The sequence below is a fragment of the Homo sapiens genome, chromosome 3, assembly GCF_000001405.40.
Source record: "Homo sapiens chromosome 3, GRCh38.p14 Primary Assembly".
In the NCBI taxonomy this organism is placed as follows: Eukaryota; Metazoa; Chordata; class Mammalia; order Primates; family Hominidae; genus Homo; species Homo sapiens.
Window position 1 is genome coordinate 27,939 of NC_000003.12, and position 72,089 is coordinate 100,027.

The 72,089-nt window shown below is 38.4% G+C and overlaps 2 long non-coding RNA genes across 2 annotated transcripts, besides 2 other annotated features; both read left to right on the top strand.

Moving 5' to 3' along the window:
- Positions 1–26,531: 26,531 nt before the first annotated feature.
- LOC105376921 (uncharacterized) lies at positions 26,532–39,779 on the top strand. Its single transcript, XR_940533.2, has 3 exons — positions 26,532–26,654; positions 39,387–39,575; positions 39,689–39,779. It is a non-coding gene; the product is annotated as an uncharacterized LOC105376921 (long non-coding RNA).
- A 167-nt stretch (positions 39,780–39,946) lies between these two features.
- LOC107986040 (uncharacterized) lies at positions 39,947–42,182 on the top strand. The gene is made up of 2 exons (XR_001740550.1): positions 39,947–40,074; positions 41,910–42,182. It is a non-coding gene; the product is annotated as an uncharacterized LOC107986040 (long non-coding RNA).
- Positions 49,062–50,261: an enhancer, noted in NCBI's record as "CDK7 strongly-dependent group 2 enhancer chr3:118683-119882 (GRCh37/hg19 assembly coordinates)". NCBI's record gives its function as "activates an origin of replication core promoter dependent on BRD2, BRD4, P300/CBP, MED14 and CDK7 cofactors, with strong dependence on CDK7, by STARR-seq in HCT116 cells {active_cell/tissue: HCT116}" and the evidence as "EXISTENCE:reporter gene assay evidence [ECO:0000049][PMID:35650434]".
- Positions 69,436–69,986: an enhancer, noted in NCBI's record as "OCT4-NANOG hESC enhancer chr3:139057-139607 (GRCh37/hg19 assembly coordinates)". NCBI's record gives its function as "activates a minimal SCP1, AML or CMV promoter by ChIP-STARR-seq in primed H9 embryonic stem cells {active_cell/tissue: H9 hESC(primed)}" and the evidence as "EXISTENCE:reporter gene assay evidence [ECO:0000049][PMID:30033119]".

The window sequence follows — 72,089 nt, forward strand, 5'->3', positions numbered from 1 at the left end:
CCCATTTCATCACTGGCATTTACAAAAATGAAGAAATGAAAATGCTGTAAATAAAATTAAAATCTCTTTGACTACTCCCTAAGTCTCATCACTTACACTCCTGCCCAGAGGCAATGTCTGTCAAGGGCTAATTTAATATAATTTCATCCAAATTTTCATGTTTTTCAAACATATATGCATTTGTATAAACAATACATATTGTTTTTATTGGTGAGGTTTCTATTTACAGAAATGATTGCATAGGGTATTTATTATCTTGCAATTTGCTATTTTGCAGTTATCATTATGTTTTTAAGATGTATCTGCTTACAAATGTTAATTGCTTTATGAATCATTCCATTGTGTGATTATACCTAATTTTGTTTAGTCATTTCCCTATTGGTGTTCATTCATGCCATTTCTAATTTCTACTGTTACCCAAATGAGCACATTTACGTGTGTCTCCTTGTGAACTTGTGTTTTACTAGAGTATACACCTAAAAGTAAGATTAATGGGTTACAGGATCTGTGAATTTTAGTTTTACAAGATATGCCAAATATCTTCCCAAACAGGACTTATCAACCTTAATTTTTATGAGTAGTATATAAAAATATTTATTTTCCAAAATGCCCCCAATATTGAATGTACATAGACTTCTAAAAATAATATCTGAATTCAACAATCTTAACTTGAATCATCCTTATTATTTCCTATTAAGAATAGAGAGGCCAGGAATGGTGGCTGATGCCTGTAATCCCAGCACTTTGGGAGGACAGGACAGATGGATCACCTGAGGTCAGGAGTTAGAGACCAGCCTGGATGACATGGTGAAACCTCATCTCTACTAAAAATACATAAATTAGCTGGGCATGGTGGCACGTGCCTGTAGTCCCAGCTACTTGGGAGGCTGAGGCAGGAGAAGTGCTCGAACCCAGGAGACAAAGTTGCAGTGAGCCAAGGTCGCACCACTGCACTCCAGCCTGGGTGACAGAGTGAGACTCTGTTCCCCAAAAATAAATGCATAAATAAAAAATAAAGAATAGAAGTATTTCCAATTACTTTGAAAGTACTGTAAATAAACAAATACACGAAGTGGTACACATAACTTTAATCTGTTAAACCCTGAAGTACATCAATTTTGCTTTAAATGTAACAAAGCCTAATTAATTAATTCAGTCCTCCATTCTCGTTTATTACATTTCTTACAAGCTCTAGATACTGTGCCAGGTTCTGGGGATAAAATATTGCACAGTGGGACTGTTCCCTGGAGAAACTTACAATGTAGTGGGAGAAACAGATACCCAAACACCTAGTCACAATAAAGTCAAATAAGTGCTATCATAAAAGGAAGTTGCAGGTGATATACGAGAACAGGGGAGAATGCCTAGGATTCCTAAAGGGAAGAGAAGGTTGGACTTAGTCAGGTTAGGTGTGGGGTCAAGGGAAGTGAATTTATGAAAGGTTTGAGAAAGGATTATCCATGCAGAAGAATGACATGTGCAGAGAACTGGAGGCTAAAGAGATGAGCAGATTCTCAATTCTATCAAAGAATTCAGTAGCCTACTTGGGACAAGAGAAGATATAGTCTGGTGTTGGTACATGAAGAGATTTTAATACCGTATACTTAAATAGTTCGGATTTTGTTTGTTTGCTTCTAAGGAAGATGAGGAACCATCAAAAGACTTTAAAACAAGATGGCGATGACTACATCATCAAAACTGAGCATTATGAGTAAGACTCAGAAAAGCACATAGGAGAAATACTAGCAAGAGCAGAGAAGAGGCAGATGGATCAATGAAGGAAAGAGACAATGGTGACAAAAACTAGTAGAGATGGAAAATGGGCTGTAGAAAGACATTTAAAGGAAGTAAAATCAACTGAACTTTGTTCATTCAGTACATATTGAGCATTCACTATGTGTCAGGCAAAGTTCTGGGTATTTGAGATTCATCAGTGAAAAAAATGAACAAAACAAACCAAAAAAGAAAAAAAAATATCTGCTTTTGGAGCTTATGTTCTTGTGGTTGTGTTTATCTAACCCACTGATTTCATGAAGGAGGGCTGTGGTGCAGAGAGGAATCATGGGCACACAGTAGGTAGTAAGAATGTGGAAGATCTGGATCTTCAAGAGTTGGAGCTTCCTTCACAGGACACTTGATGAAAGCTAGCATTGTTCAAAGGGAACCAACGAATCTACTTTGAGTAGCAGACATATTTGCTAATCAAATAAACTTGATATAATGTATTTGAGGGTAAAAATCATTTGAAGTTATATTTAATGTTTTGCTGGGTATATCTCAGTTTCTAGCGTGTTAGTTCCCTAAGATGTGACTCCTAGGCATGAGAATCTGTATTTTGAATTGAAAGAAGATGCACAGTTTCTGGATACAACTAGATAATAGCAGGCTGACTTTTCTAGCACATACACGAGGCACAGTACTTAAGGCCCACGGTACTGTTAAGGGCCTAAAAAAGTGTTTTATTTTTAATCAGAGAAAATAAATGAACTTTTAGGCCAAAGAAAATAATACATAATATTAATATATTCACCTTTAAGACAATGTATTCATAAAATATAACTTTAAACCTTTTTTGGAGGAAGGGGACCAGGAGGATAAAAGTACCTGTGCCCGTCGAAGTCATAACACGGCTCTCTATAAAAGGGAAAGAGGGAATTCTGTTTTATTTTAATATGTTAAAAACAACCCAACAACCTCATTTTATTATTGCCTTGATGGTACTCCTTACTTCTCAGCCTTCTTAGGAACTATCTGTCGGAGATTTTAAATATATCCAGATTATATTGTACCTGTTATTGTTTGGTCCTCACAAGCTCAACTTCTTGAGCTATCTTGATAACACAGTAAAAGATTCTTCACGTTCCACGATTGAACCAATGGATTTAGAATCACAAAAATGTAACTTATTCCAATCTTCACATGTCTCCTCATGTGACTTGATCGAATAAGACACTCAACCCTGGGTCTTTTATTTTAAAAAGGTGCCTTATTTACTACATCCATTGGGAAATAAGGAAGTGACATAATGATTCACCTCTGTGAAGTTGTTATCCACTTGTATTCCTAGGCCAGACAATCTTTCTCTCTTGGGAAGGGTGAAAGGTCAAGTCCATCTTGAAACGCGTAACACTGTGACTTCACTTTGTTTGAGTCTTCACAAGCTCTCAAGAGCCAAAGTGGCTTTTCCAAATAGCATGCATGTTTTCCTCCATCTTTAGCTGTGCCTTATAGTGTTCCTCTTACTCCTATCAAGAGAAACAAGTCTGCTCCTCAATGGACCATCTATCTCCTCAATGGTGGGGATCAGAAGCAAGATTGCCATTGGCTTATTTCCTCCTGAGATCCATTCAGGAGAAGCAGAATAAGTCATTATTAATTCCACTACCTTATATTATTACATAAGAAACTAAGATATTGTTATCAGGTTCTAATAACCAAGATAAGATTGCTACTTTTTTTTTTGTCATAGATTTTGTTAATCACAAATAGTCTAACACATTTTTCCTTACCCCCATGCCCATTCCTCAATAATTGCAAATTGAGTTCTCAATAATTGGAAATCAAATGTCAGAAACTTTTCTACATGCTAGGGAGCATCCCAACGTTTGTCCCTAAAGGATTTCAATTTATAAAATACATTGCAAGCTATTGGGTCAACATGTAGGTGATTTTTAACTCTCAAAACGTAAGCTTGAGAATTTAATGACAAAAATCTTTCACAAAAGCACTGTGGTCTGGGTATAGAAAATAGCTAGAATGAGATGAGAAAACAAAATTAGAGTGTAAAAGTAGTGGATCTGGGGCACCACTTAGAGGCATGGTGCTTGGTAATGCATTTTTCTGTGCTTTTCCTGGTGTGCCTCTTCCTAATGAGACATTGTGGTAACCAGGGTCCCAAGTCTAGCAAAGGTTAAATTGTTTATCTTCATTATCTCAAGTCCTGGGGAACTTAATGGCCCGCAAGGCACATGCTGAACGGTTTCTGTCCTATATAATCGAGTATGCTATATTTCCAATCAAGATAAAAACCTCAGGATATATTTTTAAAATATTTCTGTGAATGTACATTATATTTTCAGAGGGTTGATTAAGCTCGGGGCTATCATTCTTCACTGAAAATATAACATCGTTTCTGATAACCACTCAGTTTGTCCGATCCAAAATGGAAGAATTTTTTTAAATTGAGCAGAGAATTATACAATCATGTTATAGAAGCTGAAAACAATTTCATTATTTTTATCTTACTCATGATCATGAGCTCTCTCTCTTTTGAATGAGGAAAATGATGAGATTGAGGTATGATCAATCCCAAATACAATTTTAAGGTTTTTTTTTTCTTATAGGGATGGTGAGTTCATGAAAATCTACTCCTCAGTATTTGCCTGTTTCTTTCTGTGCACAGTTGTTACATATGTTAGATTGCTAGCTCTGATGAAGACACTATCTTAGACACAGAGAAAGTTAAATAAAATTCAGCCTGAAACCCCTTCATAGCAGGTCTCAGGGAGAGATGTTTGCCACATGCTAAAATCCAGAAAGGAATTCCATTATTCCTAAACATCTTTACAGCTGGGCAAAGAAGATAAGTTGACTGGTACTGCCAGTAAGTGTATGGATTTTGAGATGATTGTTATGTTCAGGGATTTCAGGCTGAATAAAATTAATTCAAGTTGTTGCTAATAAATGTTGTATGAAATCCTCAAACAATGGAGATATCTGCTTTTATATCTATTCATCCGTCCATCTATCCACTCATCCATTCATCATTAATGGAGCATATATTTATTGAGTCTTCATTATGGTGCTTACTGTAATAACAATTAGGCACTGTTCTAAGTATTAAGAATATAACAGGACATAAGCATAGTGCTCTTGACTTCCTGAAGTTTAAAGATTGGGGGGATGGGAGGTGACAGGGACCAATTAGTAAATAAGGAGCTATGATACATTTTGAAATGCAGCGAGATAAGAGTACAGAAAGGTCCTATGAGAGCCCCTGAAGGGGCAGGAAACTCAGATCTAAGAGGGTGATCAGGCAACTTCCTGAAGGAAGTGGCATCTAAGCTGAGATCTGAAGCAGAGGGAAGGATAAAGAATATCAGACAAAATAGCAAAAACAAAGGCCAGGACACTCGCATATATAATACTTTTGAAAGACCTGAAAGAAGTTAGGAAAAACTGGATTATGGTGTGCAAGTTCGGGGTCATGGAAAAGTAGGCATGATAAGGTGCACCAGGGTGCAGTATGTGGAAGTGTCTTACTGATTAGGGAGTGGTGGTGATTACAATGGGTACTCTGATTTAGTTTTTTGGAATCACATTATTTTAAATTCATTTTTAAAAGTACATTCTCATTGTCTATTTATCAATGTATTTAATTTATATAATCTTCTTTTATGAAAAAGGATTTCAGGTGGTTTCTAAAATACATAAAGTATGATGCAACTGCATGAATTCAAGGGGGTGCAAGGATATGCACAAAGGAATACCACAATCATATTACAATGAATCCTCCTACAAGGCAGATTATACTGACCTACAAGCTTCATCTGAATAACACTAACCCTTGGAGGAAAGGTATGTTGGATTCTTATAATGTGAGAAGCAGGGTTCTAGCTGCTTTCCACCTGTATCTCATTTAATCCTCAAAGACCCTGCCACTCAAAGTGCAGTCCACAGAACAACAGCATCAGCGTCACCTGGGATTTGTGAGAAATGCAGAAACTCTGGCCTCATCCCAAATCTGTTGATTCATCTACATTTTAACAAGGCCCCGGGTGATTCCTGAACACATAAAACTTTGCCAAGAACTGGACAAAGAACATTTACCTTTAATGTGTTTTTCAATTTACAGGTGAGGACACCAGGCTTCTAAGAGAATAAGTAACTTGCCCAAAACTAAACACTTAGTGAGTGCAGGGGAAGATTTTGAGTTTACACTTTCTGACTCCAGGCACTTTTTTTCAGGAGTGGGGACGGTGGGGCAGAGTCTCATCCTGTTGTCGATGCTAGAGTGCCGTGGCATGATCCCGGCTAACTGCAGCCTCAACCTCTTGGACTTACGTGATCCTCCCACCTCAGCATCCGAAGTAGCTGGAACCACAGGCACGTGCCACCACACGCTGCTAATCTTGTTTATTTTTTGTAAAGAGGAGATTTCACCATATTGCCCAGGCTAGTCTCAAACTGCTGGGCTGCAGCGATCCTTCCACCTCAGCCTCCCAAAGTGCTGGGATTACAATTGTGAGGCATTATGCCAGCCTGCAGGCCCTTCTTGGTTTCTAAGTGGCATAGCCTCCCCCTGTGTTTGTAAGCTTTACGGCAAGCTTGGCCAACCTGTGGCCCACGACTTTGAATGTGGCCCAACATAAGTTTGTAAACATTCCTAAAACATTATGAGATTTTTAGGTGATTTTTTTAAAGCTCATCAGCTATCACTAGTGTTAGTGTATTTTATGTGTGGCCCAAGACAATTCTTTATCCAGTGTGGCCCAGGGAAGCCAAAAGAGTAGACATCTCTGCTTTACGGTGACCAGCCAAATAGGAAATATGGGCTTTTATGCAAAACACATTGTCCCAATGATTTTTTTTTTTAAGAGACCAGTTGCTCAAAAGAACAGCAGGGCAACTACCATCAACATTATCAGGAAGGAACTCTTCCCAGGGATTTATATAAGCAAGACTTTACATGATGCAATGAATGACAAGACAGGCAAAATCTTTCCACAAATGCTAGCTGATCAATCAAAACAATGTGATTTGATGGAAAACGACTTGGTTGGCAGTGATTAGCCAGACCATTTAGCTATCTCGGAAAGGCTGAAGCAAAAGTTGATTGGACAGCAGCAATGATGTAGGAGCTATTTCAGTTAGGAAGACAAGCTAATGACATCCAAGTCCCCTTCTGCCTCTCCTATGTTGAGTCCTGCTCAATGGCTCCTCCCAACATAAAAAATTACAAATTGATGTAAGCATTCATAAACCTAAATGTTTACAGGGATGGAATGGACTGAATTGTGACCCACGAATGTTTATTATGTTGAAAGTTTAACCCCAATATGACTGTATTTGGAGATAGGACCATTAAAGAGGTAATTAAGATTAAACGAGGTCTTAAGAGTGGGACCCTAATCCAATAGGACTGGTGTCCTTATAAGAAGAAGAGACACCAGGAAGGCACATGCACAGAGAAAAGACCATACAAGGGCACAGCTTGAAGGCAGCAAACCAAGGAGAGGCCTCAGGAGAAACCAGCCTGCTGACACCTAGATCTTGGACTTCCAGCCTCCAGGACTATGAGAGAATACCAGTCTGTGGCATTTTGTTATGGCAGCCTTGGTTAACTAATAATAATGGGCTAAGCAAATAATCTAAATAAAGGAAACCAAGAGGTTAAATGTACATGCATGCATTTGAGAAGTAACGGAGACTGCAGTTAGGCCATTGTTGACACAGAATTGCAGGAACAGTATTGTCAAGCTCTCTAATCTTTAAAGAAAATAAAGTGTGTGTATGTGTATGTGTGTGTGTGTGTGTGTGTGCGTGCGTACATTGAGGTGGGAGGTAGTTCATGTGAAATCTTTTTTTTTCCAAAATAATATTTTGTTGGTTTATTTTAAAAGTCATAAACTATTGAATGATCTAAGCAAACACATCTGGGAGTTGGATCTACCCCTATGTGGTCATCAATTTGTAAACTCTGTGCCAGTGCTGTTGACAATTCATTATAGCAGAAGCAGTGAAAGGCCATTTAGCCATGTAATCATCTTGCTTTCATATCACATCATCCATGTGATGCAAGTATTAGAATTTTTGCTCAAGTAAACTCTTAGATACTATACTTAAGAGAAATGGTGCCTTAAAATATGCAAGATATAACTGTCAAGGCTTGACACCACATGTATATTGACGGAAGCCAGAATAGCTATTGCTAAAAATGCATTTCATTGACTATTCCCTCTGCAAATGTGCCATGATGACAATCAATCAGGATAAATCACACAGCTATTCAACTAATTCATCCATAAAGAAAACTGATAGAGTGTTGAAGTCAGTGAGGCCAAAATCAGATGCCCATAGCATCTGCATTTGTAGGATATGAAGCTTTAATGGCAGTCTCTCAGAAATTTTAAAAACAGCCTTATCGGCATTATCCACTGCTATCTACATGGACAGCCTTCCCCATGATTTTCAAGGTCATATAAGTGGTTAAGTATTCACTTCCTTATGCATTTATAAATTGTAGGGGCTTTCCAGAGAAAGTTCTTTATGACTTACTTATTGCTGCTTGCAATTCTGAAAACTCTAAATTAGAAATGTCAACTCCTTTGTTGGACAATAGTTTCATATTGGTGCTGGTCAGTGGGATTTCCCAACTTGAATCTCTTACTTAATCACTTTTTATTAATCTGTTTTTTTAACTACTTTTTTTTACTTGGTTACAGGATTTACTTCATATGCTACCTCTGGTAATAGTCTTTAGCTTTTGCCCAGCCATGGTTCTCACTATCCCTTTCCTAGAATTTTGCAGTAAGGGCTAATGGACTATAGCTTTCCAATCTCATCTGACTCTAAAACCCATTATTACTATGTCTTTCTAAGGCAAAGTTATATCACAGATTTTGGATTGATACAGTGGTATTAATGAGCCTTCACAATCACCTCTGCTTACCATTCTCTTACTAGGCTCCTTTTCTTTTACCTTCTGCTACAATGAACTCATCGGTCACAGAAATACAGGCTTTTCTACACCAATACAGGTGCCCATGCTGTCACCTGTTAATTTGGGAAATAACTTGGTAAATGCTTTACTTGGTGATATATGCAGAATTCTAAACTTTATGGCTTTTTGTTTCTTGCTTAAAATATTTCTACTGTTCTGTTCTCCCTTCTAAGTATTTCTGCATATGTTATACGTTGAAATTGCTCCATAATTTTAGATGTTCTTGGTTTATTTATTTATTTTTACTTTACATATATTTTTTGAGACAGAGTCTCATTCTCTCGCCCAGGCTGGGGTGCAGTGATGCATTCTCGACTCACTGCAACCTTCACCTCATGGGTGCAAGCCATTCTGCTGCCTCAGCCTCCCAAGTGGCTGGGATTACAGGTGAATGCCACCACACTCGTCTAATTTTTTTTTTTTTTTTCTGGGACAGAGTTGCTCTCTGTCACCCAGGCTGGAGTCCAATGGTGTGATCTCAGTTCACTGCAACCCCCGGGGTTGAAGTGATTCTCCCTGCCTCAGCTTCCCAAGTAGCTGGGATTACAGGTGCCCACCACGACGCCTGGCTAAGTTTTGTATTTTTAGTAGAGACAGGGTTTCACCATGTTGGCCGGACTGGTCTCAAACTCCTGACCTCAGGTGATCCGCCTGCCTCAGCCTCCCAAAGTGTTGAGATTACAGGCGTGAGCCACTGCGCCTGGCTAATTTTTGTATTTTTAGTAGGAACAGAGTTTCACCATGTTGGCCAGGCTGGTCTTGAACTCCTGATCTCAAGTGATCTGCCCACCTCGGCCTTCCAAAGTGTTGGGATTACAGGCGTCAGCCACTGCACCGGGCCCCTATTTTTCCTTTGTATTTCAGTATTTCTCTTTGGGAAGTTTCTACTGAACTTCCCTTGGCTGTGTCAAATCTACCCATAAGCCCATCAAAGGCATTTTTCATATCCATATATAGGATTTTTTATTTCCAGCATTTTCTTTTGTTTCTTAGAGTTTCTATCTCTCTGCTGACATTACCCATTACTATTTCCATTAGGGCCTTTAAAATGTTAATCATACTTATTTTAAAAAGATAATTCCAACATCTGAATCATATCTAAGTGTTGTTTTGATGGCAGCTTTGTCTCTTCAGATTGTGTTTCTCCTCGTCCTTTATCATGCCTTGTAATGCTTTATAGAAATCTACACATGCATCAGGTAACAGGAACTGAGATAAATAAGTCTTCATTGTGAACATTTATTTTAATCTCTCTAGGGGTAGGATTGTGTTTAATATTTGCTGTAGCTGTAGGTGCCAGGGGCTTCAAATTCAGCTGATGATCTTATTTTTCCCTTTGGTCTCCCCTCTTGACTTTACGCTTCCCTAAGTAAGTACTTCTTTCCAAATAGAGAGCTTTTTCAGTTGTAATCCACTGCCATTGTGTTGAAGCCTGATGGTATGGTGTTAAGATGTAGGAGAGATATTGCATGATTAAAATCCTCCAATTAAATCTTAGTGTGTGTTTTTTTTGTTTGTTTGTTTGTTTTTTTTGAGATGAAGCTGTGTTGTTGTCTGAGGAAATACTGGAGGTTCATTGTCTCATGCCAAGGAAATCGAGGATGCAGAAACATAAAGAGTACGCCTAAGAACAGAAGTTTAAGCTGGATGCTGTGGCTCACGCCTGTAATCCCAGCACTTTGGGAGGCCGAGGCGGTTGGATAACGAGGTCAGGAGTTCAAGACCAGCCTGGCCAAGATGGTGAAACCCTGTTTGTACTCAGCAACACTCTGTCAAAAAAAACAAAAAAAAGAACGGAAGTTTAATAGACAAAAGTAAAAAGAAAGCTTCCTCGTGCAGAGGAAGGGGACTGGAATGGGTTTCTAGCCTTGCAACAAGATGCAGCTGCTTTTACAGATGAGCTTGAGGAGGCACTGTCTGATTTACATAGGGCACAGAGGATTGGTTGGACCAGATGTGTCATTTACATAGCATGCAAAGAGGCTGGTCATCCCACCCTAATCTTTTATTATGTAAATGAAGTTTTCTACCTGGCCTGCGCCATGCTGCCCATTTCTTTACTGCACATGTGGTGACAAAGAAAAGGGACCCCTATGTTGAATATACCTGATTTCCAGGTGTCCTTTTTCTATTGGCACAGCTGCTGGCATTCATCTGTGCAAGCTTCCACTTGCTTATCTATGCTTGCAGCTTGATTTTGCAGGCTGCTTTTTGTTAAAAAAGAAGTTACTTGGGGGCTGCTTTTTATTAAAAGGAAAACCTTGCCGAGGACTCTGTTACCTTCACTATCTGCCTAAATAATTTCTTTTTAGCTCCTGTGTCAGAGATAGGGTCTTGCTCTGACACCCAGGCTGGAGTGCAGTGATGTGATAGAACTTCTGGGTCTCCCAAGAGGCTAGGATTACAGGCACTTCCACCACCATGCCCCACTCACATCTCAGTGTCTATATCCTGGGGCTACGACCTTCATGATCTAGCTTTTATCCCCCTACTTCTCCCTATTCCCTTCCCTGGCTGCAGCATCCTCGGTGTATTTCCTTGAAACCTTGATTGCTGTTGACTTGTTTTCCCTTCTTAGGTGAGACCAGGAGGCTAAAGGGAGCTTCAGTGGGAGGAATGCCTCTACTGTGATAAACTCTTAGCAGAGTCTTTCTTTTGGAGTATCAGCCTTTATTAAGGAGAAGACTGAGCTATTTCACAATGATTAATCTTCTCTTCCACCTGCCAGAGCCATGAAAAAACATCTTTTCAGATGTTTACTGTGAGAACCTGGTGGGGTTCCTAAATATAAAGCCCTTTAAAGTGTGGGAGACCCTTGGGAGGCCGAGGCGGGCGGATCACGAGGTCAGGAGATGGAGACCATCCCGGCTAAGACGGTGAAACCCCGTCTCTACTAAAAACACAAAAAATTAGCCGGGCGCGGTGGCGGGCGCCTGTAGTCCCAGCTACTCGGGAGGCTGAGGCAGGAGAATGGCGGGAACCCGGGGGGCGGAGCTTGCAGTGAGCCAAGATGGCGCCACCGCACTCCAGCCTGGGCGACAGGGCCAGACTCCGTCTCAAAAAAAAAAAAAAAAAAAAAAAAGTGTGGGAGACCCCTACCCCTAAATATCCAGCTCCTAATAGTTTCTCACTCTCACAGTAATTCATACACAGCCCACAGCAATTCATTACAATTACCAAATGAATGTTCCTATCAGTGTATGGCACCAGCTTGTTCTCTTCCAGGTAAGTAGATCTCAGGTATGTCTCTCTGGATGCACCCGATGAGTCCAAGAAAAGTTACTGATTTTCAGTTGGTTCAACTGTTTCTTGTCATAGGCCAAGTATGACGTCCAAATTCTTTATATGTCAGAGCTGAACGAGACTCCTAAGGCTTTTTTTTTTTTTTTAACTTTTTTCTTTTCTTTTTTGATGTTTAGAAGATATGGCAGTATTCCAGTACGTGTTAAGAGTATCCTGGATGGGAGGATGGCAACCACTAAAGCCAGTCTCTAGTCTTTTCAATTCCACCAAGTTCTTCGAAGAATGAAATGACTTCTTCCGGCAATCACAGCCTTGCCGAAAATCTGTGCTCCTCGAGCATAAATGCTAGTTGAAGCTAACAGGGACAGAGTTGATTAATGAACTAAAGGTACACTGCTGCTCCTGTTAATACATGCAAAGTTTACATGTTCCCAACATCAATGGGCTTTTGCATAACTGTGATATCTTCTCTGAGCTAATAATCTAGGTTGAGGTACTTGAGGGGTTCAGAGTATACCACCCTGAAATAGACTACTCTGGCATAAGAATTGTTTTGAGCTAAAGGCAACTGAGGGAAAAACAGACACAGGACACACTCTCTGTCCTTCCTTTCTCTACCAGGAAGACTAGAACAATTCTTAATCACCTGAGACAATGCTAGACTCTTATCAGCCCAGAGATGGCACCAGAGGAACCTACATAACTTTACTAAAAGAAATTGTATCTTCTATTAGTTTCAGCCTCTATATATAGCCCTCCACAAGTTATAGCCCTTGGAAGGCTAACAGTCTTTTGTCTTATGTCTTGCCACTTTTCTACACATTTATTATTATTTGCTAAGGTACTATATATGCACAAGTTCTTTTTTTTTATTTTTTATTTTTCCTGAGATAAGATCTTGCTCTGTCACCCAGGCTGCAATGCAGTGATGTGATCATAGTTTACTGCAGCCTCCAACTCCTGGCCCAAGGGATCCTCTAGCCTTAGCCTCCCAAGTAGCTAGGACTACAGGTGCACTCCACCAAACCTAGCTAATTTTGTACTTTTTGTAGAGATGTGATCTTGCTATGCTGCCCAGTCTGGTATGCTCAAGTTTAATCACCCCTTTGAGTCACTTGTCACTGAGGTTTCTCCCAAGTGATGTGCACTGCACACATTAATAAACTCTTTGTTTTTCTCATATTAATCTATCTTTTGTGAGTTTAGTTTACAATGAACATAAGATAGTGTCTTATTCTATTCGGGCTTTTATAACAAATTACCATAGACTCAATATTTATTTCTCGCAATTCTGGAGGCTGAAAGTCTTAGATCAGAGTGCCAGCATAGTTAGGATCTGGTAAGAGTCCTCTTCCAGTTTGCACAGTTGACATCTCCTTGTATCCTCACATAATGTAAAAAGGGCAAGCTAGCTCTCCAGCCTCCTCTTCTAAGGGCACTAGTCCCATTTATGACAGTTCCACTCTCATGACCTAATTACTTCCCAAAGGTGACACTTCTAAACACCATTACATTGGGATTCGAATTTCAACATGAATTTTTGGGGAACACAAACATTCAGTCCCTTGCAGATGGGTAAAGGGAAAAGATTTTTCCTCCCTTACATACTCCATTTGTTATCTATTCTGAGGCTTGAGAATTTCCTACAAAATGGATATGTTTAGATAGAGAAAGAGAAATTTTGCTAAATGATGCCTGTAAAGCTTAGCAGTTAGAAGTTTATGTATCTAAAATCCTAATAAGCCTATGTTGGATGATACCTTATAAATCCTCCTTTCTTTCATTGTGAGGGAAGGAGCTGAGTCTTAGAGAGGCTGAGCCACATGTTCAAGAGTTTAATGAGTAGTGGGGTCAGTAGAAGCCATGTCTTTCTAACTCTAAAGATAATGGCAGCCTGTGTAAGACAGAGACTCTTAGGTTTTGTGTTGTCTCCTCTCTATGCTTCTTCCCTCTACTTCAAGACCTCTCCTACCAAAGCCTGTCTAAAGCCATGAATAGATGGAGCTTTTTCTATTGCTGCTGCAACAAATTACCACAAATTTAGTGTCAAGTAATACATATTTTATGTTATAGTTCTGGAGGTCAGAGTCCAAAATAGATTACTAGGCTAAAAAGAAAGTATCTGTAGGGCTGCAGTCCTTCTGGAGGCTGTAAGGAAGAAACCATTCTGTGGCTTTTTCTAGCTTTTAGAGGTCATCCACATTCCTTGGCTCATGGCTCCCTTCCTCCATCATCAAAACCAACAAGGTTTGGCTGAATACTTTTGAGGCTGCCGTCTTTCCAATTCTCTTGCTTCTGTCTCCTCCTGCACTTTTGAGGAGATGACATTAGGTCCACCTTGAAAGTCCAGGATAATCTTCCTATTTTAATGTCAGCTGGGTAGCACATTTAACTGTCCTTTGCTATACAACCTAACATATTCACTGTTTCTGGGGATTAGCTATGGACATCTTTGGGAGACCATTATTCTGCCTGCACCAGAGACAGAGAGAGAGAGAGAGAGAGAGAGAGACAGAGAGAGAAATTCCTCTCACAGCATATGGTTGGGAAGTTGATATATTAATGTATAAGTGAGGAGATAAAAACAAGACTGCTGGTAAATAAGACAGTATAGGACAATTAATTGATGAGATTCAGGTTATAGCCATTGGAATAGAGAGAAGGCACAGATCTAAGTGCACTGGATATATCCAAGAAAGTTACATCTATCTGGGTAATGAAGACTGCATAGCTATTGGATGAGGCAGGAAGGGACCCCAGTGAAGTGAGGAGCAGAGTTAGGAAAGAAGGCATCATGTGTACAGCACAGGGATGGAACCGACTCTAACGAGTTAGGTCATGTTGATAACTAGCAAGAAAACTGTGGATAGGAAGGGTAAGATGAAATTCTGTTTACTCTTAAAGCTAGACAGGGAATTCTTATGAAAGGACAATTTTAAAAAATCCAAGTAAATGGTACATGAATTCTCCTTGGCTTCAGAGCACATGGACAATGATTAATTGCAGCAATATCATATGAAATCACCATTCTGTAGGTCAAAAATTGTCAAATATCTGCAATTTCTTATGATTCACCTTAAAAGAAGTGTAGAGGCTCAATATTACTCTAGAAACGTGGAGGGAGATTCAATGATCAGAAAGTTGTCCTTTAAAATCACCACAAGAGGGTGGTAAAGAATTATGCTTTATATCGCACACCTGCAGAATATTGGTCTTTCCACACACAAAAATAATTATTTAAATGTATGTAAGATGGAGCTTTGGAGATGTTTTTCTTTCTAATTTGTTGTTGTTAATCATACTTAAAATAGCGTGATTTGGCATCCACAAAGTATATTGGCTGCTAGCTGGACGTCTTCAATGCAGAGAACACCAATTACATGCACATATCTCCATCTTCCATATGTGTATGAATGCGCTTAAAATGCAACAGATTCATACATAAATTATAAGCACCTCATCACTGTCAAACTTCTAATCTATGATGATGAATTAAATAGAATTTTAAATGGAGAAATCTATATTTTAAATTCATTTCCCTATCTTGTTTATAAAATGAAATATTGAAATGAAGTTAGGGGAGTGGTCCTGTGGTTCATGTTCAAATGTTAGTCAAGCTCCGGCTGTTTACCGTTCTCAGTGACCTTGATTAAATTGCTCAACTCAGCTGGGAACTGAATTGTGTATTTAGAGGATTAAGCAGTGCTGCCCGACATTTTAGAGTTAGACACACCTACTATAACTTGCTTTGGCATTAACGCTGGGCTTCTCTTGAATTAAAATGGCAATCTCCATTCTGCAAGGGAAGGTCTCAGGGACTTGAAGATATGTTTACTCTATCCAATAACACGGGTATTGATTTCTGATTTCTTTTTTCATTTCCCTTCTTTATAACTTAAAATTCCCAACATTTTAGTAGAGACGTATTTAATCTGTAGTGTTTGATTATTATATGTGCACCTGTGCCTGCAAGTGTATCTGTATGTGTGCCTGTGTGCATGTGTGCATGGATGTATATGAGTGTCTGCATGTCTGCCTTGTGATATGTGAGTGAATACTTACCCAATGTGTGTGCATCTCTGTGTTTTGTTGTGTGTTTTCCTATGTGCACTACATAAGTGTGTGAGGGTTGGGTGTATGAGAGTCTGTGCATGTGTGTCTGCAGGAAGTACATATGCAAGTATGGCACACGCATTGGCATACATTGATGTGCACTTGTGTACATACGCGTTTGTGTGTGGGTGTGAGATATACATTGTGGTGTGTTCATGTGTGACGTGTGTGCACAGGCATGTGCAAGAGTGTGCTGGTGTGTGTGCATGCATGTGTGTGTCCCTAATGTGCATGTGTGTGTGTCTGCATGTGTATTTGAGATTTTGGTAGGCAAGTAGGGAGATTGCAAATTGAGTGTGTGTAGGTGCATATGTGTATACATGTGCCTGTTTGTGTGTGTGTGTGTGTGTGTGTGTGTGTGTGCATAAAGATAAAGAGCTAGATACATTGTCTTTAGAACCGTATTCACAGTTGAGCGCCTTTCTCTGAGCCAGGAGAATCCAGTGTGCTCCTTGTACCCTCTCAGAGTTTAACAAGGGAAAGCTTTGAACTTTCAACTTTAGTGCCGGGGCTGCTACTCCTTTTGCCTTTCCCTCTTCCCCCATAAAACGTCTGTTTATGTATTGTGTAAGAACCCATTTTAAACCCACCAACCTCCCCTTACTTTTCACTTACTCTGCGTAAAAGCTTAGTCAAGTTTAAGAGCACTTTAAGAGCATAGGTGATTCGTCAGGGTGTGAGAACTATGATTCAGGTATTTATTTTCATCACTTCATACCTTTACTTTCTCTAGTATTTGACAGTTTGGGCTCTCGGGTAATATCATAAATGACTTTGAGTTTCTTTGGAGAAGAAAAGTGTAAAATAGACTTTGAAATGATCTTTTTATTAATGTGACCATTTCATTAGCCACGGCACATTTTTTTTAAGAATATATTTTCAGTGAATCTTTTAAAGCTCATTTTATGCCTGCCTTTATTTAAACTCGATATTCTTTGGCAAAAATGCCGGAGTAGACTTTGCAAGTCCTGTTTTCTTGGAAACAGATGATTGCTCACCTTTGAGGTTTGTCTTGAGAATGTGCTCTCTGATCTTCTTAGAGTTTAGTGCATAATCAGTTTTTCTTCTTTTTTTTCCTGGCTCAGCAAATTTTCCAAGCTAGGTTTTTCTAGTTTTGGAGTATTTGGAAAAAAGCAAGTGACTTTCTAGTCAGGGAGTCCGAAGGTCACATCCGGAGCCAACCGCATGTCAAGTTTAATCTCCTGGCCTTTACAACTATTAATATTTACTCATGATGTCTTCTGGACATCTACAAAATTTTAGTCCACACTGTACAATTAGGAAACAAATTATATACTGCTTTTTTAATCTATTTTTTTTAACAGGAGTGGCTTTGGTTTCTTTTTTAATGTATTCCTTCTTACTGTTATATAGTAGGCTTGCCATAAATTTCTATTGTTAGTCCTTGATATTTTATGAATAAAAAATTTTAAAAACTGATAGTTTCTCAGATAATGTATAGTTGAAACATGTTAATGCCGTCGATTTGCTGCATAAGAACCAGAACACCTCACCACCACATCATCCAAAATGGAGTTTATGCTTCAAAAGAAAGGGAGTAAAGCTGTTGGCTTTAAATGTATAGAGACTACATAAACATTTCTTGCAACACTTGATTTACCTACATAATGTCAAGTATTTGTTGGCATCATGAAAGACAAGATTTTGGGGGATGAGATATGACTTAACCTACAGAAGTTTCTAGAAATGCCAAGATTTTCAAATTATTATTATTACTACAAAGAAGCATAGACATTCAGGTCATTTTTAACTCATATTTAATAGACATATGAGCTATTCCTCTGAAAGAAATGCTGGAAGACTATGTTTATCAGTTGACAGTGTCAAAATTAGGGTCTAAAATGTGAATCGATCAACAGGACTCCTCAATTATCAGCTTGTTTTGTTCTTCTTGATCCATGGCTATTATCTCTGTTCTTCCAATTCCACTTCAGGATTTGTTAGTGCATATTCTCTCCCTTTTGAGATTAATCCATCCTTGATTTCATTGTCTTCTCATTCCCCTCTTATATGCTATAGCTGATCTGACAGCGTGATTTCTGTCTGCCAACTGAATTCACATGCATTTTCCAAACTCAGTTCAATTAGCTGATTTTGATCAGTTTATTGTATGCAAAATAGTCTTAGGAACTGTAGATACACAAGGACAATTCTCTTCCCCATACTTAATATGGTCATAAGCCTTTGGTTGTATACAGAAAAACTGGAAGAAGATCTTTAGGCTTCAAATTATTTCACCATAAGACTCAGCAGCTCAGTGTAGTACTCAATGAGATAATAAAAACATTTTTGATACAAAAAAAGTACCTGTTTCTTTCACTGCTCTTTGGATTGCCTACTCTTAATGTTTCATCTCCATGTTTACACAGATTAGCTGATCAAAACAGGAGTGATGACAAACTAGTAAATGTATGATTTTGTGTTTATCCAGTCATAGCTACTTCTACTGTAGGTATTACTGAGTCCACATGGGACTGTGGGCTTGTGACACATTGACTGCAGTTCTTCAAGAGCCAGGAAATTTTCTCTAACTCAAATTCACTCTTCTACTTTAAGAACAGAAAGGCCAATGATAAATTATATAAGAAGATATAACAACAAATTTGGATAGCATGTTGATTGCAAAACATTCTGAGTGAGGTTCAGTGTCGCTGATAAGGTGCAGAGAAAGTTGTGGAGAGACTCATGGCTGCTTCACTACTTCATGGGCAACTTGCCTGGCTTTTCTTCCCTTTGTTCCAGATTTACTTCAGCCTTACTCACTTTATGTCACTTCTCTTCAGCCAATTCCGTTTATTAAACAGATATTGAGCAACCATCAGATGCCAGACATAACCATATGTTCTAGACAGCAGCTAATATACTATCTGGTAAATAGTAGTAGTACACTATAAATAGTTGAGATTAACAACTGTGTGAAAAGTGAATAAACAAATGTATAGTTTTTCAAACATGGAGATATTCCCCTATTTGCCTCTCACTGATTTGGGGATATAGCTAACATTTCTGGCCCCATAGTTGGACTTTCACTGAGGGGTCATTCTTGCTGACTCTCTGGACCCTCTGTGCCTATGTAGCACTTTGGTGCCTGTCTGTTGTCTTCTTGCAATCTTCCACTTCCCTGCTCTCTTGGATCCTTGTAGCTCCTTTCCATGTAGATGGAATACCATGCCAGGATCTTCTTTGCCAAATAATTCTATGGTCTCTAAAATTATTGACTTCAGATTTAGTGCACAACAAATAAAAGCCTGAGTCACTTATTTGTTGAATCACTCATTAATTTGTTTTTTAAGAAAAATAAGCTTCTACCAAATGCTGGGCCATGCTGCAAAAAGGGAACCCACACTCAACAAAAAGCAGTTCCTACACTGGAAATGGACACAAGGACAAGAAAACTGGTAATTATCAAAAGACAGCCTGACTTGAGCACTAAAAAACTGTATTGCACGAAAACCCATCCCTAAAGTCTCCAAAACAGCCACATTGTTAGAAAAGTATCCAATGCATAATAATTTCATTGAATATTTGCCAAATAACATTTTTAGATGGACAAACATATCTATTCTATTAAGTCAATACAAAATAAATAGCATCAAACAAAGAACTGATAGTGATTGGAATGACAAGAATTAGATCAAAATTTTAAAAGTGGTATTTTAAGATGTAAATGAACTCAAACTAAGCTAGTAGCATTAATAAGATAGAAATTCTAGGAGACTTTCTTAAATAAGGAGGTAAAAATTATTTCAATTAATTCAACAGCTTTTGAAATAGTGCCTCTAAAGTGATAAAAAATGCTTGAAAAGAGTTTGCTTTCCTCAATAGTTTTTATAAAACTCTGTTGAGTGGGTAGTGCCTGTTAAAGGTCACTCCAGCCATTCCCCATGATCATAAACTTCAAATGAGTGCCTTCCAAATGAATGAAATTTTACTGTGAAATAATTCTGCTCATTTCTGCCAGGCTTCATGAATGCTTTGAAAAATTTCAGGAACCCAGTCCTGATAAGCTACTAGGAAGTCAACTTCATTATGCAGTTATGGTCACCAATTTTTTTCCTGGGAATGACATATAAAACCTCTCATCTGAGCAAAATGAGGCAGATTAATGTTGCATAAAACATATACAGTCTGGATTACAAAATCGCAAAAGCTATCTCTTGGCTAGAGAAGCCTTCCCTCTTTAGATGCCTGTAATTTCAAGAGAAATTTCCCTAGAGCTTAATATTTCTTCCTCTTACAAACAGAAAATTCTACATAATAGAAATAAACCTTGATATAAGGAAATTTTAGTCAGCTTTGCTTGCTGGCTATGAAATATAAGTATAAATTATTACTTTAACCTTTTGCCTATGCCAACTTTACCTTCAAAACTAAATATTCTCCTCACAAAGTGATATGGTTTGGCTGTGTCCTCACCCAAATCTCATCTTGAATTGTAGTTCCCATAATCCCCATGTGTCATGGGAGGGAGCTGGTCGGAGGTAACTGAATCATGAGGACAGTTAACCCCATGCTGCTTTTCTCATGATGGTGAGTGAGTTCTGACAAGATTTGATTGTTTTTATAAGGGGCTTTTCCCCCTTTGCTCAGCACTACTTCTCCTTCCTGACGCCATTTGAAGAAGGATGCATTTGTTTCCCCTTCTACTACGATTGTAAGTTTCCTGAGGCTTCCCCAGCCCTGCGGAACTGTGAGTCAGTTAAACCTCTTTCCTTTATAAATTACCCAGTCTTGGGCAGTTCTTTATAGTAGTGTGAGAATGGACTGATACACAAGGTTCTCAAAGTAAACTGTTATGAGAATCACTAGACTTGGGAAATTATACCAAAATCAGTTTCAGGAAATAATTATTTTAAAGTAAAGTGTTAGAAATGGTTGGCAGGTTTGCAGGGTCAGTGTCCACATTGGAAGCTGTTGCAGCACGAAACCAATTTGCTCTTCACTCATCTCCTCATCTCCCATCTCTTCCTCTTCTTCAATGCATCTCCTAATCCTCTTTAAATATAGTTTTTATTCTGTCACTCTGCCACTAAAAATCTTTCAACTGCTGAAAGGACATATTTTGAGCTTCCATTTGTGTACTTAACATATCTTTCCAAGGAGAGGATTGGTTCGGATGATCAACCCTTAAGGGGTGAAAAGGTTAAGTATAGGTAATAAAGGGTTACTTCCTATTTGGAATCCACACTTACAGACAAACTACTGCAAGATTAGCTTCTAGAGACCCCAGTAGGATTAAGAATAACTGGGGGTTGTAGAGGACAATGGAAGTAATATGGTCTCATCTCCTGACAACATCTCTGGGGAGGTACTAACAAGCATGTGTTTCCTACAGGCAAGAAGCTGTAGGGGGGGTGAAGAGGCTGCAAGTCTTCAAAAATTCACAAATTGGATTATCAATTCTTAAGGAGTCGGCCATTGTAGCAAACCATGCCTTGAGGCATGGAGTTGAAATGCCACTTAAAGCAAGAATGAAGAAAAGCATTCCTTTTGAGAGGTAGTATTGCATGGGGTCAAGAGCATGAACTGTATTAGCACACCGCCTGGGTTTGAATTTCAGCTCCAGTGTGAACTAACTCTCTGGACTTAGGCAAGTTATTTAAGCTCTCTACTTCTTAGTTTCCTCATCTATATAATATTGATAATAAAGTTAGCTTTGTTCTAGTGAAGAGATGTAAAATACTTAGAAGAGAGCCCGGTATATGGTAAGCACTATGCAATTATTTGCTATTATTGGAAAATATTTATTTGGTGCATATTATATGATAAGAACTGTGCTGAAAATTGGGGATAAAATGGGGAGGGATTCAAATTTCCTATCCGAAAGACTCCTATTCTAATTAGGGCACTTAAAATACAAGGTGGTAAATGCTAAGATAGAGGAGGACATAATATGCCACAGAAGCTCAGGGGAGGAATACTGAAAGCAAACAAAGAAGATTTCTTACAAGAAGGGACAGCCTGAGACTTGCCATAATGCTCAAGAAGCGCTTGACCAACCTCTCTTCATTCTCCCCCGACAGTCTCTGGTTAACCACTGTTCCACTCTGCTTCTATGATAACAACTTTTTTTTTTTTTTTTTAGATTTCACATGAGTGTGATTATTATTTGTCCTGTGTCTGGCTTATTTTACTTAACATGATGTGATCCAAGTTTATTCATGTTGTCACAGGGGATAAGATTTCATTGTATCCCATATGTACAATGTGTCAATTAAAACAAAATTTTTAAAGAAACTTCAGTTTTTTGGTTTCTCCCTTGGGCAGGTCCCAGAGAGGAACGGGTGTTAAATTTGGGGAGGAAAATCCAGGATGCAAACAGGTATCATTTCTTCTTAAGTATTTTCATTAAATTACCTAAAGAGATCTTGGAAGAAATTGGGCTGAATCTTAAGTGTGCAGTTATTTGTTGTGATTTATTTTCTTATTCATAATCAACTTTCATTTCCAACATACCCTTTCTATTTGTAACTTTATATTCTTTTTCTTAAAATAAGTCCCTCAAACCTACACATGCTTTAGGTCCCCAAAATCTGTACTCACTTTACTCAAACAATGAATGGGATTTAGCTAAATTACGGGTCTCAGGGATGAGTCGAAATGGATAAAAGAGCACTCGAGGAAGAGGTCTCATCTTAGGCAAAAGATCCATGAAGTAACACAGAAACTTGGGTAGTTCCAAAGAATTTTACAGATCTTAAGTAGGGTATTTAAAGTTTGTTTCCATTTCTACTCTGTTGTTTAAGAACTTAATTACACAGACATTTGTGTCCTTATTTTAACTAATGTTCAATACTGGACTACTTCTTTTCACTCTTAGAAGAGTAATACTGAGAGAGCAGGCTCAAGGTATGTGGTTCGATGTCTTATACAAGGTGGTAGCTTATATAAGCATTACCAAGACCCAAAGAGACAATATGGAGGTCTCTTCTTAGTATCTATAAGGCAGAAAATCCTCCCCAGGTTTTGTTTGTTTGTTTTTTTTTTGAGACGAGTCTCGCTCTGTCTCCCAGGCTGGAGTGCAGTGGTGCGGTCTCAGCTCACCGCAAGCTCTGCCTCCCGGGTTCATGCCATTCTCCTGCCTCAGCCTCCCGAGTAGCTGGGACTACAGGTGCCCGCCACCACGCCCGGCTGATTTCTTGTATTTTTAGTAGAGACGGGGTTTCACCGTGTTAGCCAGGATGGTCTCGATCTCCTGACCTTGTGATCCGCCCGCCTCGGCCTCCCAAAATGCTGGGATTACAGGCGTGAGCCACCACGCCCAGCCCCTCCCCAGCTTTTATATTGAACTCTATTGTAAAAAATAAAGTAAAGGTTCCTCTTCAAAGATTTTCCTCCCCATTTATTAGGAATAAATAGTAACTTCTCTTAGAAGCAAAATTTATTCAAAGACCTGTGCTAACATTCTTAAATATCTGCTAGCTGTGGTAAAGAAATCAACGTACTTTATGTTCTTAGCTCCCACAATTTGGCCTAAATATTTGCCCTGGCAGGCTTATACTGGTTGAAGCAAGCATTAGGTCATAGCCTGTTCCTTTTCCTTATTTAAAGGTGTTTTTACCTTTCTCAGCATTCCACAAGTTACTTCCTCTCTCCTTTGTTCTCTTCTACTTTTGCCTCTTTAAAAAGTTCTAAGTCGCCAGTCAATCGAGACAAAACAAAATGTGAGGCCCCGTTCCAGCCAACGGAAACTGGACACAACAGTATGGTGGGCACTGCAGGTTGGAAATGACCCTGTCTCCTTTGTTTGGTGTACTCTCCTGGCAAAACTGCTGGTGAGTGTACCCTTTCTGCAGAAAGTATAAAAACGGCCTTGCTGAGTAAATTAAATTTATGTTCAAGTGCTATTCTTTACGGCACCGAGAAACAAGCATTTCAAACGTCTATGATAGGTAATACATGAATATGCTTACGTGTATATGATAATGTACATATAATAATGTACAATATATAAAATAATATGCATACATACTTCTGAGCTTATAGTTCTTAAAATATGCCAAAGTAAAATAAAAGCTCATTGTTCATCTGGATCCATTATTTTCATTTATTTTTGACATGCTTCTTAAATATGGGCAATTTGGATGTATGCATTTTAATTAGTAAGACTAGCTAATGTATAAAATTACTTTTAAAAGTAAAATAAAACAATAAAAAATAATTTGCAAGTATTAAAATTCTCATAATTGGGTAAAGTTCAAATGAAGAAATTCAGCATTTTAAATTTGAACCCTTTTAGAACAATATGTTCTGGTCTCAGACGTTACACGTTTCATTTTTTAAGAGGGAAAAAGAAAAAATGAGAAAAACAAGCTAACAAATGCCACGGAATTATAAATTAATAATGCTTGTTATGTTCTGTGGTTTTTGAACCTCTAACTATTCCACCCAAATAGAACATGGCACTTCTCACTCTAGTGTGGTCTGATATAAGCCATGGATTCAGGTACTCTCAGCGGCCAGACACATCCTCAATCAATTATGGAGAGATCAACAACCATTTTGCCTTTCAAATGAGCTTGAGAAAAATTGGGCTGTTTTCCCAAAATGGAGGAAGGAGATGAGAACTGCTCATTCTCTGAAAAGGAATCATGTTAATGAAATGACAAAGAGAGCTTTGTTCATTTAAATACCATAAAGTCCATCCGAATTGGTAATAGAGTACATAATTGTCTCTATTATATCTCAGTCAAATCTTTGCTAAGGGGCTGATCTCTTCAGTCCCCTTAATGAGAAAGAAAACTGGAAAGAACTCAGTTTCATGATATTTAAAATCCTTCCCCAGGGCACATGGGCTCTATAACAACCACAAAAATCCATTACTGCATAAATATAATCTTTTGAATTTTAAAGCAAAAAAATAGAAATAACATGTATCAGAAAAAGTATTGTGCTACTAAAAAGAAAGTGATGCTTATATTTTATTTATTTATATTTTCCAATTAGTTTGCAATGACTATGAATATTACTTGGTTAATTACTTTTTAATGACTGTGTTATTAATTCATAAAACTCTAAATAATGTTTGACTGCATCTGTGTCAATATATATGTGAAAATGGAGTGAAAATAAAGCATATCCATACTTTGTGTATTGAAATTTTTCTTTATATTTTTCTATATTGTGTACATTTTGCATAATAAACATAAATAGCTCTGATTTAATGTAATTTTAAATTCTATAATATCAATAATATTATTCATTATAATATATACTAGAATAAAAATAAATCTTTTTTATTGGAATATTCCTAAGTGCTTGCTGTTTTATTACATCAAATGTGGTTATTAGACTGGCAAAAGAAGGTTTATCCAGGTTATTTTTTTTTTAATTATCTGACCACAGGATAAATGTGGCTCATGGAAATTAATTGGGAGCACCTGTTCCAAGGTAGCTTTCTGACAGAGGAACATCAATCTTCCCATTGCATGTAATTCTTCTTCTGAAGAGACAGAAAAAGTCTGTTTTTGGAAAAGTCAAGGTATTTGGCCACGGAACCAGACCTTTCTTTCCAACAGCCTCTGTTAGTGTTTCCAGCTTCATGTGACAAAGAGATGGGTCGATCAAAGTATTTTTAATGTGAGTCAATTAGGCGGCATTGTTGAAGAAATCCATTCAGAAACTGCAGGTGTATCTCTCCGCATTTGAAGTGGGCCTGTGGGATTCAGATGTGATAATGGAAAAGTGGATAAATGACAGCTCTGGGCATCAGTTTCAAGGAAGTGCTCAGCTGAATATAGAAATCAAATGGAAGAAAACAAATAACACTTTGTGGATCCTCTCCCCTCGAAACTTGAATTGTTCCTTGCTCCTCTGTGCTTCCCAAAAGAAGACAAAAGGTCAACTGGTAACCTTTCACGGCTCTTAGAGCTGGGTGACTTTCTTCTCAATTTATACAAACAAGGTATGTACACACAGCTCTAAATGACTTGGTTAACAGTCCAAAAATACTTGGTTATTTCACTGATGCTGAATAATTCCCTGCCACCTTCACCAATGAACAGTTAAAAAAAAAAAAGCAAGCTTAGTTCTTGTATTCATTTGAAATCATAGTAACTGATGAGTTTGGTAACTTACAGTTCTAGAATTGTTTCCTGTGACACGGTGGAACTAGAATATCTCGAAAGTATTCCTACTGCTCCATTCTATAAAGTACAATAGTTTCACCTTATCTGCAGTTTGGCTTACCCACCATCCAAAAAAATTAAATGGAAAATTCTAGAAATAAACAATTCATAAGTTTTTAGTCATGCACCGTTCTGAGTGGCCTGGGGAAATCTCCTGCGCTCCTGCTCCACCTCGCCTTGGATACAAATCCTTCTTTTGTCCAGCATATCCACACTTTCTACCCACCCATCTGTTAGTAACTTCATAGCCGGCTCAATTACCAGGTGGACTGCTGTGGTATTGCAGTGCTTATGTTCAAGTAACCCTTCTTTTACTTCATCATGGCCTCAAAGCACGAGAGTAGTGATGCTGACAATTTGGATATACCAAAGAGAAGCTGTAAAATGCTTCCTTTCAGTGAAAAAGTGAAAGTTCTACATTTAATAAGGTGAGAAAAAATGGTATGCTGAAGTTGCTAAAATCTATGGTAAGAATGAATCTTCTACCTGTGAAATTGTGAAGAAGGAAAAAGAATTCAGCAAGTATACATAGGGTTCTCTACTATTGGAGATTTAAGGCATCCACTGGGGGTCTTGGAACATATCACCTCTGGATAAGGGGGGACTACTGTATGCTCTTGGCTACTATGGTGGAATTTGCAAGTTCTCCTAGATTAAGGCATGTGTTGCAGGATTAGGTCATAGAGACAGGTGGGCTCAAATACTGACTATTCCACTTAGTAGTTAAGTGACTGGGCTATTTAAAGTTTCCTCATCTGTTAATGAAGATAACAATTCTCACCTCATAGGGTCATTGTGAAAATCAAATACTATATTGTTGATAAATCTCAGCATAAAATCAGTTTTTATCAATAACTGTTTTATGATTGCTATAAGTTTTATCATATGAATTCTTAAATTTGTTGAATATCAGTTTTCTTGCCTGTAAAGTGGGAAAAATAATGATTTCCTCTTAGGTATGACAATTAAATTGAATGAGCTAACTCTGTAGATACTGGGTACTTAAAGGATAGTTGCTTGGTATAACTATTCTTTATTATCACTATTATTATTACTTGAGAACTTTCCAACTTCAGTGTTTCCCAAGGTGTGTTCTATGTCCTACATTTGTGTGGAAGGAATACAACAATGAATTTAAATAAACGGCGCTATACTTACATATGTATTTTATTAATAATAACCAGCAAAAGAAACTTGCTTTATACAACTTTCTTTTATACAATATTTATAAATTAAAATTGATAATTGGGGCAAAAAATAGACAAAACAATGATACCAGTGGTATGGGGGAATGGCAAAATGCACGTGCTTATTCATTCATTCACCTAGTCCCCTAAGTGCTAGGCACTGGACCAGTGCCATGTAACAGAACTTGCCTGCCTGGCAGACATACTTACTACCCCTAAACTGCAAACTAGCATTGAACATAATGGCATGCAATTGCCTTAATCTTCAAGTTGAGCTGTCTATTTTACGGCCTCAACAGCACACATCTTGGTAACAAGGCTGAATATGCCAATAAGCAGATTCCCAACATGAAATTCTAATAAAGATCAAAATGAGAGAACATAGCAACTATTCCTCACTTTTCTACATCTTAGTGTGATGGGGAAAAGCAGACTATTTCAATGCAAAGAAATCAAACCAATCAATGTGCCTGAATTGCAGTTCTGATCTCTATATGAGGGAAGGTTTAGGAGATTATGGCATTTGACCAAGGGGCCCTCATAACTTTTGTTACCACTGAACTTTGATTATTATCTAAAAGAAAAGTAAGAGTTAAGAGAAAAAGAAATGTTATTCTGATTTAGATGAAATGAATGAATTTTATTAATGGAAAACAATAGCTGTGGTAGTAATAATGGCTTTTTCCTACATGTGAGGTAAACCATAGCATATTTTTCATTAAGGAAATGAATTACAATTTCCTTCTATTACAAGAGTAAACAGGGAGGACATGGTTTTGCACACTGTGAATAAACAAATACATAAGAAATAAAGCAAAGTCTTAATGCCTGTCTCTTGCAAGCCCCTTTGTCTGAAACAGCACAGCACAGCTTGTCTCATGCATGGTGACAAAGAAGCAGAGGGAAAGTCTTACCAAAAATGCAGACTTCAGTTACAATGTCATTTGATCTTGTCCTTTGAGATGTGCTTTTCTGAAAATGCCTCTGCCGTTCAGCACTGCATCAGCAAAACAAAGTCCATGAACACGAAAACCGAATCTATAACCATGCAGAGCTGTGAAAAATTTCTAAATGTGTTCAAAAAACATTTTGATGTAAATTAACCTAAACTCCCTGTATGGATATTGTCAATTATTCATGACACAAATCATGCAACAGAGCTGTCAGTAGGTACTTGATAGAATATACAGAATGAAATACATATATATATAAATACAGATATCATGCATATATGTTAACATATTCATGCATATAAATATCCAATCACATAAACATATATTGACATATATACATATATAACACATTCATGTAATAAATAAATATATGTCCATGAATACACATATATACACATACGTAAATGAGGCAAGGTGGTAGAATCAAAGAGCACTGAACCGACCATGCTTGGAAACCTGGATTCTAGCCGTTTTGTGTGAGTCACTTACTCCTGTTTCAGGATCTCTATTGCCTCAGTGTTTGGACCAATGTCCCATTTCAGTATAAAATTCTTTCATTCTGTGTCCCCTTATCCCCTGTCTTACCAGATGTGGTACAGATGTCTTTTTTAGGATGAGCCAAGGTCATCAAGCTTGGGAACTTGTAAGTGTCGATTGGAGGGGTGAGAAAGGCATTCTCCCTAGCTCACTTGGCTTCTATTCACCTATCAGACTTTCTCTGGGCTGTGTCTGCAGACTTTTGTTTATATCTCTTTGGATGTTTTTTCCTAAATGCTAGAAAACTGATCCTGGTTCTTTCTGTGAATGAGTTTTCACTGAGGTCTCACCCAGCAGTGAGCTACCAGCTCTCTTCATTTGAGAAGAGTGAATAGCTAATTATTTTATGACATACAATAGAGTCGAAATTAAGTTACTATGTTTTTGTGCTATTTTTTAATTTTCACTATACTCTAAATGTTAACAGACGAAAGCCTAATTGGAATTTTCCAAAGGAAGTCTCATTTTTCATAGCTCAGTCTAGGAGCAAACGCCTCTATTTATGTGTTAATTTTTATTTGATGCTTTTTTGTCATTTTGTTTATTACTTCTTTGGATATTAGTTAACATTTATTGAAGCCTTACTGGAAGGGAGCTGTCTATTTAATTATCTTATTTAATTTTCATAACTATCTATTATAATTATCCCAATTTTAGAGATGAGAAAACTTAGGCACAGAGGTATTAATTAACTTGACTAAGGTCACACAGCTAGGGTGCCAGAGCTGAAATCTGAATTTGAGCAGTCTGTCTCTAGAGTCTGTACTGTTAACCAAGATACTCTACTGCCACCATTGTAACATTTGCCAATATGACTATTATAGGTACCAAAAAATCCTATCTCAAACCCATATAGTGTATCCAAATATGAAGTCATCTTGTAATGTATGTCTACCCTCTACACATTGAGACTTCTTGACAAATGTAGTAACCAGTGGTGTGACCTTGCAGAAATTATTAAATTATTTTTGCTCCTTTTTCTTCAACTCTAAAATGGTTATAATAATAGTTGTTTACCTTGTTGGGGCTCAGAAACCAATACCTCAAAATATGCTGCTCTGGCATGCCAAAGTAAAGGGAGACCTTTAAGGTCTCCCTCTGACCTTCCTCTGCCTTCCTGTTTCTCTGATCCTTTTTATTTTCCAAAAGGGACTTTCTCTGAAATTTCCGTATTTGTCTGAGAAAACTTCTTGTAAATTAAAGGAAATTATCTTAAAACCCTCTTCTTAGGAATCTCATTAAATAACCAGGAAGGATTAACACTGGAGAAGAGGAGAGACTGGAAATTGTAACCACATGCAGACAGACTTTTCATCGATTCTTTTAAGGGCAGTTGTGAGAAATTACTTGGGGAACTGTACTTGCGTAATAAGACAACCATTGTTCACAATGCAGTTCTGCCCCACACCCTTCTCTAACTTGTCCACCAGCTATTGTGTGTTTTTTGGTTGCATTCAGCATCCAAAGAGAATCTTTGATAAATCATTATCTTGTCCTTGGGTCTATTCATTCACTTTCCTCTCTCCAATGAAGAGGATATTTAAGCATCAATCATCTGGCCCTTTTTTGAGTTTTTAATATTTTTTTGTGTGACTCCTATGCACATAATAAATTTGTTATGCTTGTCTCTTATCAAGCTCTCTTTTGTTACGGGGAGTTTTGGCCATGACCCTTTATGAGGAGAAAAGGGATCACCCCCTTTTTGCGTCTACAACCTTATAGAGATGTTGTAAGGGTTATATGAGACAGTTTACATAAAGTATTTAGTACCTTGCCTAGCACATAGTTAGTGCTCAACTAAGGCGAGTTATTATTACTATTAGCAGTAGTGTCATAGAGGAGACAATTTAGAATTTGTTGTTAGAGAGAACTGAATTTGTATCTTGGATTTTCCATCTATGTATTTCCGTTACCTCTTCAGCCTTGCTGGTATATTGCTACTTGTTTTGTAGTGTTATTTTATATGCTTGTGTGTGTCTGTGTAATATATACAGGGAGAAGAGAGAGAGAAACATATTAATATTGAATAACTGCTGGGAATTTCTTGTCTCACACTTAAAATGATAATCCAGTTTACATGCACATAATACATGGATGCAGATTTGTTGATCAGATTAATATTATAAGAAGCTAAAATAGGAAACAACCTAAATACTGAAAAATAAAAAATTATTTAAATTGGTGTTAATATACCTGTGTAACAAAAAGTTACACAACCATTAAAATTATGTTTAGGAGGAATATGTAATCTGAAAAATCTTAGATTTTTAAGTAAAGAAAAGAAAACAGGCTACAGGGTAGGTTGTGTATCATAACCCCAAAGTAGAAGAAAAGTGTACAAATAGATGTGGATGAATATATACAATAGGAAACATTCAGAATGAAAGGTTAACAGTGGTTATTTCTGCAAGTTACCATTACCAGCAGTCTTTATTTTCTATGTTCACTTATGTGTTTGTGTGATTTGTATATCACATTAACATAGTTTATGTTTGAAACACTACTACTAATAATAATGATAACTAATAGGTGTTATTTTATAAAGTAAAACAAAAACTCAGTGGTTTGGAGAAAAAGAAATTACCTAATTACCTCCCTCTTCAATCCAGTCCTTGAGTCCTACTCCAATCAGACAAACCCACACACAAACACATAGCCTGTCATCCATCACCTCCATCTGCTTCTCCTTTTCTGTCTGCTCAGCCACATGCTTCTACTGAAGACTGTGTCTATGCCAATTTTCCAAAGCTTCTTCCGTCTCGGGCCATTGCTGATACTTGACCTTTTACTTTCCAATCTGTTCTGTCCATCACCAGTGTTTAATATTTCTATCATGTGCATTTAAATGATTATTAGCGTTCTCTTTCAGGAAAGAACCCCATCTTCTCTCATTTGTCTTACTCGAAGGTGACGCACAGAAAACTTGATACCAAGTTGTTGCTTCATGAGCACTCAGGATTGGCCAGCTTCATTTCATGATCTGTCTAGGTTCCTTGCTCTAAATCTTTCACCGGATCAGAAACATGAAACAAAGTGGTGCTTTAAGTTGCACAGTCTCCCCCTTATTGCTTGAATTTAACGCTGCCGTCACACAACAATGAATCTTTCACCTGGAGGTGTGGTGGTGAGTGAGTTCTCACTCTTAGTTCCCGTAAGAGCCTGTTGTTAAAAAGATCCCGTCACCTCTCCATGATCTCTCTTGCTTCCTCTCTCAGCGTGTGATCTCTGCACATGCCAGCTTCCCTTCACCTTCCACTCTGAGTGGAAGAAGCCTGAGCCTTTCACGCGATGCCCAGTCTTCCAGCCAGCAGAATTGTGAGCCAAATAGTTTTTTCTTTATAAATCATTCAGTCTCAGGTATTCCTTTATAGCAACACAAAATAAATTTAGACAATTCCTCTCTGATTTTTAACTTCTTCATCTATAAAATGGAGATAATAACACATTCTTTAAGGTATCTTTTTAAAGCCTAAATGAAATAATACTTAAAATGCTTAGCAGAATGTCTGACATAAAACAGGATATTATTGATTATTAATTGTTATAGTAGGCAGTGAGGTGGCCCCCACAAAAAGATATGTCCATATTCTAATCCCCAGGTTTTGTAACCATTATCTTACACGGCAAAAGAATAACTATTTGTCTTATAGGGCAAAAGATGTTATTAATCTAAGGACCTTGAGAGGTGGAGCTATCCTGGATTATCCTAGTGCAAGGTAAATGTGATCACATCCATCCTTATCACAGAGAGGTGGAAGAAATTTAGACACAGACACACAAAGAAGAAGAAGATAGACAGAAGAAGAGTGGGTGATGTGAGACATAGACAGAGATTGAAGTGATGGGCCCACAAGCTAAGGAATTGCTACAGCCACCAGAAGCTGGAAGAGGCAAAGAACAAATTATCTCCATGAGGTTTCAGAGGGAGCACAGCCCTTCTGACACTGATTTCAACTCAGTGAAACTGATTTCAGATTTCTGACCTCTAGAATTTGGGGAATATAAATTTATGTTCTTTTAAGCCACCAGACATGTGGTACTTTGTTACGGTGGTAATAGAAAACTGATACAGATTTTATTTTGTTTTGCTTTGTTTTGAGACAGGGTCTCATTCTGCCACCCAGACTGGAGTGCAATGGCAAGATCATGTCTCACTGCAGCCTCGACGGCCTGGGCTCAAGCAATCCTTCTACCTCAGCCTCTCAAGTAGTTGGGATAGTACCTGACAGTAGCCACCAGGTCTGGCTAATTTTTTATTTTTTTGTAGAGACAGTGTTTTGGCATGTTACCCAGGCTGGTCTCGAACTCCTGGACTCAAGTGATCCTCCCACCTCAGCTTCCCAAAGTGCTGAGACTAGAGGCATGAGCCACCAGGCCAGGTTCAGGTTTTTTATATTTGTTGTAATAAATTTCTAAAAATGTAGAAGTGGCTTTGCAATTGCATAGTGATAGAAGCTGGAAGAATATGAGGAAGCATGATAACAAAGGACTACACTTCTTTGAACAGACTATTTGTAGAAATATGGACATTGAAGGAGATTCTGGTGAGAGCTCAGAACAAAGTGAGGAACAAGGTAGGGAAGTCTTCTATAGTTTTAGAGAATACATGTGTTGTCATAGAAAGAATATTGGTAGAAATATGAATGTTAGAAGCACGGCAGAAGAGGGTTCAGCACCAGGAATAAGCAGCATGTTATTGGAAACTGGAGGAAAAGGGATCCTTATTATATACTGGCAGAAAAGTTGGCTTAATTGTGTCCTACAATTTTTGTGTCAAAAGCAGGATTTATAAGCAATGAACTTGGATATTTAGCTAAGGAGATGACCAGGTCTGCTGTCAAAAAGTGCAACCTGGTTTCTTCTTGATGCTTATTGTAGAATGCAAGAGGGAATAAATGGATTGAGGAAGGAACTGTTAAGCAGAAAGAAATGATGATTTAATAATTTTGGAAATTTACAACCTATCAGGATTAAAAAGAAACCTAACTAATATTGAGACTAAGGATCACCGTTAGAAAAAAGAAATGCTCTTGAGAGAAAGCCAAAGTTGTGGCTGGACAGGAATTTAATAATTGCAGATGTGTGACTTCTGAACTCACTCAACCGTCTCAACAGAAGCTAAGAAGAGTTGGGTTTATCCAGGAAAGGCCTACGGAGTATGCTGTTGTTTAATTATATGAGTCCCTGTGACAAACATGGGAGACCCACAAGGTTTTGGGGAATATTGTATCAGCAGAAACACTGCCAGACTGGCCTGAAAGGGACATACATGGGACATAATGAAGGCAGACTGTCAGACTTCTGGGATTTTATAGGCAGAAAATGGGCTGATAGAACTAGTTGGCTACAAACATGTATTATCATTCAAAAAAAAGAGAAGAATGACTCTGAGTGCAGAGCCTTGGGTACAGAGGGCAAAGCTCCAGACCCAGAGATCATAGCTTCAAGCAACAGAAAATAATTGTCAGGTCTTGAAACCTAAGGAAATTTTCCTTGCTGGATTTTGAACTGGCTTGGCATCAGTGACCACTTTGTATCTTCCATTGTCTCCCTTAAAATGGCAGTGTTTATAACTATTAACTACACTTGCCCATCATTGTATTTTGGAGGCAGATAACTTTTTTTTTCGAGGTTCTCATGTCCACAGATGGAGAGGGATTTTGGTGTCCTATCTATTGGCCCTGTCAAGTTAATATATAAAACTAACAATCACACATGTATCCTTCAAAGCGAAAGGAAAAGGGAGTCAGAGATAGACACAAAACGGAGGACATACACAGAGAAGGCAATATGAAGAGAGCAGCAAAGATTGGAATGATGCAACTACAAGCCAAGGAATGCTGAGGGTTGATGGTGCCTACCAGAAGTTAAAAGATAGGCATGCAGCAGATTCTCCCTTACAGTTTTGGAGGAAGTGTGACCTTGCCAACACTTTGAGTTTGGACTTCTGGCCTTCATAATTATGAGAAAATACATTTCTGTTGTTTTACGCCTCCAGGTTTGTAGTAATTTGTTACAGCAACCTAGAAAACAAATACAGTTCTCTTAGCTCTTGGTAATCCCCAGAAAGTAGAATAGGCATTAGCCCAGAGTAAGCATAAAATGTTACTGATAATGTTATGTCCTGATTTATAGTTCATTTCTGAGGATATTGTGTGTGCTCAGTAAATGTTTTTTGACTTGAATAAAAGTCCCAAAATGTGCAAATAGGTGTCACGGACATCTCTAAAATAGCCTCAAAGAACATTTCTAAAATGTCCCCCTCCTCCTCCCTGTCTTCTAAACACTCATTTCAAGTAAACACTGCTTCGAAAGCAAGTTTAAAATGCAGCTTGATTGATGGCTCATCAGCAGCAAACAATCACATTCAAAGCCGCATATTTACATGGTCAATACACAAATTAAACATGAGATTTCCCTGAAGTCACTCTATAAACTTGTTAGATCAAAAGTCACTTATGCACTTCATTTCGGGGAAGGAGGTCACCCAGCCTGCAGAACACAGATTATTCATGGCATGAAGAAATTCTTTGTTTCGCAGGGTTAGGCTTGGATCAGAATTGCGGTAAACCTCTTGGCTAGTAGCAGAATATTGACTAAAGCTCTGTCTTCCACCAGTGCAGAGGAGAAAGCCCTGTCAAAACCCACAAGAAATCTTTTTCTTGTTTCTAATCATCTCAAACACTGCTGAATACTTTATCTCTCACAGGAGCAGACTTCTTTGTTCTCACAGTTACGAAATGAAGGGGAGGGTGAGGGCAATCTGTTCTCAGCCAGAAGCAAATGAGGTTTTGCAAGATAACCAGGGGCATAGAGACTTCTCCCATACCTGGTAAAACATTGTGTCTAGGGATGCCCCACCCCAGGCATGTTGCCTTCCTCTGGACCTGTGCCAAGATCCCGAACAAACCTAAATGGGAAACTCAAAACCAAGCAGAGAAAATAACTGAAATCCAGGAGGAGTTGGTTTATGAAGCCCAATTAGATAGCCTGAATATTGCATTCAAAAGGTGACTAAGTCAAGACTTGAAAAACATCAGCATAAGTCAGAAGGATGTGAGTGGTAAAACTGGCAAGGAGTAGACAAAATGCAATGGGAATAGTCAATGCATAGAGAACATATTTTTTAAAAAGAGATTAAATGGCAGTGTAAAGAAAATCTTACTCTTGGTAAAACCTCAGTATCTCTCTTTTTTAGGATTGTATTTTTGGGTTGCTAGCTTCAGGTTAAAATATATAGAAAATACTGTAGTATTATGAAGGCCATACTACCAAATTTTTAGGAAATATTCTATGCTAGGTATTACATTAAATATTTTGTTAATCTCTAACATCCCTACAAGATGAAGTCAGATAAAGATAGAAATTAAGACTGAAAGATTAAAGGACTTGTTTCACATCATACAGTTCATAATTGCTGGAGCAAAGATAAGAATTCAGGTCTACATCTTTCCATTAGATCATGCTACTCTTTAGTCAAACTCTCTAAACTACTCTTCACCAACAATTAACGTTTTCTCTGTAATATCATCAGTAGGCGAATGAGACTTGTTACCAGCACTCTATTCAAATGTATGTGGGGTGAAATAATAAAGCACTTGAATTAAGGGAGATTTTATTCAATGTTTTAGGAGAGATTCTCTCAGCATCTAGTATCCCTAGTTACCCCCTTCAGCTTCCTGAGGAGGATTATTTCTCCTTGTCTCTACAGGCCTAAAGAAAGGTAAATCAGATGTATTAAAAGTGCCTTTTCAACTTATGAGAATCTGCAGTATGCTTAGTTCTTTGCTGGGACACTGTTACAAAAGGAATAAATGAATTACTGAAGTCTCTGCTCTCAGGAATTTATCATGAAGAGGGACAGAGTGGAACTTCACAAAATTATTAGGAAGTGCAACACAAAAGTCAGTTTAGGTCAGAGCCTTCCCTCATTCTGATTCCACATTCTATTGCTTTGAACATGTTCATTTGTCCGATCTGGAGACTAACTGTTTCTTATACTCTGATGGTCCCCTTGGGTTTACACCGGTTTCCACTTTTTCTGCTCTAGTAGTAACGTCTCCTTGTTAGGCATTAGGGCTTTTGCAGAATCCTTTACAATATGACAGAATAACATGAGTCAATTATTTATAGTTAAGGTGCATTGAAAACATATATTTCAAAATGAACATGGTGCAGAACTTGCTGGATATAGGGAATGAAGAGAACTAAGAGGTTTGCAAAGAAGTTTTGGGTGAGGAATTGAGAAAGAAATGAGAGCTGTGAGAGGATGATAGGTTAGAAGAAAAAGGGAAAAGAAGATTTTACAAAGTGTTAATTTAAATTTTAAATGAACAGTTTTCCTTTTCTGAGAAATGCAAGTTAATGGATGTGCTGCAGTTTGCACTACTTCTGGCTCCTGGGCTGAGTGAATGTCACTAGGATTCTCCTCAGAAACTCTACTACATGGGTGCCAGCTTACATTCAGGTTACATGTATGTAGCACTGTCTATGTGGAAGCACCATTCTAGGCACTAAGTATACAATAGTGATCAAGGTTGGTGATATGGTTTAGCTGCTTCCCCACCCAAATCTCACATTGAATTGTAGCTCCCATAATGCCCACATGTCATGAGAGGGACCTGGTGGTAGCAATTGAATCATGGGGCAGGTTTTTCCCATGCTGTTCTCATGATACTGTATAAGTCTTATGAGATCTGATGGTTTTGTAAAGGGCAGTTGCCCTGCACACACTGTCTTGCCTGCCACCACGTAAGATGTACCTCTGCTCTTCCTTCACCTTCCACCATGATGGTGAGGCCTCCCCAGCCATGTGGAACTCTGAGTCCATTAAACCTCTTTTCTTTATAAATTACCAAGTTTTGGGTATTTATTCATAGTAGTATAAAAATAGACTAACACAGCTGGCATAGTCTCCAGCCCCAAAAGAATTCAAATTCCAGTGAAAAGGCAATGACAGAAATTATCACCATAGTAGGACTATAATTTGTGAGGACGTATGATGCTTTCTAAATATGGCACCGTTTATTCCTCAGACCAATCTTGTGAGATTAGTGTTATCAATTCTGTCTGATAGTGAAAGAATTCAACTCAGAGAGTCCAGGTTCTGTTCAGTGGAGATGCATATAATGAACAGCTGAGCTGGGATTCAAAACATAGATCTGTCTGAGTCCAAAAGCCTTCATCTTGGCAGTGGAATATAGTCAATGGCTAAGAGACAAGAAACAATGGAGAGCTTAGAACTAACCCTTTGGAGATGCTAACATTCCTGGGTTTGGAGAGGAAATGCTGGTCAGGGGCTAAATAAGGCACTCAGGATGTCAGAAAGATGTGGGACAAAATAATGCAAGGTGGTATAATATTTCTGAAAGCTGAAGAATTGACATTATCTAATAATAGGGAAAAACTCAGGATGTAGTCAAGAATCCTTTATTTTTGGAAATCCTAATATTGAAAGCATAGATTTCAGGTGGATGTTGAAGTCTCCAATGGCCACCAAAACTGCAGGGCTCTAAAAAGGTGTTAGGTTTTGAGAAAAACTTAAATGTGACGCAGACCTTTTATTCAGCAAAAAAAAAAAAAAGTTGTTGCAAAGGTAATCACTAAAATGGACAGGCATTTTAAAATATTAAAACAATGAGGTTTGTTGACAGGTATCTAATAGAGGAAAGAAAAAGCCAGTTGAGATGGCAATATTGAAAACGGCCACCTGGCACACAACTTCGGGGGGTGCCATTCATCTTGAGCTCTGTTTCAAGGCATGTGTTACTCATAGATCACAATACGAATGGTGCCCTCTAGAGCTGTGCAACGCGCATCTGTGCAACGATGTTGCTGTGAGAGGGAGTAATGTCTCATAAAAATCAACATGAAAGAATAGGAAAAACATAGTCTTGGTATTTAGAAATGTTACTGTGTGCCCTTGCGTACTTCATTTTATTACCTGGACCTCAATATATATAAAATTGAAAGACCGGACTGGGTGAATTGTATTAAGAGCACTAGGAACATAAATTCAAATTTGTGCTGTATTTACAAACCTCTTTTCACAATCACAATTACATTTAATATAATAAAATGAATGATGGCATGTTATTATATTCATCTTATTATTCTCATTTTTATTCTTTTTAATTTTTTTTTTTTTTGAAAAATAGAGACAGGGTTTTGCTATGTTGCCCAGGCTGGTTTCAAACTCCTGGCTTTAAGCAGTCCTCTCACCTGGGCCTCCCACAGTGTTAGGATTACAGGTGTAAAGCCACAATACCCAGCCCATCTTGTTATTTTCATAATAAATAAGCTTTTAGTTTTTAACCTGAAGTTCAGTAAGTTCAGCCAACTTGTCTGTGATCAGACAACTAGGGACTACTGGTGGCCAAAATAAAAATTCCTAATGGCAAACCCTATGTAGAAGGGGATGATGTCTAGGAAAGAGATGGAGGATTGGTGATGCATTCACATTCTTCTTATGATCTATTTGCAGATGTCTTCTACGAACATTTGTTTCCCAAACCAGAGAAACCCTTATTCACTCATTAACCATTGGGATTTTTGTTCAAAGGCCCATGAATTATTGCTACTTTAAATTTGCAAGCAAATTTATAATTGGATCCTGATGTCCCAGCACCCATAAATATTTTATAATAATTGTACAAACAACACTTACATTAAGGTTAGTGTAAAAGCCTTAGTAAAACTGTCAAAGCAATTTAAACAGAAAAATATGATTAAGGTGTACTTTTTACTTTTTTCCCAATAAATATAACTTGTTTTATGATATTCCAGGACATGAACGATTAAAATAGGGAGACCCCCATCTCTACCAAAAAATAGGAAGAAGAAGAAGAAGAAGAAGAAGAAGAAGAAGAAGAAGAAGAAGAAGAAGAAGAGGAAGAACAAGGAAGAGGAGGAGGAGGAAGGGAGGAAGAAAAGAAAAAATATTAGCCCGTGGTGGTGGCACACACCTATAGTCCCAGCTATTTGGGACGCTGAGGCCAGAAGACCCCTTGAGGCCAGGAGTTTGAGGCTGCAGTGAGCCATGATTATGCTACTGTGCTCCAGCCTGTGAGACAGAGTGATATCTTATGTCAAAATAAATAAATAAGTATTGGTGAAAATATAATAGGATAAAATTGCAAGCCATAGGAAATGGAAGTCTAGCACTTACAGAGGTAAGCAATCTTATTTAGTTGAAAAAGCAGCAGTACTTAGCGCCACCATACCTAACTATGAATTGCTGCCAGGTCCCTTTAACGTCTGTGGGTTTTGGAACCAGTGATTTAACCTCTGTGTGGCTCCATGTCCTCAGACCTGAATTGGAGGTCATACCTATCTCACTAAACTGTGTGACAATTTAGTACAGTAAGTATGTGAAGTGCCTGATAGAGCATGACAAATGGTGGTATCTGAATTGAGAGTAGTCATGTTCATTAATACTAAAAGTTTTACAGGACATTTTTAAACTGTGTATTCATCTATTATGTTTCAAGTGATGTTTAATTTAAGACTTTTCAGTTTGACGTTATTGCAACAGAGACATGTTTCCCATATGACCACATATATTCCTCCCTAAGTGTTATATGTTGCAGACTATTCTTGTAAAAATATGAGACAGTTAATTTAAATTCATATCATTGATTATGTATATGGAGACAAGGTTTATTAAAATTGGCTGGTTGACTTGATTATATCAATTTGTATTTAGGGATCTATGGTCGATAAATTAGATCTGCGATTTCTTCCTTTCCTGAGTTTCACAGGCTTTGATCAATAATTTAGAAGCAGCTTTCTTTTAAAAGACATACGCTCAACATAAGCTTAACTGAACGACATGGATGTTAATAAAACTTTTCTGGCTTTCCAAGCCGTGATTTTATTTAAAACTGAATGGACATAAATCCCCTCTCATTTGCCAAATATAATTTAATCATGCGATATGTTATGGTTATTAAACGTTATATATTAGAGTGGGGATGATCTGGGCGTGAATCCTAGCCTTACTATTTACTGGTGTGTGTCCTGACACAAGTTTGTCAGCTTCTCCAAGCTTCTGTCTGTTCATTGGTTTAATGGGCATAATAATACTTAACTCAGAACTTTGTCTGAATAATTAAATAAAGTATATATATATGTAAAGTTATATATATATGTATTTGAGACAGGGTCTCACTCTGTCACCCATGGAGTGCAGTGGTGCAATCACAGCTCACTGCAGCCTCCACCTCCCCAGGCTCAAGTGATTCTCCCACCTCAGCCTCCTGAGTAGCTGGGACTAGAGGTGTGTGCCACCATGCCCAACTAATTTTTTTTTTTTTTTTGTAGAGATGGGGTTTTGCCATGTTGGCCAGGCTGGTCTCGAACTTCTGGGCTCATGGAATCTGCCCACCTAGGCCTCCCAGAATGCTGGGATTACAGGCATGAGTCACTGTGCTCGGCCAAACTATCATTCTATTTTTTTTAAAAAATCATATTATCTATCATGTAGTAAAGCCTCAATAATTGTTACTTTCATTATGGATATTATTATTTGTATTGTTTCATGAGTTTGAAATATTTACCAAATGTCTTTAGAAAACTTCTGAAAATAAAAGCCTTCCAGGAAATTATTTTTATTTTCTAGTTAATAAAATTTTATGTTTGAGGATTTTTTAAGGTAAATAAAATAAAAACAGTTATTAGTTTCTTTTTTTTTTTTTTGGCTTAGAACTCTTCAAAAAACAACAACAGAAATGGGACCATAGATTCATTAAAAAAAAAATTGTAACATTCTTTCAAATGTTTTATTGAAGTAAAATAATTACAGAAAATTGTTATAAAGACATTGGTAAAGCCACAAGGCAGATAAAAAGGAGTTTGAATACTTTGCAAACTCCTGATCCCCCAATTTATAGAAGAGAAAAGATAAGGTTACTAAGAGCAGAATACAGAGGCATATAATGTTGTTGATGTTGACATGAATCATGTTGGCAGCTTTTGGAGTTCAAAATGCTTCTTGTTTTCTTGGCAGAGATGGTAATATTGTGAAGCAACAGTGTATTGAAATTATGAAATAAGAGTTTTTCATGCAAATGTGAGGAATTTGCTGAGGACAAGTAAGAAGAAGGCCAATTCCTATTGTGCAAATCCTCTGGTCACTGGCTTCAACTAATAAGGACAAGCAAAAGCATAGGAAGTCATTTCCCTCCTACAAAGATCATTGCAATGAATGGGAACTGGTGCTTTCTGTGGCTCACGCCCAGTGGGTCTGAGGGGAAATAGAATCAATAAAACTTTAAACATAGTAAGTGCTAAATGAACACTTCATGAATTGAAAGCTGACTAGAAAGCCAGCTATGAAGACATATTCTAGAACCACTGGCTGGGGAGGAAAAAAAGCACACCGAATAAAGCACAAGCTGCAATAATCTCTTTAGTTAATATCCGACTTATTTTTTTTTAAGTATAATGCAGTACATTTCCACAGTGCAGAATTAGAAAATGCAGAAACGAAAAAAAAATGATTTAAATGATAGTAGTCTATGATTTATCACCTGACGCAGCCACAGTCTAGCTTTGTGATTGCAAGTGACTTAATTAAGTCTTATTAAGTCTCACTTCACTCAAAGCATGCAATCATAATCCCTTCTTAACGTTTTGATGGGGATGAATGAGATAATAGGTAGCTTAGCACAAAATCTGGCACATAATAATTGAGTAGCAAAATGGGTAGATTTAATGTTAAAATACTATATTTTACAAATGTATGTCTAGTCTTTGTTTCATTGTATGGATAACAGATTTCAGAGTTCATTTCCCGGATATATACTTTTATAACCTGCTCCCTCTATTTTTATCATAAGTACTCTCAAACATCAACACAATCTCTTTATAAATATCACATTGAATGGCTACATAATAGGCTATCATAAGACTTCACCAACTTTCTTCAATTATAATATCTTTTATTGATAGAAATTTAGGTTGTTTCCTAACCTCTCATAAATAAAGCTACATGAAAATATGTCCATCAAATTTACATTAATGATTCCTCTGGTACCTTGAACCCCTACTCCTTCCACACACACTTCTCTATTTTCACCTCTATCCATTCCACTGAGGAGTATGGTAGATTCAGTTTTTAGTCCTGTCTCTGAATGTCATTCAACTTTACTGGGCCTCAATTTTTCTCCTGCAAAAAGATCTCCGGGTCACTCTCAAGCCTAACATTCTACTATTTTATGTCTTGAACTTTTGCTTTTATAAAGGAACAGGTATCATAAAAAGACGATTAAAATTCAAGTCACCAAACCCTGTCAGTACTGCCTCTAATTTATGCGACTGGATGCCAATACCTTTACCGGATACCAATACCTTTACCAATACCTCGCCTTCTGAGTGTCATTCACCTGTTTACTCCCATCAAGGGGCACTGTTGACTCATTGGGACCCTCCGTCTGTCATTTTGAAACCCCAAGGTTGCCAGCCATGGAGGCACCCTTCCCATTGAGGCACAGCTTACAGTGCCAGGAGCTGCCTGGCCCCCACTTTCATCTCTAACCTCCTCTGAGGCTGCCTTTCTCTGACTCCCCGTGCGCTAGCTACAGTGCCTTTCTTTAAGGCTACAGTGGCCTTTCTTTCATCTTTTGCTATGCCGACTCCTTTCTTGTCTCAGGGCTTTTTCACATCTCTTTGCTCTGTCTGACCTGCCATTCTCTCGCATCTCGTTGCAGGATTACCTTTTTATTCTTTCTTTGGTGGCAATGAAAATATCGCCTCCTCAAAGCCCTCCCCTGCCCACAGCATAAAAAGCAGCCCTCCCCTTCCCTATTCTGTAACATAGTCCCTTATTGCTCAGTGACTATCTAGCAATGATCGCAGTCTGAATTTGTTAACTTATTTATTCATGAATATTTTTTCTTCTTTTTTGTTTTTATTTTTGTCTCTGCTCTATAATGAAAGCTCCATGAAAGCAGGGACTATAGTTGTCCTGTTCTTCATTATAGCACTAGTCTCTACTATGCTATGTGCCTGGAATTTTTTTTTTGTACTCAATATTTTTTTTTAATACATGAAAAAGTATTAGTTGGCCAGATTTCTGCAGAAATTCTGTAAACAAAGAAATCAACGTGAACGCAAACAAACCAAAAACCCTAACTCAGCCTTGTTTAAACCTGAATAAAATAAGCAATATCAGGAGTCTTTTAATATTTGTGAAATGTTAGCTTTCTCCTTACATTAAACCTAAACCTCACCATCTTGCAAATGGCCAGAACGCCTAGTAAATCAGCCTTCACCTTGACAGAGGAAGAATATAGAGAAAGGATTTCAACAGAACTGAAGTGAGGGTGATCATAGCAATCTTCAGTGTACTGAGCTGATTTATAGGTACAGACTACTTCTAGATTACCGACCTGCCACTGAATTCCAACTAGGCCCCTTAAAGTATTCCTGCCTGAGAAAAACACCCCAGCTCTGGATGCACCATCAATATTAAATTCCACGAGAAAGGTGGCTGTGAAAAACACACACGTCTTCCACATTAATGATTCAGGTGACTATATCAAGAGCATTGCCTTTTACACCGCAGCCCTGCTTTTCTTGAATAAAGCTCATATGTTTTTTGTTTACCATAGGACTCTCATTCTTTCTTTTTTCAAAAAAAAGTAGACTTAGCTTGTCTTTTCCAAAGTATTACTTTCCGCAGTTTGCCAAGTCACATTGGTTTTGGTTTATCTCATTCCGTTTTTATTAGGTTGGTGCAAAAGTAATTGTGGTTTCTGCCATTACTTTCAATAATAACTTAAAAAGGACAAAAATCAATGTTGAACATTGGCCACTGTCAAACCACCATACATGGTCTACCTCATTAAAATCAGACCACAGAGTCTGTAATGAATTCTTGTTTCAGGAGTTTACTATCAGGCAAGGAAGATTTTCTGTGTTAAGGTCAAAAAATTTCATTCATGCTGCAAATCACTTTGCTTCCAGTCACTGTGCAAAAGTTCATGTCTGTTTATCAAGGATTTCTGGATGCCTCCTGCTATCTGTACATGTGCCAGAATCTTTGAAGAGAGCATTGTTTTTGTGCAGTGAATTCCAGTTCAGGACAGAGAACATTCCTCCTCAAAACAACCATTTTAGAAGACAGCCTTCAGTGTAGTATTTCTTACACTGAGTACTGGTTGAGCTTTGCTGTGTATTTCTCTCTCTCTCTCCTCTCTCTCTGTATGTGTGTGTGTTTCTTCATCCTGAAGCGTTACCACTTAGCCCCAGGGGGAATCTGTATTATTACTTGTAGATGAAAATGTGGTAAAGGGCTATTGTGATTTCAAAACTTCCATATTTTCTCAGATAAAGTTTCCCTCCAGTTCCCCCTCCCCATTGTTTTCACTCTGAGAGCCTCAAGTTGGGTGCCAATTAAAACTGAGAGAATATTACAGTGTCACAGAACAACTATATTAACCACATTTGTCAATATGTGCCATTTTCATTTTAAATGGGAAAGCTCAGAGGGCATTTTCCACTGGACCATCTGGAGGAAGCTGATCTGGCTTCCTCAGCCAGAGGTTTTACCAGTTGCCACCAATAAGGAACTATTTTGTGATGTTTCCAGAATTTGAAACCCTCTGCCACTTTGAATCCAGCTTTTAAACGTCCTTTTGCAAGGCCTGCCAAGAGCGAACTTGTAGAGAGCCAGGTTTCATTTGCAATTCAAAGAGACAACCCTATCATTGAATGTGGTCTTTAAAGGGAAGGGAGAGAGCAAAAGTTTGAAAAGAAGGAACTCAAGGAAGAGATCCTTCCATTTTGACTAGATATTGTGAATGTCATTCCTCTTGAATTCTTATTGTTCTTAAATGCTCTGCTCAGTGCCTGTCCTAGGTCCCCTAGCTTATGATTGTGAGTCAAAGTTGTCAGTCAGGTCATTTAAACTCAGAAGTTACCAGTGTCTTTTTCAAATTTGTGAGAATAGTGCTAGCTGCCCCACCAAGCTAGCATAAGGACTAACTTTTTATTGATCACTGGAAGCAATTCTGGTTTCTCAAAGAAATCAGACTAGTTTTGACATAAAACAGAATTTGGCAACAAAGCTTTGGGCAGAAGCACGAATACTTAACATAGGAGAAAGCACAGTGCATGCAAGTAGGTGAAAAAGAAGGAACTTGAAGGTAGGAAAGAGGGCGTGAGATGTCCATGTATAGGGAATGGGGAATGGTGTGGGGAGGGGAAATGCAAGAAGCCAGATTAAGGAAATTGAAGTGTAGAGTGAATAGATCAAGCTCTATCTGAGAAGAAGTCACATATGATCTTTCTGTAAATGAGTAGCCAGGAAGGGTGAAACCATTCCAACAACTGTTAAGGTTTTACATATTTTGTTTGTTTGTTTTTTGAGACGGGGTCTTGCTATGTTGCCCAGGCTGGTCTCCAACTCCAGGACTCAAGGGATCCTCCTGCCTCAGCCTCCCAAAGTGCTGGGATTACAGGCACATGCTACTGTACCTGGCAGGTTTTATATTTTTAAGGATTTAATCATGATAAACATATATTAGTGGAAAGGGGAACAACACAACATGTAGAAAAGGTAATATTGGGGGAGGCACATTTACAAAAATAGTTTAATTGCCACCAACCAGATAAGCAGGTGTGACGTGGCCCTACCTCTAATTACCCTGATGTTAGAACCTGATTATTAACTGAAGTGGTGCATTTATATAATGTGCATATAAAAAGCAGTGGACTAAGGAGGAGGGCATACATCTGAGGATAGTGTCTGCCCTTGTTAAAGTAAAGGGGTCCTGATCCAGACCCCAAGAGGATGTTCTTGGATCTTGCACAAGAAAGAATTCAGGGCAAGACCATAAATAATGTGAAAGCAAGTTTTTTAAGAAAGTAAAATAATGAAAGAATGACTACTCCATAGGGCAGAGCAGCAGCATGGGCTGCTCAGCTGCTGATACTTAGTTACTTGTTGATTATATGCTAAACAAGGGGTAGGTTATTCATGAGTTTTCAGGGAAAGGGGTGGTCAATTCCCAGAACTGAGGGTTTCTCTCCCTGTTAGACCATATAAGGTAACTTCCTGACATTGCCGTGGCATCTGTAACTGTCATGGTGCTGGTAGGAGTGTCTCTTAGCATGCTAATTCATTATAATTAGCGTATAATGAGCAGTGGGAATGACCAGAGGTCACTTTCATCACCGTCTTGGTTTTGGTGAGTTTTGGCTGGGCTTCTTCACTGCAACATCTGGAGGAAGCTGATCTGGCTTCCTCAGCCAGAGGTTTACCAGTTGCCACCAATAAGGAATCATTTTGTGATGTTTCCAGATTTTGTGATGTTTCCTTTACTGTTTTATCCTCAAGGTCTTTATGACCTATATCTTGTGCCAACAGCCTATCTCATTCTGTCACTAAGAATGCCTAACCTCCTGGGAATGCAGCCCAGTGGGCTCAGCCTCATTTTACCCAGCCCCTATTCAAGATAGAGTCACTCTGGTTCGAACAACTCTGACACCCTGGCATTAACCAGTTTCAAGACTTGGGCACAGACACCTCACCTCTGAACATTAGGATCTTTGTCTCCTGAGAAATGTGGTATGGTGGAAAGAAAGCATTTGAGTTTCCACGCCAATAACTGGATTAATGTTATGCCTCATACACTCAACAGCTGTGTGACATCAGACGATATTTCCACTCTCTGAGTCCATTTCCTCCTCTTTGGAATAAGATAATAAAGTCTGTTTTACAGGAAGGAGTGTGATTTTAAAAAAAGAATATACTGAGGCTGGCACAGGTAGGTGATAAATAAATTAGGTGCTAAAGATAATAGACGGTTATTAACTTTCTAATGAAGGGCTGAATGACATTTGTGCTTCCTCATAACCCCTAGAATTTTCTCATTCTCTGGATTATTGTTAAAGATAGTGCATATTCACCATAATTATACAGCACATACTTATTTCTTCACATTTTCAACGAATGTTTTTCTTTGGCTGTCTTTACCAGTTTATTTCAGAAAGAGAGAAACAGCAGAATCACTGGGCCACATTAAAACAATATGTCAGGAGAAAAATTAATTCCCTAATGGGGACTTTCTAGAATATTTCCTCTGCGTGTTCCCACCTTCACAAATGATGCAAGATAAAGCACCTTCCGTCTATCTCAGGATGTGATTTTACAATCCCAATTATTTTTACTGTCAAGAAGCATTTTCTCCATTTCTAGTCAAAATTTGCCTCCTTAATTTCAAATTGTGCCATGCTAAATAATTCACTGTTCTCTTTGTTTTGCTGGAGATTATGTATATACTAAATATGTTTTCCTCCCCTCCACACCTCTCCCCCGATCCTCTCTCTCTCTTTGTGTGGCTATTTGAAGGCACACAAATGTGCCTTCCTTAAATCAATAGCTTCTTTACAAAAAATATACACATGCTTTTGCACTCAGCATTTGCTATGCTCCTTTGCAACTGAAAATGTATGGATTAATTGGAATGCAATTAACACTCCTGAAACCAAGATCCTAGGATTTTAAGCTTTGAGAAACAGAAAACATAATGATAAAAGTAAGAGATATGAGGTGTAAACTAAAAATGAAATCCTAAGCCTCCCAGCTGACTAAGCAGACCCCTTCTTGGCTGAGGAGACCCCAGAGAAAACTGAAAAACTAAGTCCCTGGCCATGAAGATACAAGAAGTCAGACTCACCTCATTATACCTTCTCCCTTTTGGGATTTAGACACAACAACTGACCTGTATTAATGTAAAAATAGATATCATGAGAATGACAAAATAGACTCTTTGTGACAATAAGATATCAAATGATAAACAGGACCTAAGGCTGTGCAAGACAAGGGTTAAGTCATGCCTGCAGGCCATCAATTTTTCTTACCAGGTCATTTGATCTTGTATATTGTGGCTTGCTCTATGACTATTTTACTTCCTTAACTTAAACATTCCTTTCTGCCAACTCCAAGTTTTTAGACAAAGTTTTGCTCCTTTAATCAACTGCAAATTAAAGAATCTCTGAATCCACCTATGACTTGTAAGTCCCCCACTTTAAGATATCCCACCTATTCAGGCCGAACTAACGTATAGCCATTATGTATTGATTTATGTTTTTGCCTGTAACTCTTGCCTCCCTTAAACTTATAAGACCAAACTGGACTCTGCCTACCTCAAGGTTTCTTGGCTTTGTATTTTCCCTGAGCTGTGATCACTCATATTGATCACTCATATAGAACTTTGCTTCTTAATTCAGCCAAAACTGGGTTCTTGTCACATGACCAGGAAAAGTTAGGCATACAGACACATTGAAAGGTGAGGGGAATGGAATTTACTGGGTAAAAAGGAAAAAAAAGAAAAAAAAATCTCTCTCAGCAGAGCAAGAGGGGTTCCTGCTAACAGGCCCCCATTTCACAGATTGATTCCAGGCCACATACAGGAAACTGAAGAGGCCGGGCTCCTCCCTGCTGCAAACAGCCTGAACTTCTCCTGGCTCAACCCCGCTACCCTAGTGCGCAGACTCGTAGGAGATTCCCCAGGGTCCCTCCTTCTTATCTTCCTCCTGCATCTATCAATATTGGTTCAGAATAAACCTTTAAAAATATTTTACTCTGTGGTTTATGTTTTTTTCTGTTAATAGAGGAAATAAAAGGATGAGAGTGATCTTCCAAGGTTCACCCAAGTTATCAGTAGAGCCACATTATGTGCCTGGTCCTTGATAGCTCAAGGGTCACTAAGACACTAAGACGGTCTGTATCAACATTTATAACGATTTTCTAAGGCCCTGCAAGATCTAGGCAAAAATATAATGAATAAAGAGTAAACCATACTTACTTTTTCAGGCTTCCCAGTACGAGAAGAAGGCTCACACCGTTTGGAAATAACTTTTTTAAGCCGGGGTTTAAATTAAAGCACGTTTTGTTGTTGTTGTTGTTTGTTTGTTTTGGTTTTCTGGTTGATTTTCAGTTACTAAAAATTTTTTTCTGAAATACTTTTTATCATTGTGGTTTTTCCAGATGTTTCAATTAGGATTCTTGTGATTCCGATGACAACTGAAAGAGAAATAAAAAATAAGAAAAATTATTTCCTGTAACTGGAAGTTGAGGATTAGGACAAGTAGGCTTCAAGTTTGGTGGAGCCAATGACTCAACGACGCCATCAAAAACTTAGGATTTTTCCCATCTCTCAAAAGATGGAGAAATGAATCTGATCTGTTGGTTAGATCCTCTGGCTGGGGGCCTGGTGGTTAAAGCATTTCTAGGGATCCTATGCTTAAAAAGCAATGTCAAGAAGAGAAAAAGAGGCTCTCTTTTTAAAAGGCTAATTGATTTTCACAGAAACCTTAAGCCTCACTGTCCAGTGTTGAGTCATGTGCTCATTCCAGAATGGATAGCTGGTGAGGAACATAGCATTACCTTAAACTTACCTCAGACCTGAGCTTCTGGCTGTGTGGGAGAAGGGCAGATAACTCAACAATACCGTGGGTGTCTCAAGAAAATAACAACTGGGGATGGAATACTGGATGGACATCCAACCGTATCAAATACAGCAGGATTCTTTGAATTTTATTTTGATATCCTCACAAAAAAACATAAAAATAAATGATGTTTTGCATATTCTAAACCAATATTGGTGAAGAGCAGAGACTCTAACTGATTGGGAGGATTTTTGTTAATAAAATATCCAGTAGTTTTCAGCTCACATTTTTGTCATTATGGAGTTTTTTGTTTATTGCTTTTATTTCTTCAAAATCAGAGTCCCCTGAACATAAAGCTCATAACAAAATCAGAGTTCCCTGGGAGCATATAGCTCATAACGTTCTTCAGCATCTTCTAATGCAAACACAGTCTGAGCTTGGCAACTGTTTATATAAAAAGGAATTTGTTCAGGAAATATTGTGAAAAGTACAGGGAACAGACACAGAAATCCACCCAGGCTCTGTACTTTAGCATTAGGCTTAGAAGAGTTGTGGTTTTGCTTCATTCCCTGAAATAAAATATTTGGTTGATTGTTTGGTAGAGGAGTGTGGACGCAGGAAACCACAGTGTATACCTGGGAGAGGAATTGGGGTGGATAAACTCTCCTCCATTGAGGGGAAGCCTCTAGCTCTATATTTTGCTTCTAATTGACATAGCAGGGCTTTTTTCTTCCTGCATCACCACTGTCCTTTCTGCGGTTCCAGTATACATGTTGGATATTGGTTTACATTTCTAAACTTATTGAACGCATGACCCTTTATCTTACCCATTATTTACTGTTTAACTGTCAACTTTTACTGCGTATACTCAGGCAATAAGACAGAAAATACATCAAAACCCTTAATATCTTCTTGAAAAGATCTGAAATTACTCTTGAAAATGAAAAATTAGGTCTATTCTGGATCTCTGAAATACAATATTGTGCTCTTATATGTTTCCATCAAAGAAGGAAAGAGACATTTATTTAGTATAAATAGTAATATGGGCTAGACTCTGCACTGAGCATTTTAAAAATAGTATCTTATATAACTCATTCACCAGCTCTCAGAGTTAGTATCAGATACTGTTTATTGTCCACCAAATAGTTATCCTTCTCTTTTTTATTTTTAACAAAATCCATGTGCCTGACTAAAAGCATTTACTCTCTTGCCTCTAGGTGCCCATGGTGGTAGAGTTCTTACCAGCGAGACACAATTAGAAATCTTCCAGGGTGTTTGGGAAAAGCTATTATTGCCTTCCTGATACAACGCCCACATCCTCTAGCTCCCATTGTGTGCATTTACCCTCCCCCATTTATGATATAATTATCCTAGATAGTTTCTCTACATACATCTAGAGCCACATCAGTGTCACAATTTTTCTTTCAGCCTTCAAACATACTTTAGAAAACTCAAAGAGAAGAAGAAAAATCTAATGTATTTATTTGTATTTTTGCTGACCATGCTTTTCTTTCTTTTCTATTTTTCGAATTTCCTTTTTTAAAAAATTTTACTTAGAGAACATCTTTTAGTCACTCTTTTAAAGTAGGTGTGATGATGACAAATTCTCTTAGTTTTTCATCTAATGATGTTTTGATTTCCTCTTCATTCCTGAAGGATGTTTTCACTGGCTGTGGGTTTCTGGGTTGACAAATCTTTTCTTTTTAAGACTAGAAAACTATTTTGTCATTTTTTTCTGGCATCCATGGTTTCTGAGGAGAAATCTGCTGTCCTTCGAATTGTTCTTTTGCCTATGGATAAAAATTCCATTTTTTTTCTGGCAGCTTTCAAGATTTTTTTCTTTTGTCTTCAGTTTTAAGAAGCTTAATTATATTGCAACTTGGCATGGATTTCTCTGGGCCTTTTCTGTTCAGTGTGAAATCAGTTTCTTGGGTGTGTAGGTTGATACCTCTTGCCAAATTTGAAAGTTTTCAGCCCTTATTTGCTTGAGTACTTTTTCAGCTCTTATTTCTCGTTTCCTTCCAGTACTCCAACGACGTGAATATTGGACCTTCTGTTGTAGTCCAACAGGTCCCTGAAACTCTGTTCACTTTTGTTCAGTCTCTTTTCTCTCTGTTGTTTAAACTTGGTAATTTCTACTGTTCCATCTTTCAGGGCCCTGATCTTATCCTCTAGCTCTCCTTTTTGTAGCCACGCCCACCCACTGAGGTTTTTATTCCCATTATACTGTTCTTCAGTTCTAAAATTTCCATTTAGGTCTTCTTTATACCTTTTATTTCTTTACTGAAGCTTTCTGTTTTTCATTTGTTTCACGTACATTCATGATTACTCTCTGAAGCATTTTTTATCTTGGCAGCTTCAAAAATCTTCATCTGATAATTCTAAACATCTCTGGTCATCTTGATATTGGCATTTATTGATTTTCCTTTTTTCATTCAGTTTGGGTCTTCCTGGATTTTGGTATGATGAGTGATTTTTTTATTGAAACGGGGACATTTTCATATTATGTTTTGAGGCTCTAGATCTTATTTAAACCTTCTGCTTTAGCTGGCTTTCCCTGACATAAGTCCAGCATGTCTAGGAAGAGGAGGATACTAACACATTCCTGCCAAGTGGAGGTAGAAGTCTAGCTTTCCCACTTGGTCTCTGTTGACACCCAAGGGGGTAGGGCTCCCCATTACTGCTTGGTGGAATTAAGAGTTCCAGTTCCCCAAATGTTCTCCACTGACACCATGGCGCCGTGAGCTTCATTACTTGCCAGTGGGGAATAAAAGTCCTGGATCCTACTTGGCCTTTTTTGGCAGCACCCCAGTGGAGGTGTTGAAGCACCTGGTTATAGGTGGGGGAGGGAGTCTAGACTTTCCTTGTGGCCTTTACTGTTGGGGATGGGACCACAGTTCTGTGGTATTAGTTGGGGCAGAGTGGTTATTATCTAAATATTTTGTATGTTGACAGGCTGCCCGTTTCCTGGTCCTTTGGCTACAGTGAATAAACTTTTGCTGGGGCCATTTTTGTTTCTAATTGGCATTTTCAGGTTGCCACCTTCTTCAGCTCCAAGACATGAGGCAAAAAAGAGAATCCAGGGAACTCACCGATGTCATTCCTGGAGTCTTAATTATCTAGCCAGTCTGTGCGTTTCTCTTCACATCTCAGAGTTTTCTCATGTTTGCTGTTGTTTTTAGCTGTACTTTATGGGAGGAATTGGCAAAAGCATCTTTACTGTATATTGCCGGGAAGCAGAAATCACTCAAGAATATACGTCTTAAAAAATCAGCCTCCCAGGTGCTTCTCAGGCAAATGTTCATGAACCACACTTTGAGGAACATTTTATAGAATATGAAATTGAGGCCCAGAGAGAAAAACTCAAAGGCAAGATGTCACATACTCAGGTTGCACAGCAGAGATTCTAAACTAGAAACCACATCACATCTCCTGGCTTCCATTTCAATGCCATTTCCTCCTTGTGGCACAATATCGAACTACTAAGAATACCAAAGGGGATTAATGTACCAATTTCACTGTGATTCATGGAGATCAGTTTGTAGACATGCAGGAAATGTTAATTCTCTGCAAATACAGTTATTCATACCTTGATGTCAATTGTATCACCCTCAGCGGAGACAGTTTTTCAGATGTCACCAGTGTTGTGGACAGGAAGTCTGTATTTAGGCAGCCTTCAGAAGCCCTTGAACTCCCTGAAGTGAAATCTGGAGGGACTGGAAATGGCATGAGACTGAAGGCAGCACGAGTGCAGCTAATGAAATATGGGCATCCTCCAGTGGCTGCCGTTCATTTCACTGGCCCCATGCACAGGTTGTACCAGATGGTGCTCTCATGGTTTCCATCAATGCAGAACTGTGATGAAGAAGGGGAGGAGAAAAATGGATGAGAAAAATAACACCAATCTGCACAGCTGAAAATAATTATGATTACATGGCTAATGACCCAGGGAATTAGACAAAGCCAAGCTTATTGGAACTCAGGCCACATGCAGGCAAATGTCACAATTTAATGACAAAAGATGAATTGCTTTATCTCCTACATAGTAACTCATGATGGGGAGTGGTGATTCTTCTTTCTGAATCACTGTCTTAGAGTAAAGTCATGAGGAGACCCACGTAATGAGTGTCTTCTCATTTTGAAAGGGAATTGAACCTAGAAAATTAAAAAAATAAAGAAACTTCAGCAAATATGATATTTATATTCATTTTCACCTGTAGGAGTAGTAGGCAGCAACCTACAAGATATTGGAGGCAGTCTTGTTGCCACCAAAATATAGATTATGTATCCTTTAAAGAGAAAGGTCAAATCTTACTCTTTTGTGGTCACTTAAAAGCATTTATTGAGATTCTGCCATGTACGTGGCCCTGCTTAACAACCTGTGATAGAAAGATGAAAAAAGATGCTGCTCCTACCCAGCCCAGAAGAGTTCACACTGTATAAATATTGATTGGGGGTGGATGACTGATTGCAATTCCCTATAGAGACCCTGTCGAGGTTTCTGAAATTCTGACTTCTTTCCATTACAGCTGTGAAAGCTGATAATCAAATGCTGGTAGTTCAAGTATTCATTCTTTAATTCATTCACTCAGTAATTCTGTAAATCTTCATTGAGTATTGATTATGTGTCAGGCACTGTGTGTGGCACTAGGCTTAAAATGGGGAAAAATGTTTTAATATAATTATATTATGTGATTATATGACATATTAAGCTATGATCTGTTTATAAAAAGTACATAATGCAGGGGGAGTCACAATGTTTAGAAATCAGAGATGAAATTTTTGACTATTAGAAAGGTTTATGCAAAAGAGATTGAATTATTAGTTCCGACAAATGCATTAGCCAGTCAGAAAAAAAAAGTAAAACAAATACCATTAATATTTTGGATCTTAAAAAGCATGTTTATAAAAATCGCATTAGGGAAGTGCATAGCTTAGAAGATTGGCAATGAAAGACCAAACATTTTAAGTGCATGTAATTGGTTGACATCTAGCCAAAATTGATAACAAATGCAACTCATCCCCATCTGCTGATTTATGTAAATGAGTTGGTGATCTCATTTGGTTTGCTAGGAGACAGGTGTCTCTATTGCTGAAGCAGCTACTCAGTTGGCACTTAGCCCCAGTCTAAAGCAAAAGTCTTAAATTTAGCTGTGGCGTAAGGCTCAGCTTAAAATATGGTCCCTAAAATCCCAGGACAAGACAGTAAGGCCAGAACTGAAAATCACTGTAGGTTTGTGTCCTGTCTGTCCAAGGGCTGTCTCTGCCATGACAAGTACATTTTCAAACTGCTATGCATGCATTGTCTACTGGATTCTTCCAGCGTGGAAGTTCTGCAGGAAGAGAGCACGCAAAGAAATTTTTTTCTGAATACTTTTAAACCCACATTTTTTTTTGCGGGGGTGATGGAGTCTCACTCTGTTGCCAGGCTGGAGTGCAGTGGCGCAATCTCGGCTCACCACATCCTCTGACTCCCAGATTCAAGCGATTCTCCTGCCTCAGCCTCCCGAGTAGCTGGGATTACAGGCACATGCCAGTATGCCCAGCTAATTTTTGTATTTTTAGTAGAGATGGTATTTCACCATATTGGCCAGGATGGTCTTCTCCTGACCTCCCGATCCACCCGCCTCGGCCTCCCAAAGTGCTGAGATATAGGCGTGAGCCACCACTCCTGGCCTAAGTCCACATTTTAATAATACCAAGACTGATAAGACCTTACTTCTTTCAGGCTCTTTCATATTACAGATAATAAGAGATGATTATAGATAATAAGAGAATGCATGTATTTATTAAAAGATTTGTAGGGATAGCATACCACAGATAGACTATCAGTGTTAGGAGAAACCCTAACTGTTAGTGAGCATCTATTATTAGTAAACAGAGAAGAACACAGACTATGAAGATAGTCTGCTTGGGTTTGAATCCTCTATTGTTATTTATTAGCTGTATAACCCTGGGAAAATTGCTTAACCTTTCAGGTCCTCATTTCTTCCATTTGTAAAGTGGAGGTAATAGCATTACCTAGCTCATAAGGTTGTTATGAAGACTGAGATAATGCATGTAATGCACTAACAAGAGTGACTAGAATATAGTGAGTGTTCTACACAAGTTCTCTCATACTACTGTGTTCCAGAAACCGTGCTCAGTAAATGGAAAAAAACCTACATTATTTAATTCTGACATCAACTCTTTGATGCAGGCATGACATATTGCCACCTTATAGGTAAGGACACTAAACGTCAGAATGGCGAATGGCAGGGAAGAATGAAGGTGGCTTTTTGAGTTTGGCTGATGCTCTATCAAGATCTTTCTATTGTAACTTGTTGCTTGAGATCACACAGGTAAGTAGTAGCATAAGACAGGGAGTGTAACCAAGATTCCTGGTTCTCAGTTTAATATGCTTTTTTATACATTACAGAGAATTGGAATACTGTCCAATTTCTGACTTTGTGCAAAGGAAAAATATTTACAATTTAGTAAAGAATGCTAATTTATAATTCCAAATGAAAAATGATGACTTAATGCCCAGGGAGATTAAATTTCTCTTTCTTCCAAAAGTTACTAATTGCTACTTATGTAGCAAATATTGAGCTAAATCCTGGGGTCATAGTGGTAAACAATATGGGCAAGGTGATTACTAGTGAATTTTTAATAAATTTTAATTACTCAGGTTATTTTTTCTTTCATTCATTTCTTTTATGATTTTTACAAAATTGTGAACTTGGTTCTGATTCTGTAGGATTTTACTTATAGGCACAAATTATACTTGTCCATAATTATTACCTAGCACTTAAAAAATGATCATTCAAGGCACTTAAAGGAAGAGGCCACTTTCATTATTATTTTATTGGACATTGCTCAGTAAGATCTGTGCACGTTCATTATCCACTCACAAATGAATGGACTATGATGTGGTTCTAGGCTGACACTCCATGACCTCATGAGCTTCTGAACCAGGTAGACCATAATGAAGGCATTCATTAGAGGTCTGTGAACCAGGGAGGTGGCACACATTGAAGTTCCCACATCATCATTCATACTAATCTGATTAACTCTCCTACTCTCATTTCCAGAGTGCAGGGATCAGGAATTTTGGCAACCATCTGGGTAACAGAAGCCCCTCCCCAAGGATCTGGTAAATTTCTGCCCATATGTTCCCTGTAAAATTGCATTGCCTGCGGCTTTCTTCCCATAGCTCATGTCTGCAGAGATGACCAACCAACCAGATCTTGTGGCAGGCCCCGACAGCCTTCCAGGAATAGGGCAATGTTACATTATCATTTCTCACTGAGACATACATGTGACTTTTATTGCCATATTGATAATATGGGCATTGAGAAAATGACAAGTACATTGGATCATGTAAAGACATTTTGTGACACCCAACTTGCAATACATTGTTATTTTTAAAAGGACTTTGCATCATAGGACATACAAAAAGATAGTGCCACTTTCTATCTTACAGGACAAAACCTGGGAAGCAGGCTTTCAGAACATGGAGTCTGATGTAATTCTCTCCAACTGGAGAACCTCCAGGGAGAAGGAGACATACGATGCTGATTTATTTGGATTATACAACAAAGGCCATTTTTAATAACTAAAAACTAAGGCTTGATTCATGGAATTGTGATTTTAAAACAATAGCAATCCTGGACAGGGCTTTCCCCTGTATGATTTCCCTGTATCCCAAGGCAGCTCTTGGTAGGAGCATTTTATACTTGTCAACAGCGTTCATCAGCTGAAAAATAAATGAATCATTCCCTCTTTTGAATAACTCAAAGAAACATGTGCTTAGAGTCAGCATGGTACCATTTTCACTGGTTTTCAGCCTAAGCTGTGATATTTATCACCGTGAATTTATCAGAATATATATGAAGCATGTTCAATTGTAGGAATAAATACTGAAGGTTTAGTTCACTTTTGAGAGTTGGAGGAAAAGAGACTGATTTCTGTAAGAACATTTCTATCTTCTAAATATTCATTCATAGCCTCACTATTGAAAGGAAGAACCACAACAGAGATCGTCTGTAGAGTCATTATTATAATCTACCTCTTCTGCTCAGACAACCAGAAACTCATGTGTGACTAGATGAGAATAGGTAAGCCTGGTCTTCAGGTCACTTTTGTCTCATGACAGAGAAATACTTCATAGAAACTAGATTTTGTCTGCCGCAGTTCAACCTGGTCTAACTTGTTGAAATTCTCCTCCTGATGATATCTAAAACTACCTTTGGAAATGTACAGATATGTGATTGTGTGATTTTCTCATTGGCGCCATTGGTCAGACCATAGACCTCTAGGGGTGGCTGGTACACCATCAGGAAGAAGCAGTGTGTTACATTGGCAACTATCTGTAGAGATGTGGTATTGCCCTTTCTACATGTTCCTACCTAAAAATGATATGTAAAAACTTTGCATAATTTAATTTATGATTCTCTCATCTAAGCTATTTCCTCAATTAACTAACTTCAGTCTGGTAACTTTAAAAAGTAGGTTTCATGTTGTATTTCAAGTTATTTCCTGTGCTCTGGTATTGCATTTTCCTTCCATTGCGCCCTAATATATAGTCAGTTCCTTTCAATTTATTACTGTCAATCACTGTATGCTGATGCCCTGCATCACATAACAGAGAGGAACAAAGATTTGAACACAAGTTGTAATTTCTTCACTCCGAAAACTAGATCTGTTTTATTCTTTACTGCCTAGTACCTTGTATCATTTCTGGCAAATGCTAAGAGCATCTTCTGTGATGAATGTTTAAGGAATAAAGGATGAATGAATGAACGGATTGAAATCTTGTCCCTGCTCTCAAAAACCTCACGGTCAACTTTGAGGAACGAAATATTAAATTATTAGAAACTATCATGTAAATTTTTATTTGATCATTTCATGTTTTCTATTAGAAAAACAACAAGCATTCATTCTATTGTTCTAGGCATTAGGAAGATTATAAAGATGAATGAGATACACAGTACAGGCCAGGCATGGTGGCTCATGCCTCGAATCTCAGCACTTTGGGAGACTGAGGCAGGTGGATCACTTGAGGTCGGAAGTTCGAGACTAGCCTGTCCAACATGGTGAAGTCCCATCTCTACTAAAAATACAAAACTTAGCCGGGCATGGTGGTGGGTGCCTATAGTCCCAGCTACTTGGGAGGCTGAGGCAGGAGAATTGCTTGAACCTGAGAGACAGAGGTTGCAGTGAACTGAAATTGCACCACTGCACTCCAGCCTGGGTGACAGAGGGAGACTCCATCTCAAAAAAAAAAAAAAAAAAAAAAAAAAGAGAGAGAGAGACACACACACAATACATAAAATACTAGTATGAATTTATTCCTTTTTGTGTGTGTGGGGGGACGCGGGTACAGAGTTTCACTCTGTCACCCACGCTGGAGTGCAGTGGCACCATCTCAGGTCACTGCAACCTCTGTCTTCTGGTTCAAACAATTCTCCTGCCTCAGCTTCCCAAATAGCTGGGATTACAGGCGCATGCCACCGTGCCGGCTAATTTTTGTATCTTTAGTAGAGACTAGGTTTCGCCATGTTGGCCAGGTGGGTCTCGGACTCCTGACCTAAAATGATCCGCCTGCCTTGGCCTCGCTACGTGCTGGCATTACAGGCATGAGCCACTGTGCCCAGCTTAGATTTAATGATGAATATGGCATCAGCAAAAAACAATCAGAAGACTGGACAGGTACCATCATTATGCAAGTGGATGTGGAATCAATGATTAGACACGGTTTCTTCCTCTAAGGAAGGGAAAGTCATCAACTAACTTGTTCTTTGAGTGCAGTCATTGGAACACAGACTTTAGAATCAAACAGACTTGAATAAAAGCCTAGATTCTTACACTTAGAACTATTTGATATTGGGCAAATTATAGAACCTCTCTCAGCTTCAATTTTCTATCTGTAAAGTGAGATCATGATGCTTAAGTGTTTACCAGGATGAAATGCAATAACATATTAGCAGACATTACACTTCTGCCCAGTTTCTGATCCGCAGCGAGCACTTATAAACTATTACTAAAGGAAGTAGGATAAAAAAGATTTGAAAAGCTTTCAGAAAGGAAGTAGCATTTGCACTTTCTAAAATGATGATAGGTTTGGATATGAGTAGGAAAAGGTGTGGAGAGGACAGAGAAAATAAGGGAAAGCATTTTCAAATGAGAAAACAGCAGTAGCTGTAGAGATTCAAGAAATGCTGGTAATGTGCCAGGAAGAGCAAAAAGACTGGAGCATCATAGAAATGGGAAGTGGTTACACAGTGTGAAACACATTAGAATGGCTTTACAAGTTTCGAGAATAAAACATTTATTGTACCCTGGAGAATTTAGCCACTCTATTTCAGAGTGTGAACTCCTAAATTAAGGAGAAAATGACCAGATATCAGGCAATCTGTCTCCTTGAAAAGGTAAGAGCCCTTGGAAAACTACTTATGCAATCATGGAATTGTTGTGTGGCGGAAGGAGAAAGTTAGAAGGAGAGAAGAGGAAGGGATGCCTAGGAAAAGATCCAGTCCCCAGATTTTTCCACTGCAGGAGCATTCACCAATCATCTGCAAATGCCTGTATTATGACATGGGTGATAGAAAATTTCTTCATCTCATCTTTTGATTCCGGTACAGGATTTTTTGCAGTACTTAAGTAATTTGATTTGAAATAATCTTTCTTTCTGTGCAATGCACTTTCAGCCACCTCATTAATTTTGATCTTATGGTCAATAAAGTTTCTGTTATTTCTGCAAATTTCATATCTGGTTAGTCTCCCGGAGTTCTTCCCTTTCTTTTTTCCGTTTTTGCAAGTACGAATCCATGTCTTAATGTTCACCCATTCCTTCCTTCCAATTTCCCTCAAGTCTTATTTCTCCTCCAGAAGGTCTTTTCTGCCTATACCAACCCACACATTTCTCATCCTCCAATCTCCTATGGATTTTATTAAACTTTTTTCTCCTTTGCCCTTTGCACTATATATGTAATTCTTGGATTTTAGATAAGTAAAAATATATACATCCTTTTGTTCATTTAACCATAACTTCCTCTGCCCCTCAAAATAGTATGTATTCAACAAACATAAACTGAGCACCTACTATATGCAAGACTGCTATATGTGACTATAGCAGTAAAGCAAATAGCCATGCTCTGTGCTCTCATAGGCCTTAAATACAGTAAGAAAGAGAACAAAAATAAGATATAATTAAATTATTGGATTTCTGATAATGATAAATTCTCAAGGAAATTAACCAAATGATATGTTTGAGAGGGATTGTGAGGATGAAGCCGAGTGCATTAGATAGGGGATTTAGAGAAAACTTTTTGATGAGATTATGTTTGAGGTGAGATCTGAGAGATAAGGAGTAGATCAGGCAGTGATCTAGGATCACATTACTTCAGGGAGAGAGAACAAATGGAAATGCCCTCCAGCAGATTCAGGTTTACCTGTTGGAGGAATAGAAAGAAAATTAGTATGGCTGGATCCTAGTAAGCAAGTGGGCAGAGACACAGAGGCAGAAGGGAGCCGGACCATCTCAGCCCTTGGTGCGGAGTTTGGATTCTGCTCCAAGTGAAATGGAAAGGTAGAGGAAGCTTTTAATCAGAGGATATACATAATTGGAGTTGAGTTTTAAAAAGATCTTGTTGGCTATTAGACAGTGAATTGTCTGGAGCAGGGACAAGAACAGAAGCAAAAACATTAGTTAAGATGCTGTCAGTCAGTCCAGACTGCTGTAACAGAACACCACAGACTGAACAGCTTAAACAACAGAAATGCATTTCTTACCATTCTTAAGGTTGGCAGTCCAAGATCAGGGTGCTAGCATGATTGGGTTCTGGTGAGGGGTCTCCTCTTGGTTTGCAGACAGCTACCTTCTTGTTGTGTCCTTACATGGCAGAGAAAAAGATCATCTCTCTTGTGTCCCTTCTTATGAGGGCGCTAATTCCATTCCTGAAGACTCCATACTCATGGCTCAATCACCTCCTAAAGGCCCCATAGTACTGTCATCTGAGGATGAGGGTTTCAACTACGAATTTTGCAGGGGACACATTCAGTCCACAGCAGATGCTATTGGTATAGTCTAGCCAGAAATAATGACGACTTGCAGTAGGATTGCAGCAGTGGAGTTAATATATTAAAGACACGTATTTAAAGTAATGAAAGGAGCCGTGGCAGGACATACTGATGGAGTACAAATTGAGAGTAAGAAGAGTGAGATTAAGGATGAGTCTTGTGGTGACATTACTAGAGGGGAAGAAAAAGTTTTTGAATTTACTGATTAGTTGTAATTAAAAAAATGTTTTTCTAAATAAAAATTATGATAGTTCTATTCAAAAGATATACAACTTTTACAAGCTATGCTAATGTCTACAAAATATCTCTCCACTTACAAATTGTTTTGTTTTAACAATCCCTATAATATATATCAGGAGTTGGTAAATTTTTTGCAAAGAGCTAGATAGTAAATACTTTGGACTTTGTAGGCCACACTATCTTCGGACAGTACATCAATGTAAAGCTTTACATCAATGTGAAGTACCAATGAAGATTTATTTACAAAAACAGGCATAGGCCATAGTTTGTCAAACTTTCATGTATATGATATAATAGAATGATTGCCTAAGCAGAATACATAAGTGCTTCTAATTCATAGAATACCTCAAAAACATATTCAACTTAGAGATGGCAACTTCACGAGTAATTGAAAAATCAGGCTTATGGGATTTATGGTCTTTTAAAAAGCCATTTTATCTTTCCTCATTAGGAATTCCTGTAAGCATCTGATTGTGTTCAAATACTCATCCCAAAGATGCATGGTATAGAATTTGGAAATCTGATATGAGCCCTTTGATTGAAATATTTATCTGTTCTCAAACCTCAATAGAAAACGAAGGTCAAAAGGCCTTTTTAAATTGGGTGGCAGAGGTGGGATATTTATTGTTATTTTTAATTCACTTCAATTATTTCAAGTGACATTTTATTCTTCTAATTTCTTTTTTAAATTACCCATCCTTGAAAAGCGTCATCTGAATTTGACAATTACTTTCCTTTTTCAGGGAACAGAGCTAGTTTCTGTCTGTGTCTCATAGAAAAATACAGCCCCTATGTTCTAAAGGTTATTAATATTTACAACAAGTTGTGATGTATTGAATTAACTGCTTTTATCTCGCCTTTGAAGTCCTGATAACGAAAAGGACAGAAAGATCAATAACCACATGATGGGTAACTAATTGCTTTTGCTTCCACTTGCAACCTGCCATCTCACTCAGAGCTCAATCCAAACTCCATTTGACAACCTCAGATATTGTTTTCAACCTTAGATCTCAACAGTCTGGACTCCAAATTGAGTACTCCAAATTGAGTAGAAAGACATGCTTAAAAACTTTTCAATCAATAATTTTTTATGTGTATGTACTACTCAATACCATCCATATGGGAAATTTATTAGAAGTAATTACTCAGATGACTATAAAGAACTGGAATAATTTATTTGCTAAGAGGGATAGTCTTCTAAACGGTATGTAATTACTTCTTTTGTTATGTTTGTCATGATTTAATTCGCTATTGTAAAGTCAAAGCTTCACATTGAAGATGCTTTCATTAAGTGCTTATTTAGTACCACTACTACTAGCTAACAAATTTTCATCAGTTGCTATAGGTCATGTTCTGGTCCAAAGGATTTACAAAATTAACTTACTGAATCTTTACAATTCCATAAAGTAAGTACTCCTTTTTTCTACATTGTGACATAGAAAAGTGTCCATAGCTTCACGGTAATGAATCCTGTATTTCCCACTTGCCAATTTCTTGACCTTGGGCAAGTTCATTCATCTCTTCGTACCTTAGTTTGCCCATTCATAACTTGGGAATAAAAATCATGCCTGCCTCATCGAGTTATTAAGATAAAGTAGGTTAATATTTTAAAACACTTAGAAGAGTGTCTGACATATGCTAAAGATAGTTATCTGTAACTAATAAGATAAACCTAACTTGCCTAAAGACAAAGCTAGTAAAAACAGCATCCTTCTGTACAAGATGCTATGAGGAATACAAAGATGAATCAACACGGTTAGAAGATCTGGCATATTTATTGACAAGAACATCTTCATGGCAATATGCCTGGTTTTTACTGAGTGTGAAATAAATCTCCATTCTTGTAAAGTGAGAGAGAAATTATGTCACGAATACCAGTTTATCTCTACAAATGGGTAACAACTCATTGTGGACCCGAGCTGCTGACAATTAAACTGAATGTATGAGTCAGTCTTGCTTATGTTGCTTTCATGGTTTGCACTGGATTACAACTGCTTTCACCTTCCTCTTAAGAATTCGTTGGTGAAAGCAATCATAGTAAGGTGGTTTGGATCTGTGTCCCCACCAAATCTCATGTGGAATTGTAATCCCCTGTGTTGGAGGTGAGGCCTTGTTGGGGGTTGGGTCATGGGGGCAATTTCTCATGAATGGGTTAGCACCATCCCTGCTACTGTTCTCATGATAGTGCGCGAGCTCTTGTGGTATCCTTCTCTCTCGCTTCTGCTCCCACCATGTGGGACATCTGGCTCCTCCTTTGCTTTCTGCCATGATTGGAAGCTTCCTAAGGCCTCTCCAGAAGCAGAAGGTGCTATGCTTCCTGTATAGTCTGCAGAACCATGAGCCAATTAAACCTCTTTTCTTTATAAATTACCCAGTCTCAGGTATTTCTTTATAGCAGTGTGAGAACAGACTAATATACATCAGAAGTTGTTTTTCCAAAATTAAATATTTAAAGTTTTCCGATTAAAGGGCAGATTAAATTTTTGTTCTTAACTTTTAAAATAAGAATTTCATGCCAAACATTGAGCATTCACAGTATAGTTATTTATACTGGTTGCGAAGGTCATTTATATCCCTGTACTTATACCTATATCTTTTTATGACCCACATCTTCAAACATAGTATTTTTTTGCATTTTGATGAGTGATTAATTTTAAAGATGACTAAATGATTTTTGCAGGAGTGTACATGCATTGCTTTCCCCTGTTCTCATCCAATGACTCTCCTCAATTTTGGTCAGAAATTTACTTTTCGCTATCTCTTCTTACATAGACGTGTTTAAATATTTCATTATCTTAATTTAAACCCTTAATTCATTCAGTTCCAAATGTGAGCTGAAACTTATTTCTTAGCTAAACGAGAAATTTACAAAGGAAATGAAAGATAACATTGCAAAAATGTCCATTCCTCTCTCCTTCTTCATCCTCCTGGTATACTGCTTGTATTGAATGTTAATACTCATAAGAGAGAATCCCACCGAATCCAGTGAACCAGGAGAGGTGTGAGTTTGCATCTGTGTTAGGAATGAGACTTTTTCGGTTGATTAGCCTGCTCTACCCAGGCTGCAATGCTGTGCCACTTGAGAATGTTTCCTTGCAAAGGTGCTAATGCAGAAAACCAGCCAAAAGCCTTTTAAAGATTTCTCTGTTATGTCCCCCAAATCCCATCCTCAAATGTGGACAAATTGATGGTGGTAGTGTTGGGAGTCAGGCCTAAGAGATTCAATTAAGCCAGGAAACACTCTCTACATAGAATGAAATGTTTCCCTGCTCCTCTATATTGAGAACCCAGTGCTTGACTTACATAGCTATTGCCTCAGAATTATTTCCTTCGTATTGCAAGTCCTTTAAAAGCTTTCTCAGATAAAGCCGATTTGTTCTCTCAGAGTCTTGTACTTTTAACGGGTTTCATGCTGTTACGAATACCCAGACAGAACTTCCCGTTCAATTCCCTGAATGAAATGTTAGATCGAGACAATTAAATTCCTTTTGTGAGTCTTTGGGAAGTAATCTTGGACGAAAGCAGTGGGGAAATAATTACTATAGATCAGTGGGCCTCTAAGTGCAGTCTCCAGACCAGCAAAATCAGTATCACCTGCAAACTTATTAGAACATGCAAGTGATCCAGCCAGACCCCAACCTTACTGAATCGGCAACTAATGGAGGTAGGGGCCCAGCAATGGGATACACCCACATTTGAGAACGTCTGCTATAGAGAAATATTTCACAGAGACCCATGTCCTTCTGGGAAGTCTGTGAAAAAGCTGTTACATGTGGTTCTGATTTTTGACTCTTCAGCATGTTTCCAGGGTGAAGAACTATTTTAATTTATACTAATCCTTCCAAGTCAATCATCTTCTCAGCATAAAACCTTCCTGGCATTGCCATACATCATTTTCTAATGTGATATGGCCACTGCCTAGTACCAAATTATATGAGTGATTGTCTCTCTCATTTCCATCAAAATGTATCTGCTTTATTTTTACATCTCCTGATAATATTCAGACATCTCAATGCTTTATTCTTTCATATTATTGTAGGTTTTATTTCTCCTATTAGATAGTGAGCTTTATAAATTCATTGGTGCATTCAGCAAAAAAAAAAAAATGTGTTTCTCTCACATTGAAGCAGAATGTATGGGCCTAATTTGGTTCCCATATCTACTCTACAGGGCAAGTGCATTAAGGCCTCTGAGCTTTAGTTTTATCACCTTTAAAATAAGGGTGGCAATATCTGGAGGTAAACACTTAACATAATGCTTAGTATATGCCAGACATCAATTTTGATCTCTTTATATGAATTATGCAACTCATTCTCACTGTATACCTATAAGGTAGCCATCATTATTATTCCCATTTTGTAGATGAAGGAAGTGAGGCAGAGAAAAGATAACTTGCTGGAGGTCATAGAGCTGGTATGTGGTGGAGTTGAGAACCCAGGCAGCCTACGGCCCAATACCAGGCACTGAACCCCAATGCCAACTGCTTTGTAATCTAACGCCATAGGGTTGTTTTGAATATCAGTTTCCATGTACTTAGCACAGGGCCAGACATGGCTTGTGATATAGACATGGCTTTTGATATAGGATGGCTATTTTTAACTCCTTCAAGAAATGTTCAGCCTATGGAAGGAGAAAATGTGGGAAAATAATAAAATAATATAGGTATGTATTAGTAATCCTATTGCTGATGTAACAAATTACCCTATACTTAATGGCTTAAAATAATACATATTTATTAATTTACCCTTCTGGAGGACAGAAGTTCAAGGTGGGTTTCAATGGGTTAAATTCAAATTTTCAAGAAGATTGCATTTTTTCTCACGGCTCTACAGAAAATCTGTTCCCTTGCCTTTTTCAATCTCTAGATTTTGCCTGTATTCCATAGCTTGTGGCCCCTTTCCTTCTGCAAAGCCAGTAATGTCCTCTCTGCAACCTCTACTTCCATCTCACACCTTTTCTGACTCTAACTCTCCTGCCTTCCTCTTCTACTTTTGAGAACACTTGTGATTACATTGGACAATCCAGGATAATCTCTTCATCCTGATTTATAATTGAATCACATCTTCTAAGAGCCTTCTAAGATCATACCCCCAAGGTTAGAACATGGACATCTCTTGGGGGCCATTTTTCTGCCTACTAATAAGTGTTTTATAGATGTATGTTCTCACATGCACATTAGAGAAAGCGTGAGGAGTGGAAGTCAGGAAGGCTTTTTGGAGAAGTGATGCTCTAATATAATGTTTAGTTAGGAATAGTTCTTTCAACAGTGAAGCAAGGAGGAACAAAAAGGAATTTTCAAGTCCTCCAATCCTGAAGCAGCCATGGCATACTCAGGTTGCAGATTTAGTTCCAGTGATTAGAAGACTGGGTTCTGGAGGTGGCAGTGTGTGGAGCTAAAACTAAAATGAGAAGCAGAGGTCAGGTAATTGATGTCATTGTATGGCAAGCTAAGGGATTTGGAGCTTATTGGTTGACTATGGGCTTCTTTTTCAATGAGACCCTGCAGGGTACATAGACACTCAGTAAACACCGCTGATGAACAAACCATGTAATTGAATTAATACAGACTTTGATACAACATTTGGTCAGAAAAAATAAATCTACCCATGACTCTCTCTGTTGTGAGAGCATGACTTGAGTAATTGTTTGATCCCTCTTGTGTTCCACTGAGAAGTGGAAGAACTTTTATCGGCTGAGAACTGCCCTAGGCATCCTTAGTTACATACTCCAGTAAAAGCACTTCGAGTTAAAGCAGCGATGGCTTTCTAAGGCCAAAATGTGCTGTTTGAGGATAAAGTATAAGTCAGATTAGAAACTCAAAACCTCTGATGGCACATTAATGTGCCAACGTGGGGACATTCCACCCTATACTTTCACTCACATTCACAGAATGATGCAAGAGACCCTTTAATCCAAAAGTAAACAGAACTATGTGTGGGTGAGATAAGGATGTTCACTTAATACAGTGGGGTATCTGCACAAGTATCTCTGTGCAGAGGTGCTTGTCTGAGCGCAAGCTGTGTGCTATAGCCACAGAAGTAATAAATAAAATTTTTACCTGTGCCTGTAGTCCAGCCTATTCAGGAGGCTGAGGTAGGAGGATTGCTTGAGCCTGGGAACTTGAGCCTGCAGTGAGCTCTGATCACACCATTGCACTCCAGCATGGGTGATGGACTGAGACTCTGCCTTAAAAAAATAAAGGAAGCCCCAGGAGAGAGGTAGACAGGCCTTACAGGCCTTATAGACATGGGCAGAGCTTCTTCTCCAATAATTCTCTCCCTTTTATCATTGCATTCAGTCTCTCCAAACATACTCATCTCAAGCATGTCACAACACATTGACATTCTCATATTTTGTCTCTTGTCTCCAATTCTGCCTTTTGGTTGAATCAAGGGGAATGCTGGAATTTCTAGAGTCGGGCCATCCTAGTCTCATGTTTCTACCTCAGTCTCTGTAGGTAAAGCAGACAGATGGGCTCCCCTTTTCAAAGAAAAAAAGCCACCCTGCATTCATTTGCTTATTCATTGACAAAATATTAACCAAGTTCTTACTATATACTTGTCACTTTGCAAGGTGTCATGAGTATTGCAGTGCAAAAGATAGAAGCAGTACCCTTGTTTTCCCTGAGAGTTTCCAGTTAATGGGGAAGGTAGACCTTGTCAAAATAATTAAGTAAAAGAATAAACTAATGACCACCATTGAATGCTAACTCCAGGGCAGGCACTATTCAAAAGGCTTTAATCTCTGTAGATCCCCACGAAAACCCTATGAAATATAGATGATTACTATTTCAACCCCTTCTCCAAGCTTATAGAGTTTTAAGTGTTGGAGCCAGGATTCAGCTTAGAGGATCCACCCATTTCTGAAGAGTGCTCATAAGAGAAATACATTGTGCCCAGGGAGCCTGCCATCGATAAAAATTTAACACTCTTTCAGAAAATCAGAAAACCACAGTCCAAAATCATGGTGATTCGTTCTATAGGCAGGCTGCATGTTGCGTCTCATCACCATGGTAATGAGATGCATTCCTTGCTAACCTCTCTCTAGACCTCTGCAGATCTCCCATCCCCAGGGGAGCTCCTTGAAGATCATTTATGAGAATCAGCAGTAAGCACCAGTGGCCTTTCAGAACCTCTCAGAGAGTGCTTAATGCAGTAATTGTTTACTCTGATTTGTAATGAGAGAGAGTAACACGGTGATGTTAGGGACTGATTAATTTTCCTGAATGTGTTTCAGAGCAGAAGGCACCTTGCAGAACAAGACTCATTTTCTCCCCCTGTAGATTACCCTGTCTTGATTTTTTTTTGCAGCCGAACCCCACTGGCACACCTCAAAGCACAGCTTGCCTTAGCTTTGCATAATGTAAAATTGCTGAGATAAATTATTATCACATGCAGGATCAGTGATCACTTTTTTACCTCTAAATTGGTGAAAGTGTTGCCATGGAATCACTAATAAAAAGAAAGAGGTCCAGGGGTTGCTAGTTCATTTAGACGATCTACAGTTTGATTTCTTCCCCTTACAACAGGCACACAGAAAGCAGCTAGCATTTACCAGGTGCAGAGTGGCCATTTTGAAATAGCTAGGAAGGAAAATGAATACTGAACACATGTAGTGGGCCAGAGAATATGTAAGATAGCTATGTTTTTATAAAGTAGATCAAATGAGTGTTTGGTAAAGTGGAATTTCTGAGACGTGCGAGTATGCTCCTAGGGGAAAAAGGCTTGTTTTGCCAATTGGGCTTTTGTTAGAGGCCACAGGGTGTGTTGCTCTGGAACTGAGGCTTTGTAAATTGGCCCTTACTAGCTGCTTTGTCTTGTCTTCTAAATTGCTTGAAAATCTATTAAGATATATGACCCACATAAAAGTAGCACCAGAGGCTTTCCGAATCATGGTCCCTGGGGATTGGATTTTACTTTATCACCCATTAACGCAGAAGGGATTTCATCAGTCGGCTTACCCTTCTCTCATCCCCGTGGGTTATAAAAATTCCAAAGATTAGCCTCTCTGGGATATAAGCAAAGATGTGAATACCCAGACAGCTGTTTGACAGGCAGATATGCTGGGATTTACAGGGATGGCAGAAACGTGGGTCATGGGGGAAGATTAGATGTGGAGTTTGTGGAGAGGGTTAGTGAGATAGAAGTTCAAAATATTAGATAATTGGACTCCTTATTAGGAAGGTATGAACAGACGTTTGTTATTGACTTTCTGAAGAGGTGTCTGGGTCCCGTTTCACCAGAGCATCCTCTCCAAGGCATCGTTTTTTCCCATCCTGGCTTCTGGGGCTCAGTTTACCTTGCTGTGGTAGCATTTTAACCAAGCATACAAACTCAAAATGAACCAGATGCTTAACATGGTGAAAGGGGGCTGAGTCTTGCTGTGTCTACTCAGGCAGGATAAAGGAGAGGTTTGAACTACTAGCTGGTGTATTTAATTGCCTAAGCCAAAGGTCACAAACAGGTGGCTTGCTGGTCGTCCTAAAACATGTTTGGATTGGCTTGCCCTGTCTTTTGAAACTCCTGAATGAATGGCCAATATACATAAATTGGGAGATTCCACCCAAAATAGCTAGTTTTCTAGGTACTCTTGATAATAGGCTTCTTTGCTCCCTGTGATTAGACACCCTCCTGCTCCATTTCTTTCTGTTGCTTCCTGGCACCAGTGAAGTATTCTTTGTGTATTATTCTGAAGCACACCAACTGCATTGTTCCAGCATTTTCTCAGTGGCTGTGTCTGAAATATGATGAAGGGTCCCTCATGTCCTGTTTTACTGTACTTGCACACCTCCCGAGATTACTCACCCTTGATTTCATCCCTGGGTCTTTCTGTGCCTCAGTGACTCAATTTGTAGTGCACTCTTGGCCTCATTCCCTTTCCCAAGGATGCTATGGGGAGTATAAGAGAAACAAAGGGTTTGCAAGACGCCCTAAGCTCCCAGGGACAAATACACCACTCAGTCCAAACTTATGGCATGGTTACTGTTTGTATGGGCAGTTTAGATCTAGCCTCTGAGAGGTGGCCAGGGTTTCTTTCCTGCTTCGGCTGTATTCTACAGAGGGATCATAAGGACCCAAAGCACACTCTCTCCCTCCGCCCCTTTTATTCCCAGTTCTGCGAGATTGGCAGCCCCGTCTCTTCAGCCTTGCATTTATTAGTTGAGAGATGATTGCCCTCCGTTTATCTGTGACTGGGTTTTGCCTAAAGAGGATGGCTTCCTGCCAAAATGAGATGCATGCCTAATGAACTTGAATGCCTAGAAGCCTGGGCCTCACAGAGTCCCTCCATGTCAACCTGCAGCCACTGGGAAAATAAAGATTCCAGAAGGTTAATACTGACTGAGTCAATTTCTTGACTTTAGTTTTCTATGCACATAATTCCCCTCACAGGATTGTAAATTCTTATTTTCTCTAAACAGTGCTCTAGGAATTCAGATAGTCTCTTGTTAGTTTCATCTTTTCTAGTATTACTATAGTCTTGGTGTAGT